The sequence below is a fragment of the Mesoplodon bidens genome (assembly GCF_964165515.1).
Source record: "Mesoplodon bidens genome assembly, chromosome: 3".
Taxonomy (NCBI): domain Eukaryota; kingdom Metazoa; phylum Chordata; class Mammalia; order Artiodactyla; family Ziphiidae; genus Mesoplodon; species Mesoplodon bidens.
Genome location: NC_138178.1, coordinates 1933498 through 2005586, shown reverse-complemented (window position 1 = coordinate 2005586; position 72089 = coordinate 1933498). Strand labels below are relative to the sequence as shown.

General features: G+C 39.1%; 1 protein-coding gene across 1 annotated transcript; it reads right to left on the bottom strand.

The window, feature by feature from the left end:
- Positions 1–40864: 40864 nt before the first annotated feature.
- Positions 40865–69303, bottom strand: MTPAP (mitochondrial poly(A) polymerase). Its single transcript, XM_081226971.1, has 9 exons — positions 69101–69303; positions 63439–63611; positions 62681–62914; positions 61379–61603; positions 55152–55363; positions 51705–51931; positions 43691–43783; positions 43537–43610; positions 40865–41842 (listed from the first exon to the last, which is right to left on the bottom strand). Exons 1-9 carry the CDS (start codon positions 69255–69257, stop codon positions 41495–41497), a joined length of 1743 nt encoding a protein of 580 aa, XP_081083097.1. The 5' UTR covers positions 69258–69303; the 3' UTR covers positions 40865–41494.
- Positions 69304–72089: the final 2786 nt, after the last annotated feature.

Genomic DNA, 72089 nt, shown 5'->3' with positions numbered 1-72089 from the left:
AGCGAGGAAAGCCACTGGAGAGAGAGCAGCTATGAAAAGGAACAAGATGGGAGGAAAGAGCTGATGAAGTGAAGGGGTCAAAAAATCAGAAAGGGATGGAAATGAGAGCCAGGTGCAGCCTTAACAGCCTTGGAAAGGGAGCCACTAGTAACTGTGGTTTGTCCTGTCCACACTTCACAGTGTAGCCTCAAGAGTGGGGACAACCTCCCCCCAGACCCCCAGCTTCCCTGGCTATAGTGTCTAGCCTTATAGCTGGAACAAAGGAGGGAAGCTATTGTGAAAGCCCTGATAACAGTGATGGTATCTGTCCCTACCCTCCAGACATTCTGTTCATTCCAACACGATCTTTGAGCAGAACATGGGACAGGTATTATTGTTCTCACCAGAAATGGGAGCGCAGAGTTGGATGCTGAAATCAAAGTCAAAGAGCCAGGAGAGGTGCCCATGCTTCCTGTTTGTCCCCTGGATGGCCCCACATTGCTCTGCAAAACCTCAATATTCACCAAACATCCACCCCACACTCAAACCAGAGAAAGCTTTCACAGAATGCTAACAGTTCCAGCAAAAATACTTGAACTTTCTTCAGTTCCTTTCATCTGACCCCGATATCTTTCCTTGAATATAGTGGCTCCATTGAATCCGGTGGTTCCTAGGAGCATGGAGAAAGGGAACAGATGGACGATGAGATAAAGGAGTTTGAATTTGCCTCAAGATAATAAAATCTTGAGGTATCCAAGCTTTCCATCTGTGTAAAAAACTGCCAATAATCTTCCTAAATATTAGGAATTGCACTTAAATAGCCATTCCTCTGGATGATGATAACAATAAGGGTTTACTCTGGACCAGGCACTGTTTCAATCACTTTACATGTGTTATCTCATTTAATCCTAACAAGAGTTCTGTGAGGGAGCTAGAACCACCTTCCTCCTCATTTATAGATGAGGAAACGCTGGCTTGGAGTAAGTGAGAGACTGGCCAAGCTCGTAAGTAGTGAGATGGGGATTTGAACTCCGGACTCTCGTGGCAGAGCCGGCAACTCGGCCACCATATGAGGCCATCTCTCAGGGATATGTACACGTCACTCTTCTTCATTTTACTGGAAAAACACAAAACTCAATTTGAATGTTATAAAGCCATCTTTACGCATGGGTCAGGGGCTACTTGTGGCATAAACGAGCTGTTATCACGTCTTTTCTACTCAGTGAAGAATAGCGTAGATAAGTAAGTCACTGAGGTTAAAAACACTAACTCAGTGGTTTACCTGGCACGCCACCACCATTCTTGTCCTCAGTTTGTATGAAGGCAACTAAGAAGCGGCATGAAACGTGTAAGTGGGAGAAACAGCATACAGTAGCAACTCCATGCGCCTGTCACTGCCAGCTCTTGGTCACTGCACAAGGCAGTGAATTCTCAGGCCTCAGAGCAATGTGAGTCTCTAGAGAAGCACACTCTCACAGTGAGGCCTCCAGAACGCTTGCAACACACTCACTTGGGGTACTTGCTTAAAACGCAGACTCCTGGAGCCTGCCTAGGCCTACGGTCTGATTCATTTACATGTGGGCGGGGAAGGGAACGCAATCAGAGAACATAAACCTCTGCGGGCCAGGTGGTCCTTAGGCACCCAGCGTTTGGGATCCACTACGCCACAGGTTTGTCCTGAGCATGTCACGACTGAAGAGACATTGAGGTCAGTGTCACAAAAGTCAATGCCAGAATGAACAACAATGGGGCGGGGGGGGGGGGAGTAGGACTCTTGGGCGGAAGTGCATGTTTGTTAGTTTCTCATCTTGTCCTGGCAGCCTAAAGTGGGTAAAGACAAAATACCAGCTGAAGTTTACTATTTCTAGCAAAAAGGGGTCCCCAAAATGAGAGAGCAAAAAGAAGTATATAATGACCAGGTATGACAGTTAAAAGAAGGGGGAGGGGAACAATGGATTGTAAAAGTAGAATATAATAGATATTGACAGTGAGAACATTATAAAATCAATATATAAGAGGTTAAACAGACTAAAGCATTATAAGGGGAACCAATAGGAAAAATGAAAACACATCTATAAACTTTCCAAATTACTAGGAGAATAAAACATAACATAAAATAATACAAAGAAGTAACAGAAAACAGTATAAAAAAAGAAGGAAAAATAAAGCTGAAGTACAGACACAGAAGATGAAAAATTAAGACCAATTATATCTATTATAAGAACAAGCAAAAATAGTGTTTTTCTAACCTAGAAAAACACTCCCAGATTATGTTAAAACAGCTAACTTGACTATATAGTACACAAAAGAGCAGTATCTAAAATAAATTGAACCAGAAATACTAAAAATAAAAAGATGGACAGATATACTGGGTCAATGCTAACAAAAGCAAGTGGAGATTTTAACTTTAATAGGAGATAAGGTTGAAGTCAAGACAGAAAAGCATTAAATGAAACCAAGGGAGCAATTTATAATGATTAAGGGAATGGTTCAAAATGAGGATATAACTGTCCATTCTTTATGTACAAAATGACAACAGAACAATAATAACAAAAAAGACAGCACAACAAAAAATGCAACAAAGACATTTTACATGTAACTAGAACAATCATGGAAAAATAAACAAAAAATACAATAATAGTAGGAGAATTTAAATAATTCCTTTCAGTCCTGGCAGCTCTAAAGGACAAAAAGGTGAGGATCCAAACCCAATTAACTGTAAGGTTGAACACACACACACACACATTTATACATATATATATATATACATTTATATAATTTATATTTATATATACAAATATATGACTTTGTACCCTGAAAACAGAGAATCACTATATTTCTAAGCACTGATAGAATGAAAGTGGACCTCATTATCTTCAGTGCTATAAAATTAGAAATGAAGTAAAAAAAAAAAAATAGAGGCACACTCATAAAAATCTCCTAGCCACCTGTTAATTTTTTATCTTATTTAAACAACTTTTGTAGAAATCATGACTAAAATGGCAGAGGTTAAAGGAAGTAATTACAACAAAAATAGTAGGGCAAGATAGTACATCAGATAACTTGAAAACAAATACACACACACACACACCTAGTAATAATAGATTAAATGTATTTTTTTCAGATATGAAGCTAAGTGCACAAAATTAAGGTATATTCCCAGAGCCTGAACTGAGAAGGCACTGACTATCATAGCAGTGAATGCAATGGCAAGAGGTGGAAGGTAGAGCATAGGATTTTAGACTCAGTAATCAAGGGATCCCACAAATAAGGTGAGGAGTTGGAAATAATTCCACATAAAATTGGAATTCTTAAGGGCTACAGAAAGTCTGAAAAAATCTGTCCACAAACACAGGTAAACAACAAGGACGTTTGCCTGTCTTAGCTTGGAGACTGGGTAGAAAAATAATGTTCCTCTAAGATTTTATAAACCATAGGCCTGCTCACATGCAGATTTGAGATTTGAAACAATAACACCCTCATAGTCTGTAATGTTTAAGATTAGAAATTAACATAAAATGTTATTTTGGTCCATTGATAAGCTCCAAAGCATCTGGCAGAAAGAAATCTCTTCTCTCTCAAGGAAGAAGCTCTCAAGCCAGGCGATATGTGATTCCCACACATACAGACCTCCTAAATTCTCACTAAGTTCCATAATATAAATCGAAAATAAAACAAATGCAACAAGATAAAAAATATATGTGACTTACAAAGGAATAATAATTTAGCTAAAATTACTCTTCTCAATGGCAGTTATATATCTCAGACGTGCTGAAGGTAAATAACTGTCAACCTAGAATTCTACACCTAACTAAACTATCATACAAGAGTGAAGTTAAAGATATTTCCACATAGAAAAAGACCAAGAGAGTCAATGACTAACAGATCCTTCAAAAAGAGGAAGGAGTGAGACAATGACATCCTCCCCACATGGGCTCTGAATACACTTCTACACACAGGGGATTATCAACAGAAGGCTGACGCACCAAATCTCTCTTAACCACTTTTTATTAAGTATTATGAAGTACTTATTAAGTATCACATGCCTATCTTCATCCTTTATGAAGATGCAGCTTGGATACAAACTGGGTAAGGAATAAAAATAGTCTCCCACTGAATTTTCCATTTTCTGGAGAAAATAACACACACACACAAAAACATAAACCAAAGGCTAGGGCAATGGCTCTCAATCATGGCTGCACATTACAAACACCTGAGAAGCTTTAGAATCCTCCTGATGCCTGCCTGACCCCAGAGATTCTGATTTAATCAATCTGAGGTATTTGAATTTGTGTGTGTGTGCACATGTGTGCATGTGTGTGCACACACTGTATCTTATGGAAATATATCTTTATCTTAGAGAGGAAGAGTCACAGATAATTAGCTAAACTACACACAGAATCCTGACCTTCAGAAACTTGAGGTAATACGTGTTTATTATTATTATTATTATTTATTTGTTTGTTTTTGCGGTACGCGGGCCTCTCACTGTTGTGGCCTCTCCCGTTGCGGAGCACAGGCTCTGGACGCACAGGCTAAGCGGCCATGGCTCACGGGTCTAGCCGCTCCGCAGCACGCAGGATCCTCCCGGACTGGGGCATGAACCCGTGTCTCCTGCATTGGCAGGCAGACTCCCAACCACTGCGCCACCAGGGAAGCCCCTGTGTTTATTATTTTAATGTACTCTGTTTTGGGGTTATTTGTTACACAGCAATAGATAACTAACATACTGAGTATTTGTAACACAAGGTTCTTGGCTTTATGTAAGACTTTGGCTTAGAGAGAATTTGCCCTCTCCAAAACCTTTGTCCGTACTTGACCATTACTTAACATACAAAGGAAAGATCAATGACTTCCTGGGAAGTCTCTCTCTGAGCCCCAGCTCCATGGCTGGTTGGCCAGGCATTTCTGGTTTTACCACCTTCAGTTTTGTCATCTTTTAAAAAGGCATAATAATTCCTGCCCTACTTTTCATAGTTACCATAGCCACCAGTTGAGATCATACAGGGGAAAACACTTCCAACAAGTGAAGTACTGTACAAACGTGAAATGGATAGTTTTAAAAAGCCAGACCCAGCCCTATTGTCATTTTCTGTCTGTTCCTTTAAATAATGCATCCCTTGTACAATCTCAACTGGGCTTTCATATTTAGCCTGAGAAATATGACTGATTGCAACTGTGTACCACCTGGCTAGGCTAAAAGCAACAGTGAGATGCTACTGATAGCCTGGGTGTTTTCAGCCCTTCCCTCCTCTAGGGAGTTGGCTGTCAGACTACATCCTGGCCTGTGGAGATGAGCACTTCCTCCCATGAATCGGGGGGGGGGGGGGGCTGAGGTGCAGGTCTTTCCTGGCGTTACTAGTACAACTGAAGCCTCTTCTCTGTTAAGTAGACAAAGAAAGTACCTCATGACTTCCTGTGTTCTATTCTCCAGGGTCTCATCCTTGTCAGGAAATACTGAATTTAGAGAGGAAATGTGTTTGCTAAAATAGAAATAATAATTAAATCATGTAAATCAAAATAACAAGATATGTATGGGGTTTAAAAAAAACTGAAGAAAATTCCAGTGAACCAAATCTAAATATAATCATATGAATATCTGACTAAGGTCAGTTAGTTAACAAGAAGTTATCAAACAACCTGTGTCCAGATGTTTTTGTGCTACTTAAGTGCTGCTCTGCCTTTTATGAAATGTCTAGAGTGGACTTGTGATACTTTACTGATCAATAGAGATGGTTCTATTAGAAAAGGATCCCAGTAAATATCAATATTATGTAGTGTATTTGCAAAAAGAAACACAAGAATGATAAATTTGATGAGTGCGTAGAATCAGGAAGGGAGGTAGGGGTGGAAGTGAGATATCTTGGAGTATACTTCTTTATATCTTTTTTATTTTGGACCATATAAACATTTTATATATTCAAAAAACCCCAAAATTAAATCCAAATGGATTTTTTAAACTCTAAAACTGAATACAAACAGAAGCGAATAAACTTAAATATATATCAAGTTGATAAAATAGCCACACTTGGAAAAATAACTATTTCAAGTAACTTTTGATTTTAAGGAGCTTCTAATTCTGACTAATCCAAGTCACTTTTATCTCTAACATCTGTAATGGAATACATTCTAAGGTCAAAAAGAATGGCAAAGAAAGCTGAAACTTGCTAGGTTTGTGGATAGTTGTAATGCTGGTGTTTGTGATGATTAATTTTATGTGTCCCCTTCACTGGTGAGTTTTTGAGAATGTTTTTGGATGACATTAACACTTGATTGGTAGACTGAGTAAAGCACATGGCTCTCCCTAATGTGGGTGTGTCTCATCCAAGCCATCAAGGGCCTGAATAGAACAAAAAGGCTGATTTTTTCTCGAGTAGGAGGGAACTCCTCTTGCCTGGTGGTCTACAAGCAGGGACATGATTTTCTCCCTGCCTGTGGGCTCAAACTGAAGCACTGACTCCTCCTGGGTCTCAGGCCGGCCAGTCTTTGAACTGAAACTACACCATTGGCTGTCTGTGGGTCTCCTGCTTGTCAACTCACCCTGCAGATCCTGGAACTTATCAGCTTCCATAGTCATGTGAGCCAATTCCTTATAGCAAATCTCATACAGAGAAAGAGAGAGAGAAAGAAAAAGATATATATATATATGTATATATATATATATATATATATATATATATATATATATATATATATATATATGCCTCCTACTGGTTCTGTTTCTCTAGAGGAACCCTGACCGATACAGTATTATAATTCTAAAACAATTTTATTTTTATTCTGGATAAGGCAAAAGGTAATTATATTAATCTTCTTAAGAAACAAAAGTTTCTCTGTAAGAAAAAAAAGAGATGAAATTATAAAAGATAAGGAAAAGCCTTATACTATGACCTTTGTGTGGGAAATTCATTAAGAGCTCATGATTATTTTGAAAATATATCTGCCAGCTTTGTTCAGTGAAATGGCTAGTAGCCATGAGCACACACGGCACCCAGATTTTGGTTTCTAAATGCTTCTCCCCATTACAAGAAACCAGGGTGTCCTGGAGAAATGGCTGATTCCAGATCTTGGTCAGAGAAAGCACGAGATGAGTCTGGGACAACTGGTGCTAGAAAACAAACTGGTGATCAAACACTCATGGGGTCACATAAATGGTTATGGGGCCCAAATAAAGGGGCTCCCACTGGTGAAATTTAGGACAACCTGGGCATTAGAAAAATGATGGTCATTGTTTATAACAAGTTAAACTGCAAAAATCATGAATTTATAATGATATGCAAAGAGGGGTATGGGGAGGGAGTGAGAGGGAGAGAGAGAAACGGAGGCGGAGAGAGAGAAAGCTCTTCTTTTACAGAATGCCAGCTAATAAATATAAAATAGACTGCACAATTTAAAAAAATCATCAACCTGCAGCCACAATGTAATAACTCATACAGGCAGGGATCATCACGGATTCTTAAATTGTTGGACAAAATATTGCTAGTGACATTCTCTTCACACAATCCCAAAGTATTCACCACCCCCAATGATTTACAAATTTGAAAAAGAAAATCTATCTATATAGTGGAGGGGTCTGGTGGCCACAGCCTTAGCCGAAAAAATGAAATTTCATCACAAATATTAGGACAATCTAACATCCTGTTACTCTTATAATGAAATACAAGTTCTCAACACCACCCATGTAACATTCTTCAGAGAATTATTTAACCGTAATCTAACTATACATTTCGTCTTTACTCCAAGTTATGGCAAAAACACAGGCACTACCAAAAACAAAGCAAACACCACCATGAGGACACAGATCAGTCTACAAGGTAGAATGCTGTACAAGGCAATGGGCCTGCACTCTTCAAAAAATACAATGTCACAAAGACATAAAAGCAAGTGGACTGTTGTATCATAAAGAAACTTAATAGGATCCTGAATTGAACAAAGGAGTACCGACTGCATATGAGATGATATAATGAAATATTGTTCATTTTGTCAGGTAGGATAATGACATCAGAGTTATGTAAGTGAATATTCTAATTCTAAGGAGATTCACGCTGAAGTATTTAGAAGTGAACCAGCGTGGTGACTACAATTTACTTTCAAATAGTTCAGCGAAAAAAGCTAATATATGTATATAAACTCAGAGAAAAAAGAGGGAGGGAGAGAGAGAGCCAAAGAAAGCAAGCAAATGAGGCAGAATTGGTGAATCTAGTCCAAGAGCACATGGGTTTCATTTTTTTATTATTTCCATTTTTCTGTATGCTTGAAAATTTTCAAAATAAGAAGTTGAAGGGAAAGTATTGGTGATAATACCTTTGAAAAATACAATTAAGTTACTGCAGGAAAGAGAAAGGATTGATCTGTGTTTTTAGATAAGAATAGAAACTTCCCCCAGAGCTGGGGAGGAACACTGCGCCACGGTCAAGTTCACTCTGATTCTGAGCGCGTCTCATTAACTCAAAAGGGCAAACGTGACCTACATCCTCCCAAGCACTCGTTACAAAAGCAAGGAGCCCTTTTCCAGGGCAGCCAAGTGTCCATGGAGGCAAAGCTTGCAGGATGAGAGGACCTTTTCTTCAGAACAAAGAGCTGGGAGGGAGGTAAGTAGGACTTGCCTTTGAGAGACGGAGCAGGCGTCTGTCAATGGTACAACCAGGACGAGCAGGCAGCAAAACAAGTGAAAGGATAGGAATCTGGGGCTGAGATACGGGCTCTGAGAGGGAAGCTTAAAATAATTTAATGAAAGAGAGTAATGCTTCCCAGTTTCCGGGAGAGTGCTTTGGCTTTTTTTGGCTATTGTTAAGGGAAGCCTTTCTGTGGCCTCTTGTTTCACCTGCCTACACCCCTTGCCCCCATGTACCCGGTTACCTGCACGACCTCTGCCTCCCTCACTCTCCCACAGCGCTCAGAGAAGCACTACCCAGCTAGTGTCCTGAGACCCATTTGGGTCCTCCAGGCTCAGCCTCTCCCCAAGGAGCCTCTTCTGTTACCCGGGATTTGAAAGCACCACATGTGACCCTAAGAGAGTCCCAAATAGCCAGAGAATCCTGGTCTCACAGCATGGACTGGAATCACATATTTTTCAAGTTCCTGCTAAATTGACAATTTTTAGGACTTCCCTGGTGGCGCAGTGGTTAAGACTCCACACTCCCAATGCAGGGGGCCCGGGTTCGATCCCTGGTCAGGGAAAAAGATCCCACATGCCTGCTGCAACTAAGAGTTCGAATGCCACAACTAAGAGTTCACATGCCACAACTAAGAGGTCACATGCCGCAACTAAAGAGCCCACGTGCCGCAACTAAGACCCGGGGCAACCAAATAAATAAATAAATAAATAAATAATTTTTAAAAAGGAATGGCTAACTATTAAAAAAAAAAAAGAAACAGGAGGCCACAGGAAACTGTAACACATCATAGTGTCTCTCACCCCTCCTTCCACACCCCCCACCAAGGGGACAGCGTAGAAGAACTCAGTGGTCCTGCAAACAAGACATTCCCTTTAAAAATAATAATAAAATAAAAAATAATAAATTGACAATTTTTAACTTACTACTGGCAAAAACCTCAATAACTTTGAAAGGGTGTGGTCAAAGCTAGTTGCATTAAAATATATACATATGCTGGCTTTCCTCTTTTTTGGTGAGAGTCCCTAGATTTTTATTTCTGTGCAATGAAGGGTAGATAAGACTTGTCGATGCTGGTTGAAGGGCCCTCAAGAGTCGAGAACAGGCTAGGGCATGATGATACCTCATTTCTTCCCATGAAATTTGTTTAAAATATCTTCTATTGCAACTTCACATAAACTTATTTCCTTGAAAAATCAGATTATAGATGTATTGAGCTCAAGCATAAGATAGTTGCTGTTTTTTCCTTATTATCTATTTTGTTTTTTTAATTAATTTTTATTGGAGTATAGTTGACCTACAATGTTGTATTAGTTTCAGGTATACAGCAAAGTGATTCAGTTATATATATACCTATATCCACTCTTTTTAAAGATTCTTTTCCCATATAGGTCATTACAGAATATCAAGTAGAGTTCCCTGTGCTCTACAGCAGGTCCTTATTAGTTACCTATTTTATATATAGTATTGTGCATATCTCAATCCCAATCAAAGATAGTTGCTTTTGCATAACCCAACAAGTACCCATTTCCACAGAATGCCCAAGTCCTTAACAGCTACTAAATTCATATACACTTAATACAGCTGAAAACACTTCATGCTCCTTTTCATCCTGGGGACTTGGCTTTGCGGGATGGGTATTTGTTGGATGGTTCCACAAGCTGGCTAAATCTGCTTTCCTTTTCACACTGACTGCAAAGTTGTTCAGAGCCATATTTGAAACCCACTTCTACCAGTGTGATCGAAATCTTATACCCTGCATTTGAGGCAATATTTTCACAGCCTCATGATGTGTTACCGTATACTGGTTGCCTTGAATCTTTCTTGGCTGAGGAGGCACTTGTGGGATGAAGAGAATGCTGGCTGAATCCAGACCCTAGCAGAGGCTGCTCAGGCTCCAGGATGCTCTCAATTTGTAGTGGACCCTAAGATGCCTTGCCAATAATCAGGGATCATTTACTTAAGAGCACCAGGCCTGTAAGAACAGCAAATCCGTGGAGAGTAGCTCTCAGTTGGCAAAGCCAATACATGAAGCCGCCATTTTGGTTTCTTAGGAAGCACAAAGTGCATCAGGGAAGGAGGCGGTGCTGCAGCCCATCCACCCACACCCACCCCCACAGGTACACCTGCAGACGTTTCCAGGATGTACAGACTAGGAAGCTGAAAGCAGTAGGAGTTCATTTTGCTGAGCACTTAATATACACTCTGTAACAAACCTGCAATGGAACATTATTATCCTACTTACACACAAGGAAACTGAGGCTCATAGAAGATGTTGCCCAAGGTCATGTAGCTGCAAGAAAATGGCAAAGCAGGATTTAAATCCCTGGTGGGCCTGATTCAAAGTCCTGGGTCATTGCAGCATGCCTGCAGGGCCAACTGCCTGCCCTCACCACTGTTTCCCCAAATGCCACCTGTGTGAATATCACGTCTTTGATCCCTGATGAGGCTACTACCTGAAGTCTATAAAATATTTTAATTCTTTGGAGGAAAAGAACCTTAAAAACATAAAGCCATGTGAAATGAGGCCAAAGAACTCCTGGATGACGGCCTGGTTTGATTTTGGGTCCCTGTGAAAATTAGGGAGCAAATGTCGAAGAACAGATCTTGCCCTCTGGCATCCACAGATGCCACAGAAAATTCATGGAACCTCTGGAGAAGTCCTGCAGACTTCTGTAGCCACAGCGTTTCAGTGCTGCAGTGGGGCTCATCAGTGGGGTGGCCCCAGCACCAGCACCCTGCCCCATCAGCCCCAGCAACACACCCTGAGCATGGGCAGAAGCAGGGCGCGGAGGGCCCTCTCCTCCTCCTCGGAAGCGGTGGTTCCCAGCCTGAGCCGCTGACACTGCACCAACCAGTGGCTGCAACACTCAGAGCTCCCTGGGGAACCCCAGTGAACCTGCTTCAGAGCTTGTGCTTTACATTTCTCAGATCTCTCAGAGCAGTCCCAGGAGGTGTGTTCTGAAACATTTATCATCCCCTCCAAAGAGAATTTGTATGCGCCTCATTTTTTAATAAAGTTCTAGTCCTTTCTTTTCGATCCCTTTTCTTCTCCTAGTCTGATGTTACTGACACTGGTCTCTAAGTTCTTCTCTATGCCTTGCTCTCTCCCATCACCAGCCTTTGCACAGTTCTCTCTGCCTGGAACACTGGGATACCTGCATGCTCCCAGGCCCCTTCCCTGGCTTTGACTTCCAGGTAGTTCTAGTTTAGTTAAGTCATCACTTCTGAGGAGGCCTCTTGACTTCCCTAGAGAGTTGGGCCTCTGCTCTGGAGCCCTGCTGTAGCACCCTGTGGTTCTTTAACTTTCATCCCTGTATAACTGTCACTGTCTATCTCTTCCATAAGACCACAAGGTCTGTGGAGGGCAGATGCCACAGCTTTACTGGTTGCTGCTAAAAGTTAAACAAATGCCTGGCACAGAGCAAATGCCCAATAAATGTCTAATGAACGAATGAATGAATCTTTAAAGAATGAAGATCTAACTCAGACTAGTGCCATGACAATAGTAACAAAATGTCCTCAGATTTATGTAGCTCTTTATAGTTTAAAAAGTGCTTTCAATAACTCTATGACAATAAATTTGATAACCTGAGTCAAATGGATCAATTCCTTGAAAGACATAAGTTGCCAAAACTCACCCAAGAAGAAATAGGCAATCTGAATAGACCCGTGTCTACTAAAGAAATGGATTCAATAATTCACAACCTTCCCAAACAGAAAGCACCAGGCCCAGATGGATTGAATTCTACAAAACATTTAAGGAAGAAATCATACCAATTCTCTACAATCTCATTCAGAGGATAGAAGTAGAGGAAATGCTTCCTAACTCATTCTGTGAAGCTGGCATTACTCTAGTACCAAAACCAGATGAAGACATTATGAGGGAAGAAAACTACAAACCAATATCTTTCATGAACAGAGATGAAAAATTCTCAACAGAGTACTAGCAAATTGAGTTCAACAGTGTATAAAAATAATTGTACACCATGACCAAGTGGGATGTATCCAAGATATGCAAGGCTGATTCAACATTTGAAAATCAAATAGTGAATTCCAGCACATCAAAAGGCTAAAAAAGAAAAATTACATGATCATATCAATGGATGTAGAAAAAGCATTTGACAAAAATCCAACACCCATTCATGATTAAAACTCTCAGGAAACTAGGAATAGAGGGGAACTTCCTCAAACTGATAGAAGCCTACAAAAGCCCTACAGCTAACATCATACTTAATGATCAGGAACAAAAAGCTTTTCCTCTAAGATCAGGAACAAGGAAGGATTTCCCTCTTACCACATCTTTGTGATATCATAGTGGACGTCCTAGCTAATGCAGTAAGACAAGAAAAGGAAATAAAAGGCATACAGATTGGGAAGGAAGAAATAAAACTATTTTTGTTTGCACATAACATAATCATCCATCTGAAAAAGTCAACAAAAAAACTCCTGAAACTAATAAGCAATTATAGCAAGGTTGCAGGATACATGATTAATATAAAAAAAGGCCATTTCTTTCCTATATGTCAGCAATAAATGAATGGAATTTGAAAGTAAAAACATAATATCATTTACATTAGCACTCCAAAAAAGAAATTATTAGGTATAAATCTAACAAAAATATGTATGATGTTTATATGAGGAAAACCACAAAATTTTGATGAAAGAAATCAAAGAAATACTAAATAAATGGAGAAATATTCCATGTTCATGGATAGGAAGATTCAGTATTGTCAAGATGTCAGTTCTTCCAACTTGACTCAGTGCAATCCCAGTCAAAATCCTAGTAAATTATTTCATGAATATCAACGAACTGATTCTAAAGTTTATATGGAAAAGCAGAATAACCAACACAATATTGAAGGAAAAAAACAAAGTTGGACAACTAACACTATCCAACTTCAAGACTTACTACAAAGCTACAGTAATCAAGTCAGTGTGTTATTGGTAAAAGAACAGACAAATAAATCAGTGCCCAGAAATAGAACCACATAAATATAGTCAAATGATCTTTGACAAAGGAGCAAAGGCAATACAATGGAGCAAATGTAGTCTTCAACCAATGGTACTGGAACAACTGAACATCCACATGCAAAAAAATGAATCTAAACACATACCTCACAGCCTTCTCAAACATTAACTCAAAAATGGACTATAGACCTCAATGTAAAATGCAAAACTATAAAACACCTAGAAGATAACATAATAGAAAGCCTAAATAATCTGCGGTATGGCGATGACTTTTTAGATAAAATACCAAAGCATAATCCATAAGACAAAGGATGCATAAGCTGGACTTCATTAAAATTTAAAACTTCTGCACTGCAAAAGACAATGTCACAAGAATAAGAAGACTAGCCACAAATGGGGAAAAGATACTTGCTCAAGATACATCTGATAAAGAACTGTTATCCAAAATACAGAAAGAACTCTTAAAAGTCAACAAGAAAATCAACAACTTGATTAAAAATGGGTAAAATATCTTGCGACCCTTCATCAAAGAATATATACAGTTGGCAAATACGCATGTAAGAAGATTCTCCACATCATATGTCATCAGGGAAATGCAAATTAAAATAACGATGAGCTATCACTACACACACATTATAATGGCCAAAATCTAAAATACTGACAATACCAAATGTCGGCAAGGATGCAGAATAAGAAGAATTCTCATTCAGTGCTGGTGGGAATGCAAAATGGAACACCTACTTTGAAAGACATTTTGGCAGCTTCTTACAAAACTAAACATACTCTTACCATATATGATCCAGAAATTGTGGTCCTTGGTATTTATCCAAAGGGGTTGAAAACTTATGTCCACACAAAAACCTTTACACAGATGTTCATAGCAGCTTTATTCATAACTTTCAAAACTTGGAAGCAAACAAGATGTCCTTCAGTGGGTGAATGAATAAACAAACTGTGGTCCATCCAGATAATGGATTATTATTCAACAGTAAAAAGAAATGAGCTCTCAAGCCATGAAACTACATTGAGGAAACTTAAATGCATATGACTAAGTGAAAGAAGGCAATCTGAAAGGGGTACACACTGTATGGTTTTGACTACATGACATTCTGGAACAGGCAAAACTGCGGAGGCAGTAAAACGGTCAGTTGTTGCCAGGGGCTGAAGTGCACAGGGATGAACAGGCGGAGTGCAGAGGACTTGTAGGACAGTGAAAGCACTCTGTGTGATACTATAACGACGGATACATGTGGCTACACACTGTCCACACCCACAGAACACCAAGAGTGAACCCTAATGGAAACTCTGAGCTTTGGGTAACAATGGCAATTCAGTGTAGGTTCGTGAGTTGTAACAAACTTCCCACTCTGGTGGGGGATGTTGATGACGGGGTGACTGGGTGTGTGTGGGAGGAGGGGGTACATGGGAAGTCTCTGTAGCTTCTCCTCAATTTTGCTGTGACCCTAAAATTGCTCTAAGGTCTCTTAAGAGAAGTGCTTTCACATACGTTATTCTTGTAACACTGTAAACTATGTTTCTTATAAAAGGCTTGCTCTTTCCTCCCAGTCTTTCATGATTCGTATGTTTTTGCCTTGGAAGTGGTAGCAGGTCTACAGCCCCGCCCCTTTATAATGTTTCATTCAGATAACTAACACTTATTTAGCTTCCATTATATACTAGGCACTTTACCTAAGATTTCTTATTGAAAACTCAAAAGAGGTCTTATGATCCCATATTTACAGTCTGGCTGACCACCGCCTGGGCCATGCACCTCCTACTCCTGTCACTCCAGCCTCTCCTACCGTGGCCTCTACTTCTGCACCTCATCCTGATCCCCCTCTCTCCTGCCTTCTGGCTTTGTCTCCCGTCCAAGCGAAGCTCTCACACTGCAGGATCTGGCGCAGGAGACGGGTCCTAGCTCCTCTGATACTGGCCATGCTCACCCCTCAGACCTCCCCTTCCTCAGGGAGCTCGAGGCAGGCGCTGCCTCCTGGACCCCTGCTTGGTGCTGGCCCATCTCCACCAGCTTCATCCTGGCCCTTTCTGAAAGCAAAGCGAATCTGACCCTGGGAGTACTTTCCTCACCGGAGTCAAGTAAACACATGTCCAGCAATTCAAGAGGATGCCACAGGCAGGGCTGTGAATTCAGCAAGAGAAATGGGGTTGGTGACCCCAAAATGAGCTGCTGGTGGAGGGTCCACTCCCAGAAAACGAGAAGGTCTTTGCTAATCTGCCACCAGATCCAGAGGTTGTTTTCTTCCCAAGTGGATGTTAACTGCAGATACACTGGCTATCAGAAGAGGACACGCACTTTTGGAAAAACAAAAGGACGCCCACTTTGAAAGTTAAACACAAGACCGTTCAGGGCAGAAGCTGGCCCTTCTGTGTTAGATGGCCAGATCACATGCAGCTCCAAGTCACAAACTCGGGACTGGTCTGGGTTGAGGGTGAAGAAATGCAGTGGGGCCTGGGCCTGAGAACTACTCCCACCTTCATGAAAAGTGGGGGGAGGAGGTTCCCGAGGTCACAGGCTGCATGCGAGCCTGGCCCTTTCCAGGGTTCAGCTGGGAGACTCACATTATAGCCTACTTCGTAGTTTGTAAGCTTGGGTGGTAAATTTATCCTTTTTTTTTTTTTCAGTGGGGAGGAGAGGGGATGGGAAGAGAAGGGAGGCCAAGAACAAACCATCTGACAACCTTTGAATTAGGTGTCTTCCCTGTATTGGAAGAAAATATTTGGCTACTGGATTAAAACCTAAAACCCTGAGAATAACAATAAATAAATAAATCACAGTGGATGAGCACCCAGGGGAGGGCTGAGTACTTGATCCAGAACTGTAAATGCAAACTTGAACTCTCTTTGAAGTCTTAGGCTTGGTCTTTGAAATTCATCCACTTTTGCATTCTGCCCATTAATGTTTATTTTAATAGGAAATAATATTCTTTCTCCTCCAAAATCTTCAAACAAAGCCCAGTGCTCCAGGAGGGTGTGGCAGGGGAACGCACAGCCCAGTTTCATGTGTCCGGGGGTTTGAATAAGCATGTATCCAAAATCTCTGTGCATTTAGAACAACTGCTGGTCGACGATCTGGCTGCGGTGGGTGAGAGAGATAGGAGTGCAGACCCTGGGCGCTGGGTGACAAAGGGATGCAGAGGACCTCTTTCCAGGGGAGGATGGCCAGAGACACTGCTGAGCACCTTGCGTAAGTCACACTAGGAACAAGCATTCCATCTTGGGGCAGGTACGCAGGGGTTGCACAGGCTGCCAACACCCTGGTGTCCTTGTTAGGGTCTGTGTTCGTTCAGGTTGGCAAGGCTGTAATAAAAGAACAGACACAAGCATGCAATGCTTCAGCACAAGGGAACGGGCACCATCCACGGAGGTCCAGGGAAGCACTCTGCTCCACGCAGACATACAAGAACCCAGGCTGAAGGTGGCGTGCCATCTTTAACGTGAGCCTTCCAGGGTCGCCTGGGGGTTGCCACCCCAATCACTGGGAGAAGGAAAAGGGCATATCGGAGAGTGGGTGTAAAGTTTTCAGGCCTGGGAGTGACGCACACGTTCTCCTGCTCACGTCCCACTCACTGTCAGTCATGTGATCACATCGAATTGCAAGGGAGTCTGGGAAAGGGACTCTATCTGTATGTTCAGGAGGAAAAGGGAAACAGATTACGTAGAATAGTACTTTTCGCCACAACACCTAAGGCCAGGAAATCCCACAAAGCTATGCATATTAATTTCAGACAGATTAAATAATGAGATAGTTGCTACACGGGGCACAAACATATTTCTAGGTGATTCTAGGCCCTCTTCAATATTCCAGGTATGTTACAGAGGTTCAGCCCCAAATCAATGAGCTGTTGGAAAGTTTACCGGAGCTTTTTCTGAACATGCATTTTTCTAAAAGTTTGATCTGATTCAGTTAATTCCAGGCCCTCTGTGATGCAATTAATAAAAAAATACTTGTCACTCTAAGACCTACATTTTCTTCCTAAAACTCCCTCTTTATTCCTAAAACTGTCTTCCATTTCAACCTTTTAAATTTAAGTTCTAACAAGTGTTTCTCTGGAGCTCAGAGAGTTCCGGTGAGACTAATTCAAAAGAGCAAATGATCCAATGGTCCTTCCCATAGATTGTCTCCCGTAGTAAGTTCGCTTCCTGGCTTCATTGGTTGGGCTGGTGCAGACATGGTTTGTAGTTTTGTGAGTCAGAATGACCATTAACAGCGTGACACCTGTGACTGTTCTTCCTCTGAACTGGAACACTTTGTACTCAGATTCAGAGCCAGGGCTGCTGTGAACTGCTTTTCTGGCAGCGAGAAGGTGATATCTGCATCTCTCAGCCAGTGTTCTCCACCATGCAGATTATGTGAGCTCCCCTGTCCGAGGCCAAGAGACACCTTGGATTTGTTCAGTTTCCTCACCGGACTCTTGTTTCCAGAAGGATGGAGCTCATTTCAAGGCACTGGGGCTCAGGCACGTCTCGCTGCCCTTGCTTTCTCCTTCCTCTTGGGGATGTAGCTGCATCACATTGTCTCGTGTGCAGTATGCCCTGAGTTGTGCCTTCCACCTTCATCCCAGAGCGCGTTGCCCCACTCCAGAGCACACAGCTGTGCTCCCTGTGCATCATGAAGGCCTCCCTCCATCATAAGAATCAGGAAGACTGCATCTGAAGGGGGGCTTTCGTGTCTCCGGGGAGCCAGCACAGGTGGCTCCTCAAGTCCCCGTTAGAGCCTACAGGAAAAATTACATCAGCTGCAATTGAACAAAAAGCGGGGACTTCCATTTTTAGAGATATGGTTTGGAAACCAAACCATTACAAGTATTTGGTACTGCAAGATAAAATAGGACAAATATGACATTAAGTACAGCTTGAAGGAAAGTAAAGGAAACCCCAGAGTAAGGAATAAAGAGTAAGCTAAAGACCAAAGTAGTGAGCATGTGAGCTGATACGGTGATTGTCCCAGAGGTAGGGCTGTCAGCCTATGTAATCTTGAGGCTTGAATTTTAATACTCCTGACAAGACGGAAGGAAGAGTTTTGGTCCCATATGAGTAAAAGGGAGATCAAGACGCCCACAGCAAGTGGGGGCCCTTAAAGAACACACCCTCAATGAAAGGTTAGACTAGATAAATATCCACGTAAGATCACAGAGACATGACAAGAAAGCTTGTGTACTGCTTATCACACTGGGAGTCAGAAAAAAAAAAATCCTTCCTGGGAATTGGTAACTACTCTTCATGCAGATTTTGGTTCAATTTCACACTAACAGCATGGTTCAGGAAAACCCAATTTAAGAAAAGAATATGAAATTTGTTCCAGCCAATGAAAATCCCCAGGGTGCTAAACTCAGGCTACACAATATTTTTACAGAGGATGAGCTCACAAACAAAACTCTTGTTTGTGAAATGCCTGAGGGAATAATCTGCTATGATTAAGAGCCCTCAGACATAAAAAAAGAGTATTAGAACCTGAGAACTTCAGATAACTGGTTAATCTTATAGACTATAAAATGAAAATATGTGACATGATTAATGTCAAAAAGGAAGGAATTCAAAAAGTAAGAAAAGAATTGGGCCTCCCTGGTGGCGCAGTGGTTGAGAGTCCGCCTGCCGATGCAGGGGATACGGGTTCGTGCCCCCGTCCGGGAGGATCCCATATGCCGCGGAGCGGCTGGGCCCGTGAGCCATGGCCGCTGAGCCTGCGCGTCCGGAGCCTGTGCTCCGCAACGGGAGAGGCCACAACAGTGAGAGGCCCGCATACGGCAAAAAAAAAAAAAAAAAAAAAAAAAAGTAAGAAAAGAATAAATCATTATCAAAAATGAAACCAGGCAAAAATGAAGAGTAACCAAATACAAGTTTTAGAAATAAAAATCTAGTAATTGAAGTTAAAAACTGAGCAGATAGGTTTTATCTGATTAGATACAGCTGATCAGAGACTCAGTGAACAGGAAAGAAAATATGAGGGAATTATACAACATGCAATACCCAGATCAAGAGGTAGAAAATATGAAAGAGAAGTTAAGAGATATTCAAATAGAATGAAAACATCCAAATATATCTAATTAAAGTTGCAGGAAGAAAGAATCAAGAGACTGAGGAGGGTCAGTACTCATAATGAGAATGGCTGAATATTTTCTGGAGTTTATAAAAAATATGAATCTGCGGATTCAGGATGTGCAACACATTGTAAGCAAAATAAATAAAACACAACTATACCTGAACACATGTTGGTAAAACTGCAAATCAGAAGCAAAGAGAAAAAGCTTAAAAGCAACCAGCAGGAGCATTCTTGCTGTATCTGTAGACATACTATAGCAGCAGCCATAAAAGCCAGAATACAGTGGAATAATATCTTCAAAGTGCTGGAAGAATATAACTCACAATTTAGATTTTTATATCCACTGATTCAAAAGTGAGGAAAAATTTAAAATATTTTCAGACAAACCAAGACTGAGAGCACTTAGCCCATTAACTCTCACTGAAGGAACTACTAAAGGATTTTCTTCAAGAAGAAGTAATCAAATTCAAAAGAAACAAATATAATGTAAGCAGCAACGAAATAGGTAAGCATTCAGGTAAATCCAAATAAGAATCAGTTGTACAAAAATCAGTGACAGTGTATATATGTCCACTCTGCCAAATGTAAAATAGGTAGCTAGTGGGAAGCAGCGCATAGCACAGGGAGATCAGCTCGGTGCTCTGTGACCACCTAGAGGGGTGGGATAGGGAGGGTGGGAGGGAGACGCAAGAGGGAGGGGATATGGGAACATATGTATATGTATTCAGAGCACTGTGGAGCACATGTGAGTAAAACCCTCTGTGCACTGACCCCCACTCCCAGGGTGGAGATCCATGACATAGCAGAGCAGTAGGGAAAGGAAAAGCTAACTTGACTCTCTAATACTATATAGTCCATAAGTCACTCCCCTACATTAACCAATGGGCCAGATGTGCATTGGAGAAAAAGAAAACCACAGAGCTCCCTCTGCAGGCCAATGACAGTATTAACTGACCACGTCTCCACCCTTGGCTTCCTTGGAAGAATCCAAGCCCCTGTCAACCAGGATGTGGTTATTTTAAAATGAAATGAAATGTGCTGACATCGAAAAAAAAAAAAAAAAAAAAAACCTTTCTCCTGTGCATTCTAGGGTGGCAGAGCAAAACAGTGTTTTAAACACATATAGAAAGTAGAAGCAGCCCTTATCACTGCAGTTCTGTGAAAAAATTCAGCAGGGGGTGATGAAAATAACATTACCCGCTTGAAAGCCAAAACCAAGGCTGCAAGGCAGTATTTCCAGCTGTAATGGACAAAGTCTGCCCTCATGTCCTCAAGCTGCTTCACGGAACAGGAATCGGTAAAACAAAGGTGACAGGACCAGACGGGATCTCTTTTTCCTTCTTTCCCCTGTAAACGCTGGACAGCTTCTTGATAGCCCTGTCCCATTCTCCCCATCAATAAAATGAGAGTGGGCTGGGTCATGTCTCAATATTCCTTTAAGTTCCAAAAGAAAAGAAATAAATACACGATAGTAATGATACACATTATTCACCAAGGTATATATTAAACAGTGGATGGTTTGTATCCACAAGTTGGTATCCGGGCAGAATCAGATCTGAGGCCAAGTTCCATCTCGGCTGCCTGCCACTGGTGAGACTTTGGAAGGTCACTTCTCTTAGTGTCAGTTTTCTCACTGCTAAGAGTGGGAAGAGTAACAACAACAGTCAGTCGTAAGACGCAACGAAAGAAAAGTCCCCCTTTTCATAGTAGCAGTAATAAGGATAAACTAGCTAGGAATACACCCAACAAGAAATGGGCATGATTTATGTGAAGAAAACTTGAAGCACACTCCTGAGCGAAACGAAGGAAAAGCTACACAAATGAAAAAGTTACCCTGTTCTTGGGAGGGAGACTCAACATCATGTAGCTGTTAACTCTTCCTAAGTTAATCTACTAATTTAATACGATCCCAATTTTAAAAACCAACCAGATGTTTTTTGGAACTTGGCAAGCTGATTCTAAAGTTCATATAGAAAGGTAAATAGACAAAAAAGTAATGGGAGGGATATAAGCCCTTCAGATGCTGAAACAAATTATAAAGCTATAATTTAAACATTTTGGTTAAACAGTCTGTTAAAACCATTTGGAATGGACACATAAATAGACAAATCAATAGAAGAACACAGAAGGTTAGAAAGAGACCCCAGTACAAACTGGAATTTATTATATAATAAAAGTAGGATTTAAAATCCAGGAGAGAAACATGTATTATTTGATAAATAGTATTGGGACAATTAGGTAGCCATCTAAAAAATAATGGATACCTATTTCACATACCATAGTAGGATAAATTCTAGCTACATCTAACATTGCAAGCACACTGTAATTGCAAAAACATTAGATGAAACCATGAGATAATTTTTTAAATACTCCTGAAATGGAAAAGGCTTTCTTAACTCTAAACGAAAAATGGATAACCTTTTACCATGTAAAAATAAAACATTTCTACATGGCAAAAACCACAATAGTAAAGTCAAGAGACAAATGGCAAGCAAGAGAAAAATACAACCACTTCATGGTCAAGGAGCCAATTTCCCTAATATATAAAATGTTCTTACAAAACAATAAAAAAGACAATAAAATTTTTTATGAAGTAAATAGTTTGCAGAATAGCAAATTCAAAAAACTTACTCATAATAAAGAAAACGCAAAGTAAAAGCATGACACCATTTTTGAACTGATATTAGTAAAGATTAAAAAAACTGATACACTCTTGGTGAGGGTATAAATAGGCACTATCATACATTGGTGGGAAGGCAGTTTGGAGTACTCTCAAAATTACAAATTCATGAAACTCTTGACCCAAAAACACCACTTCTAGGAATTCATCCTACAGAGACATTAATACATAAAACAAATGATAATATAAAATGTTATTAGCAGCATTGTTTGTAATTGCAAAAAATTGGGAAAAAATGTCTGAAAATAGGAGACTGGTTAAACAAATTCTAATTTATCCATTCAATGGAAATTTATGCAGCATAAAAATGGATGAGGAAACACTTGCTATCTGATATAGAATAGTTACTAAGAACTAATGACAAATGGAAGGAGGGAGGTAAAAAAGTGGAAAAGAAAATACAGGCAAACGTTTTTGCTTAAGCATAAAACTGGGTGGCAGTGGCATGAAAACCTGGGTGGAGTGGGGCAAGGTAAGAGGAAGGCTTTTCACTGTGTTTCATGGTATGTCCTTTTGTAAATTCTGAATTTTGAACAATGCAAAAGTTTTACCTCCAAAGAAATAAATTATAGTATAAGGGGTATGTCTTCAAGCTCGTTTCAGAGGGAGGGTTATAGGTGATAGATGATCTATATAAACTCCACAGCACATAGTAGGTACTCAACAAGTGGCTCCTGAAGAATGAGTGAGCACTGCCATCTAGGGTGGGAACTGTGTCTTGTCACAGTGGCTGGTCCCAACGCCACTGGTCCACCCTCTCCGTGGAAGAGTCCTTCAGGCATTCAAGGAAGCCTCTGACTGGCCTTCCCCACGATTCTTTCAGTATATTTGAATCCTACATGGAACATGACTGGCTCAGACTCTAAGTCCCAGCTATCACTTTTTTCTAGAGAGAGAAAACTGAAACCCTACTCTCATGGAGTTCATGCAAAGAAGATTGAGAAGGGAAACTGCCTTCGCAAGACTATCTTTAAGGTTTGGAGAACAAAAGCAAAAACAGACTAGATTAACCTCGACTCTGAGAGGCACTGCAGATGGTGCAGACAGAATTTGTGGTGCGCATGCAAGGATTTGTTTACTGGAACAAGTGATGACAGCCCTGCTCCATTATCTTCAGGCAGAAGCAATGCTAAAGCCTAGCTGGGCATTCTTAGTATCAAATCGTCAGAAGCATACATACTATCTTGTGAGTCAATGAAAAACGAGGCATTTCCCTTTACATTGACACGATTGGTGGGGAGACAACAGAGCCCCACCATAGTTTAGTCCAGGGTTCCTGCAGACTGGCCTCGGCCTGTGAACCGTGTACGATTGGTCCCGAGTGAGATAAGCACAGAAATTGAAAGAGAGAGCCTAGAATAGTATGTCTACTGAATCGGATATTTTAAAATTAAGTTTGCATTTTACTTTTCACTTTCTATTTCATTTTTATTTTTTCCATTAATTTTTTTAACATTTCATTTTACGGGGCTTCCCTGGTGGCGCAGTGGTTGAGAGTACGCCTGCCTATGCAGGGGACACGGGTTCGTGCCCCCGTCTGGGAAGATCCCACGTGCCGCGGAGCGGCTGGGCCCGTGAGCCATGGCTCCTGAGCCTGCGCGTCCGGAGCCTGTGCCCCGCAACGGGAGAGGCCACAACAGTAAGAGGCCCGCGTACCGCAAAAAAAAAAAAAAGATTAACCTGAACATTTCATTTTACAAAAACGTCAGTCCAAAATAGATTGAACATTTAAAAAACACAAGCACCAGTCCTACACCAGAGCTAGTTTGAGATGCACTGTTCTGGTCTACATTTTCTTCCAGCAAGAATGACTTCGAAGTTCCTGTAGAAACTGTGGTGTCCTACATGGCAGCCACTGACCACACATAGCTATTGAGCACTTGAAATGTGGCTGGTCTAAATTGGGATATGCTGTACGGGTAAAACACACACTGGATTTCAAATTCTGGTGCAAAAAAAATGTATATTATGTCAATGTTCTAATAGAGGTTAAGTGTTGAAATGACTATTTTTGATATATTGTGCTAACCAAACTATATTATTAAGATTAATTTAATAGTTTTCTTTTTACATTTTAACATGGCTTCTAAAAATTTTAAATTACATGTGTGGCTTATATCTGTGGCTCATGTTATACTTCTACTGCATAGTGCTGAGTGCTGCTTTAGACTTTTCCTGCTACATCTGAAACAGTTTTGTGGTGTCCAGTCTTTTCACTACATATTCAGCCCAAATATCACCTCTTCAGTTAAATTTCATGAACCATGATTATAAATAAAGCTGCTTTTTATGTGACTCTTTAAACATTCATATAAAGATTTTTGTGTGAACATAGTTTATATTTCTCTTGGGTAACTACATAGGAATGGAATTGCTGGCAAGTATATGATTAACTTTATAAGAAACTACCAAATTGATTTTCAAAGTCGTTGTACCATTTTGCATTCCCACCAGCAATGTACGAGAGTTCCACTTCCTCCTACCTTGGCCAGCACTGGGTACTGTCTGATTTTTAAAAATAAGTCATTTAATCAATGAGTAGTGGTATCTCATTTATATTTTCTTTTGCATTTCCCTAAAGACTAACGATGTTGAGCATCTTATCTGGCAACTGTATATCTTCTTTCATGAAGTGCCCATTCAAATCTTTTGTCAATTTGGTTTTTATTGAGTTGTTTTCTTATGGTTGAGTTTTGAGAATTTTTCATATATTCTGGATACAATTCTTCCACCAGATATGTGATTTGCAAATATTTTCTCCTAGTCTGTGGCTTGTCTTTTTATCCTCTTAATACTGTCACTGCAGATCAAAAAGTTTTCAATTTTGATAAAATCTGATTTATCTATTTTTTTAATGGAGCATGTTTTTTGTGACATATCTAAGAATTCTTTGCCTAACTCAAGGTCATAAAGGTTTTCTAACATGCTTTCTTCTAGAAGTTTTATACTTCTATGTTTTACATTTAGATCGATAATTCATCCTGAGTTAATTTTCATATGAGGTATGCATTATGGGTCAAGACGCATTTTTTTGTATATGAACCTTCAATTTTCTGAGAATCATTTGTTGAAAAGACTATACTTTACTTAACTGCCTTTGCACTTTTTCAAAGATGGATCTATATCTAGGCTCTCTATTCTGTTCCACTGATCCTGTTTTTCTATCCTTTCACCAATTCAACACTGTTTAAATGACAGTAGTTTTAAATGTCTTGAAATTAAGTAATGTGAATCCTCCAACTTTTCCTTCTATTTCAGAACTGTTTTGACTCCTCTAGCTCCTTTGTCTTTCTATATAAACTAAATGTCAGTTTGTCAATATCTATAAAAAAGTTCCTGTTGGGATTTTGACTGGGATTGCCTTGGATTTACAGATCAATTTGAGGAGAATGGACAATGTAACTCTATCGATTCTTCCAATCCATGAACAAGGTATATGACGCCATTTACTCGTTTTCCTTGGTTTCTTTCATCAGTGATTGTAGTTTTCAGCACACATACCCTGCACATACTTTGTTGGATTTATACCTAAATGTGTCTGTGTGTGTGTGTGTGTGTGTGAGCACAGGCACACTTTTTAAATTGTTGAATTCCCATTGCTAGGGTAGAGAAATCCAACTGATTTTTATATATTAACCTTGTATCCTGTGTTCTTGGTAAACTCACTTATTAGTTCTAGGAATTTTTTTTTTAATTTTTTTTTTTTTTTGCGGTATGCGGGCCTCTCACTGCCGTGGCCTCTCCCGTTGCGGAGCACAGGCTCCGAACGCGCAGGCTCAGCGGCCATGGCTCACGGGCCCAGCCGCTCCGCGGCATATGGGATCCTCCCAGACCGCGGCACGAACCCGTATCCCTTGCATTGGCAGGCGGACTCTCAACCACTGCGCCACCAGGGAGGCCCGGAATTTTTTTAAAATAGATTTTTTGGTATTTTGCTTATAGACAGTCATGTTGTCTGTGAATAGAGAGTTGTATTACTTTCTTTTTAATCTGTATGCCTTTTATTTCCTTTTCTTGCCTTATTGTACTGGAGAGGACTTCCAGTTAATGGTGAAAGGGGATATCCTTGCCTCATTCCAGGTCTTATGAAGAAAGCATTCAGTCCTTGACAATCAAGTGTGGTATTAGCTATAAGACTTTGTAGATGCCCTTCATCAGGTTAAGGAAATTCCATGCTATTTCTGATTTACTAGGAGTTTTTATTATAAATCAATGTTGAATTTTGGCAAATGCTTTTTCTGCATCTACTGAGATGATCATATGGTTTTCTTCTTTAGTCTGTTAATAACAATGAATAATACTGATCGATTTTAAAAACATTGAACCAACCCTGGCATTCCAAGGACAAACCCCACCTTGGTCATACTGTGTTCTTTTTTGTTGAGTGATTTTACATCTCTGTTCATAAAAGATGTTGGTCTGTAACTTTCTTTACTTATAATGACTTTGATTTTGGTATCAGGGTAATGCTGGTTGTATAAAATGAATGTGAAGTGTTCTCTTTTCTGGAATAGGATGCATAGAAATGGTATTATTTCTTAAATGTTTGAAAGAATTCATCAGTTAAGCCATTTTGACCTGGAATTTTCTTTGTTGGGAGGTTTTAAACTATGAATTCAACTTCTTTGATAGGATATTCAGGTTATCTATTTCTTCTTCAGTAAGTTTTATTAGATCCTGTCTTTCAAGGAATCGGTCCATTTCATCTAAATTGTCAAAATTGTGGGCATAAAGTTGTCAGTAGAATTCCCTTATTAGGATGCAAATGTCTCTTCTTTCATTCATGATATTGGTGATTTGTTTCTTCTTTCCTTCTTTCATGGTTTATATGTTTATCAATTTTAATGATCTTTTTAAGGAATCACATTTTTTTAAAGTGTTTTATGAGGTATATGACTTTGAGTTAGCAGGCTTTTTCTTCTTTCAGCACTTTAAAAATACCACTCAATTGTCTTCTAGCTTAGGTGATGATAAGTCCTGTGATTCATAGCATTGGTTCTCTGTACTATTGCATTTTGTTTTCTCTAGCTGCCTTCAAGATTTTATCTTTGTCTCTGGTTTTCAACAGTTTGAATAGGAAATCAGTTGGGGGCTGTGTGTTTTGGTTTTATCCTGCTTGATGTTCTCCGAGCTTCTCGACCTGGTATTTGTGTCTATCATTAATTTTAGAAAATTCTCAACCAAGTATTTCTTCTGCCCTATTCTTTCTCTTCTCTTTCTTGGGTTCCAATTACACATATGTTACACTATTTGTTATTGTGCCACAGCTCTTGAATGCTTTATTTCCCACTGTTTTTGCTTTAGTTTGAATAATTTCTATTTTTTATTGAAGTATAGTTGATTTACAATATTATTAGTTTCAGGTGTATGGCATAGTGACTTAGAATTTTGCAGATTATACTCCATTATAGGTTATTACAAAATAATAGCTATAGTTTGGAAAATTTCTATCAACCTATCTTCAAGTTCACTAATTCCTTCCCTAGCTACGTTGTCTATTGATGAGCCCATTGAATAATGTTTTCTTCATCTCTGTTACTGTGGTTTTTTTACCTTTAGCATTTTCACTTGATTCTTTTTTATTGTATCCATCTGCTGAAATTGTCCATCTGATCTTGCATGGTGCTAATCTTTTCCTATGAACCATTAACATATTAATTATGGTTATTTTAAATGATCTGTCTGCTGATGCCAACATCTGTGTCATATCTGAATCTGGTCTATTGCTTGCTTTTTTTTTATTGACAGTGTGTTGTTTTTCTTGTTTTTTCATATGCCTTGTAGTTTTTTCTAGCATTAGTCAGTAGTGACTCAGGTAAATTGTTTTCATGCCTGGAGGTGGACATGCCTTTCCTTCTACTAGAATTTTAGTATGGGGCTTTGAGTCAATCAGTAGGGTTGAGCTGGGTTTAGGATTTGTTGTACACCCGTCTTCAAATTCTTCTATAAATACTTGTGTTTAGGGTGGGGCTCATTTACCAGAGGATTTTTCTCAGTTTCTGCTCCTCCTTCAACTTTAGGCTATCCTTTTGTGCTATACCTCTTGATTCACGTTCTTACAATTCTTGCAGCAATATTCCACTGTTACTTGTTACTTGACACAGTCACGTGGCAGAGGTTTAGGGGAAGCACCCACTGTCGTTCTGATTAAGCGTCAGTCTAAAGCAGGCCTTGTGTCCCTGCGTCTAGGGGTGTGGTCCTCTTAGTGTTTCTGTTCCCACAGTTCTGGGCCCTCCATGTATTGCTATCCTTCCTCAGGGAAGAGGTTTTTTTTCCTTTTCCCTTTCTTCAGCTGCAGTGGTGTTTTATCAGTGCCCTAAGAGTGAGCATTTGTTACCCTTTCCTCTGCAGTTTAAGGTTTTTAAGGGGGAAAGGATCTGGGTAGGGTTTCATACCTTTCCCTCCAGGCTGGCACAATGAGAGACCATTTCTCAGAATTTTCATGTATCATTTCTGTGAACACCTGGTGAGGTTTGTGAAGAAAAGTATACACCTGGATGTAATTTTCCCTTGTATCTGCAGTCCCCACAGGCTCCAAATTCTGTCACCAATCCAACTTGGCTTTTACCTATTTTCTAAGAATCCTAGCTAAATTCTTCTTACTGATGTTTAGCTGCATCTTTCCCAGGTAAGCTTGCATCTTGTCTCTCCCTGCATGTGCTTGCCTCTCCTTAGATTTGGGGCTAGCTTGTAGCACTTCAACCTCCGCTCTCTCATGAGTTCAAGAAAGTTGTGAACTTGAGGTGTGCTCAAGTTTCTTCTTCTTGTGGTTGTAATGGTGAGAGTGATGATCATTCCAGCTCACTGCATCCTCAGTGGAAGCTGGTCCTAGATTAAGCATGTTTAGCCTTAGTAAATACTAACTAGATTCCCCAAATGGCTACAGTATATCATTTTACATCCAAACAAACAAAGTATGAGAATTTTAGTTGCTCTACCTCCTTGTAAACACATGGTAGTATCAATCATTTTTAGGCAGCATCTGATAACCTCTGATTTCTGTCTCTATAAATTTGCCTATTTTAGATACCTCATATACGTGGAATCATACAATATTTGATTTTTTGTGTCTGGTCTATATCACTTAGCATGTTTTTTAAGACTCATTCACACTGTAGCATGGATCAGAATTTCCTTCCTTTTTAAGGCTGAATACTACTTCGTTTTATTTATAAACCATATTTGGCTTATTCATTTAGCTATTCACCTGGATCATTTCCACCTTTGCACGATTGTGAATAATGCTTCTATGAACATTGGTGTCCAAGTATCTGTTTGAGTCTCTGCTTTCAATTCTTTTGTGTATTTCCCAGAGAATGGAATTGCTGATCATATGGTGTGATCATTCTATGTTTACTTTTTGAGGGACCACTAAACGTTTTCCACAGTGCTGATCCTTTTTACATTCCCACCAACACTGTATCAGGGTTCCCATTTCTCCACATTTTTGCCAATGTGTGTTATTTTCCATTGTTTTAATATAATAGCCATCTTAATGAGGGTTTGATGTGGGTATCTTACTGTGGTTTTGATTTGCATTTCCCTAATGACTAATGATGTTGAGAATCTTTTTAGGTACCTATTGGCCATTTGTATAGCTTCTTTGGAGGAATGTCTATTCAAATCTTTTGCCTATTATATTAACTGGGTTGTCTTTTTGTTGTTGAGCTGTAGGAGTTCTTTACACATTCTACATATTAATTCTTTATGGGATATATGGTTGGCAAATATTTTCTCCCGTTTTGTGAGTTGCCTTTTTACTCTACTGATACTGTCCTATGATGCATAAAAGTTTTTTAAAATTTTTATAAAGTCCAATTTATCTATTGTTTCCGTTTTTTGTCTATTCTTTTGGTGTCTTCCCTGAGATCATTAGTAAATCTAGAGTTATGAAGTTTTCACCTATGTTTTCTTCTCAGAGATTTATAATTGTGGTCTTACATTTAGGTCTTTATTCATTTTGAGTTAATGTTTATTGTAAGGGTTCAACTTAATTCTTTTGCATGAAAAGACTGTCCTTTTATTGTTGACTAGTCTTGGCACTCTTGTCAAAAATAGACAATATTTATGTGAGGATTTATTTTCAGATTCTTTATTTTATTCCATTGCTGTATATGTCTGTCTTTATGCCACTGTTTTGAGTACTGTAGCTTTGTAATAAGTTTTTGAAATCAGAAGGTGTGAATTCCCCAGTTTTGTTCTTCTTTTTAAAGATGTTTTGTCTACTCAGGGTCACTTGAGATTTCCTATGATATTGAAGACCTAACCCTCAGGGTGACAATATTTGGAGATAGGGTCTTTAGGCAGGTAACTAAGGTTAAATGATGGCATAAGGGTGGGACCCTAATCTGAAAGGATTCTTTTGGTTTTTTGTTTGTTTGCTTGTTTTTTTGGCCATGCTGCACAGCTTGCAGAATCTTAGTTTCCTGACCAGAGATTGAACCTGGGCCCCCTGCAGTGGAAGTGCCGAGTCCTAACCATTGGACTGCCAGGGAATTCCCAGTACTGTTGTCCTTAAAAGAAGAGGAAGAAACACCAGCCATCTCTCTCTTCACAATGTGAGGACCCAGTGAGAAAGCAGCCTTCTACAAGCTAGGAAGTGAACTCTCACCAGAGACCAGCCCTGGTGGCAACTTGATCTTGGACTTCAGAACTGTGAGAAAATAGACTTCTGTTGTCTAAGCCACTTGGTATGTGGTATTTTCTTATGGCAGCCCTCGCACACCACTACCCAACTAGTGTGTGTACATGGAGGGGGGACGTGAGAACAGTTAGGAGTGACAGCAGCCTGAGCCAGGGCGTTATAGTGGAGATGGTGGGAAGCAGACACAGCTGGGCTATGCTCTGGAGAGGAGCCCACAGGACACGCCAATGGCCTGGAACCTGAGGATGTGGGAAACAGAGGTATCAAATTCCAGATATATAGGGAGGTAAATAAATCAGGCCAACTTTCCATGTTTAGTTTGGACTTTAAAAAGAACCATTTAACTAAAAATGAGAAAGAAGCTTGAAGATGAATCAGAAGATATTTTCAGACAGAAAGAACAGTGAAGATGTATAGGTACTAATTATCATTTTATACTATGGTGCAATGTATGTTTTTTTCACATAACAGCCTCCTGCAATCTGAGTAAATGGAGGCAACAGCATCTGAAAGAGACATAAGCTACTTCCCCCAACTCATCCACATTTCTTCCACACAGTAACGAATGACTCCTTCCCTCAGTGGAGGGAGAACGTACATTATGACAAAGGTCTACACTGCTCCCAAATCATTTAGGCACATATGAGAATAAATATGTTTTCTTTTTTTTGCGGTACGCGGGCCTCTCACTGTTGTGGCCTCTCCCGTTGCGGAGCACAGGCTCTGGATGCGCAGGCTCAGCGGCCATGGCTCATGGGCCCAGCTGCTCCGCGGCATGTGGGATCTTCCCAGACCGGGGCACGAACCCGTGTCCCCTGCATCGGCAGGCGGACTCCCAACCACTGCGCCACCAGGGAAGCCCTCTTAGGGCTTTTAAGTACAGATAAGAAAATCAGACAATCATAACAAATGCCATTAAATTGATAGGCTAAAACTAGTATTTCAAAATTTTCCTAAATATGTGACCGGGTATGCTTTTGATGGTCTTGGATAACAAATACTCCGCATTTTCCAGTGCAATGAACTTTTTATTTTTAAAGCAAAACAGATTTCATTGCACGGAATTTAAAACATACTGTAGCTTATGTAACTAAATTTAATGGCCTAAAGTATTTTCTCCTAAATCACGCTGCACATATTTTATTAATCTATGAATAAAATTTATTCCAGGATGGTACTGTACATATTTAATCATAGTCAAAGCTTTCTTCATCTAGAAGATCAAATATAGCTAATATTGCTTAGAAAACGGAAACTACAGAGGGCTTTAGAATTAAGAAACATTTTAAACCACATTTAAATTCAAATACTACTTAACACAATTTTCACCCTGAAGCGTCGAGAAGGTTGAAGTACTGGCTTTGTTCAGAGCAACCAAGATAAAAACACCAAATAATTTCAGTTTTCAAAATGATTTTATTAAATATTTAGAGACTTGAATTAAGGTTTCTGGCAATATGGCAATGCTAGGATACATGTAGCAAATTATAAGTTGAAAACGAATTCAAAATTATGATAGCTATTTATTTATTTATTTATTTATTTATTTATCCATTTTTGCTGTGTTGGGTCTTCGTTTCTGTGTGAGGGCTTTCCCCAGTTGCGGCGAGTGGGGGCCACTCCTCATCGCGGTGCGCGGGCCTCTCACTATCGTGGCCTCTCTTGCTGCGGAGCACAAGCTCCAGATGCACAGGCTCAGTAGTTGTGGCTCACGGGCCTAGTTGCTCCGCGGCATGTGGGATCTTCCCAGACCAGGGCTCGAACCCGTGTCCCCTGAATTGGCAGGCAGATTCTCAACCACTGCGCCACCAGGGAAGCCCTGATAGCTATTTTTAATTGTTACCTCTCTGTTACCTAAACAAATATAGGCTGATAATATAGCCGAAAAACTACAAATATGAAATAGTTAAATATTAGAAAAATAACTTATAGAAAAAAAAAAAAAACCGAGTTATTTCACTGATGTAAAAAATGCACTAAAATCCTGCGTTCATAAATAAGATACTCTAACAACATATGCCTAAAATTCAAAAGGGAACTCTATTATAAATCATAAAATTTCCAAGGAGCTTTTTGGCCTAAAATGCTTTCATTCTTGGTCTCAGCCCAGATAAATATTTTGGAAAACTGGAAGAAAAATTGTATTTCACAGTTGTTTGAGGTGTCTGAACATGGTTGGAAAAAGAAGATATTTTTCCCATTCTTATTTGGGCGCTTTGCCACTCATTCACACATGGCATAAATTTAAACTTTCAATTGGCATGGACAAAATCCTCTATGAGGAAATCACAATCCAGAAATAAAAGCTAGAAATTTCTGATTTCTGAAGCCGAGCACAGAACACCACCTGCAGAACCTTGTTTCCTCAAGGGTGAACTAGGCTTTCACTCCAGCCAGGTGTCCGCACTGCTAGGTAAAGCCCAACTCAAGGCTTCTCGGCAACTGAGACATCATGTGAAAGCCCCTTAGAAGGAAGTAAACTAAATGAACAGTATACATCATTCCTATAAAATTAAAAAAAAATATATATATATACACACACACATATGGGATCAGAAGCTGGAATCAAAAAGAACTCAGTGGCTTCCAGTAATGGCAGTCTAGGCAGTACATACCAACTCTCTCTCTCTCTCTCTCTCTCTCTCTCTCAGCTGTCTTTGCAGCTGGGCAAGACAAAAAGCAGTTGCTTGAAAGCATCCAAACGCTATCAAGGCAGTGAAAACCTAGAGGACTGCAGAGACGCAGACCTACACTAGGTGAGCCTAGCACGTGGGACTGCTTTCCCCACAGGGACGCCTGCGGATGAGGCAATCGGAGCTGAGCAGGGCTTTCAGAAGGATCGCAGGGAAAGGGAGCTCAGGACCTAACGAGGAGAAGGGGCCCTGCTGAGCCCTCCTGGCTTTGGGCGAGGCTAGAATCTGGAACTGAGTCCAATTTCAAAATCTCAAGCCCCTTCTGGACCACAGTGATCCAGGATCATAAGTGCTCCCACCCATCTTCCAGAAGCAAAAATAAATCCATTCTGAAGGGAAATCAACATCACCCTCCCTCAAGTAATCTATTTTCCACATACAATGTCAACACACAAAACACCACCAGTCAGGCATCCTAGAAGTGAAGTCAGCATCACGAAACACAGAAGCAGACCAGATAATCAATCAACTTATCAGACAGACTTTATAAGAACATCAAAGATGAGACTCAGAATTCTGTCAGAAAATTAGAAAAAATAATTTCAAATACCAGATAGAAATCCTAGAACTGAAAAAAAAAACCTCACCAAAATTGAGTGAATGGGTTTAAAAAATTAGACACCTCTAAAGAAAAAAATTGATAAGCTGTAATATAGATTAGAAATACCCACAACGAAGAGACAAAGAGAAAAAACCAGGAAAGAACATGACTGAAAGTTTTCTAAAACTGATAAATATTTTTCTGTCATTAATGTTGAACAACTCCACAGCACAGAATCATATGCACCAACAAAATCAGCACCATCCATGTTGTGGGAAACTCCCTAAGACAGATAACCCCATATCTTCAATAAATCGCAAAAGAAAAAAAGAGATGAAGTATAAACCTAAGAATTCAAGAGACTTCAGAAACAGGTCAACCAGTCACAACTTGGGGACCGTAACTGGATCATGATTCAAACAAACAGTCTTGGGAAAAAACAACTGTGACATCCATAAGACAATTGGAAACTTGAACTCTAAGTAGATATGAAGATACTAGAGAATTATTGTTTTGTTTGTTCTTCTTAGGTTTAATAATAATTTGTGATTATGTTAGAAAAAAGCTCTTATCTGTTGGCAGTAACTGACATATTTACAGATAAAATGATAGAATGACCGAAATCTGCTTAAAATAATACAGATTGGGTAAGTAAATGGGTTATATATTAAAGCAAATTTGCCATGAGTTAATTATTGAAACAGGTGATGGATTTATGCAAGTTCATTATACATTTCAGTTTACTTTTGCCTGGGTTCAAAATTCTCCATAATAATAATGTTTTATATAATTATCTGTAAGCTTGACCATCTTTATTGTTTACTTGTCCATTTTAATTGCTTCTATAATATAGCTTTGTTCTGCCTATTACTTATACATTTGTGGAGCTCATTATTAGAAAAATTGGCCCTTTTTCCATTAGTATCAGAATTTTGTTTATGGCTGTTTTGTGGCATAGCTTTCCATTTTAAAGTAGTCAAATTTATCAATATATTCTTTTATAAATGCATGTCATACTTGAAAAGGCACCCTTCCCTATCCCAAGTTCATAATATTCATCCAGGGTTTCTTTAGTACTTTATGATTTCACTTTCTCCCCCTCCACATTTAAATTCCAACCCACCTGGAATTTATTTGGGTATTAGAGTGAGACTAGGATCAAACTATTTTTTTTCCAATAGCTACCAGCTGTCCCAACACTATTTACTGAATAATCCATCTTTCTATTGATTTGAAATGTTGCCCTTTATCATATCACTGTAAATTCCCTTATATATCTTGAGTATATTTCTGTTACTGTTCCATTGCTTTGTCTATCTCAAACCAGTAGTATTGTTTTAATTACCGTGCCTTATATTTTAATGTTATTTGTTGAATTTTTAAAAACTTTTTCTCCTATTTTTGTATGTTTATTCTTCCTCATACACTTCCAATGACTTTCAAGTTTTCTTTAAAAAATTCTTATAGAATTTTAATTGACTGCATCATCATTAATTGATACATAGGCAAAACTGTTACCCTTACACTAAGCCTTTCTATCCAAGAACAAAAATCATTTTTCTGGCAATTCAAACCTTCCGTCTCTTGGTATGTCTCAATTTAGAGGGTCTGGTACATAGCAATCATGGGTAAATGTTTACTGAATGAATGACTCTGTTGTACCAGTATTGGGGGGATTAAGTGTCATTAGCAGAGAAGTTTGAAAACTTTCAGAAGTCAGTGGAGTTTATAAACAGAAGACATTTTTATGTTACAGAAAAAATCCAGTGCTTTTTACTAATTAGAACCTTCAACTGGTATCTGTTTTGTACACCTGATATTTAGAATGACCTTAAAGCTCTGTACAGTTCCAAGGTATCTTTAGAATTGCAATAAATAAACACATATAATTTAATATTAATTTACCATAAAAGGTACTTTGACTCCTATTCCTTTGAAAATTGATGGTTTACATGGGTACACAGAAGAGGGAAAACAGTGGGTTGGGAAGCTAGCTAATACATTATTGTATTAAATTAGAAGAGAGGTAGTGACATAAACTAAGCCAATGGCAACAGAAATAGAGAGATTAATTAAACAAGGTGAAAAAAAAAGGAGTCTAAAAGGATCCCAGAGTCTGAGCTATGGTGGCAGAGAATTATGATACCAAAAACAGAAATGAGCCAATTATGAGGTCAGCCAGTTCTGAGGAAGAAAATAATTTTAATTTAAAACAGGTTGAGGGACTTTCCAGGTGGTCCAGTGGTTAAGAATCCGCCTTCCAATGCAGGGGACGTGGGTTCGATCCCTGGTTGGGGAACTAAGATCCCACATGCTGTGGAGCAACTAAGCCTGCGCACTCTGGAGCCTGCACATCTCAACTACTGAGCCCGTGCACCACAACTAGAGAGAATCCTGCAACGAACAGCCCGCGTGCTGCAGTGAAGACCCAGCGCAGCCAAAATAAATAAATAAATAAATAAATAAATAAATAAATAAATAAATAAATAAATAAATAAATAAATAAAAACAGGTTGAATTGGAAGTAAAGCACAAAGTCCAGTGCACAATGATGAAGTTCTAGCGGTGGGACTAAAATAATCATTTGACAGTCCTATGTCCAGAGATGAGGATGAAGCTCTGGAAATCAGTGTTATATGAAAAATGTGTTCATTTGAACACATCTTACCACTTAACAACAGATAAGTGAAGTGCCACTGCTCACTGTTATTCTAGTCATCACTTTTTTAAAAAAGAAAGAAATCAAAATATAAAAATATTTTGATCAAATAAAAAAATATATGAAAAATGCTGTAATCCTCTTTTCTAAAAACTCAATTATATAAAGCTGAAGAAGACCACTCAGTCCTGGTAACTGAGCTTTACAACCAGTGATGCCATGAATCAAGCAGGGAAATGCCAAAGATACTTACTTTAGGTTTGATTAGAGAACTGGGGGAAAAGGGGACATTATCACATGAATCATAAACAAACAATCGTTCTAAAAGCACCAAAATTAATTGCTAAAGAAGAAAAACAAGGTGAAGCGTGTGCTAGTTTTATACTGACAGGCATATCTATAGAATTATAATAAACATCTCACATGAAGTAAAAAAAAAAAAAAATCAGGCTTTGAGTTTCAAATTCCACTGCAAGACATCAGCCAGCTTCATAATCCACCTTTTACTCAGTTTTTGAGACAAAGATATGTTAATGTTATTTCACACCACTCTCCGAGCCCATGTGAAGTTTAGCAAAGATTAATTAAAACTCTAATCATTAGGCTCCATTAATCTAAGCCAAGTACCAGTAACTCTGTAATAGGAAGCTTCAAAATGTATGACTTCCACTGTACCTGACACGTTAATGAATTTTGGTGACACAGAATATAACACAAACCTAATTTGTAACCTTTCATTAACTTGCTCCATTTTATTTGACGGCATCCATTATAGTAAGTTTTCAATGTGTCATACTTCAAAATAAACCCAGAAAATCATTTATAATTTATATTTTTCATTAAGTTGGACTTGCTCTATTCCAAATTAGGTATTTTATCATACTATGTATTCTTCACAGTGTAACATTTACTGTTTCAAATCCCATCTTTCCAATACTCTCTTTAAAACATCTCAGCGCCCCATCCTAAAAGATCAGAAACTTTGCCGTGACAAAAAAAAAAAAAGTTTAAATGTACTCATCTGCAAGTAGACAGAAAAAGTGAATAATGCCTTTAATCTAGTTTTGACTCCACTGAGCACTTAAAGCTGGGTGGATACACATATACACAGATAACATAAGGGATCACATTTGAAATATAAATAGTGTATTTTTAAAATAGTTTGTGGTGATTTATATATCCTGTATCATAGATATTTCTGATTAAAGATTCCATCTAAAATAGACATTTTCTGGGAGTTGCTCCATGGGAATTCCAGAGGAACATTGTAATGTTTATATTCGTTGGAGTATGTATCCACAAGAAATTGAACTCAGCATGGAAACTAAAATAAGCCTTTCAAGTATTTAAAATAAATTTTCCAACATCAACCCAAGGTGAAAAGTGACTTCTGATCATGTTTTCATTCCTTTCCAAGTATATACTGCAAAGAATTTCTCATTAGGAAGGCTTTACATAAAATTACATACCATGACCTGATGATATTTCCTGATGATGGCTTTAAGCCACTTAAACTTTGCCTTCTTGTTAAATACTCTTGTGAGGTATTTGAGAGTCAGCTTCTGGACCTGTGTGGAAAATTTAACAGCCAAATTTTATCTAACTCAACGATGGAACCTAAGGTACTCAAATTTGCTAAGAAAAAAGCAGCAGCGCTTGATAACTACTTGGTATCAACAGATCAATCATCTAAAGTACTGCTTTAATTTTTATTACTCTCGTACACAAAAACCTTCAATGCTTTACCACTGAAAATATACTCAACCTCCTTAACTCGCTGTCCTTCACCATCACGCTCAACCTCGACTCTCTGTTGAGTATCACAGCAAAAACCCCACCCTAACCGGTCAGACGGCCCGCACTCCGAACACGCTTCATCTTCCTGACTCCCATTTACACTGCCTTCTGCTCCCAGAACGATAAATCCCTATGGCCCCTCCTTTGGTCTACAGGGATTACAGTTCCTTCAAGGCCTACCCTATCCTATTTGATGAACATCAGCCTCTTCTGACTATCTCCGGTAGAAAAGGTTTCTTCCTTGCTACAGCGTTTTGAATGTTCCCCTCCCACAACGGTTCCTGAGGGGGCTGAACCGAGATACTAGGACCGCTACTCACCAACTGAATACCAAACTCTGGAGAGTGGACAAGAGAGCTGCTACCCGGACGTGCTGCGACTGCTTGGTGGCTCTTTCTGCTGGTTTTGCTGCAGATGCTCTCTGTGCAGGTTTACATTATACATGTAAATGTGGCGTTTGCCTACTATGGCAGCAGCAGGCTGTAAGGAATTGAATAGAGCTGTATGTCTAAGGCCAAGTGATTTCTAGGAACATGAAGTGACTTGAAACAGTCTAATTCTGGTCTCACCCTAGAGCAAAACAAAGAGCTAAGTAGTGAATGATAGCAGGAAGAAAGTCCAGCTGCAACTCTTTTTATCCTCTTCTTCTCTACGATGACTGAAGGTTTGTGAATGAGACAGATTATACGTTGTTCTCCTAGAATGTCTGGACAATTCTCTGATTTCCTAAAAACGGATAATAATTCCAGGAATTAGACTAGTGGGCTATAAAATCAGGAATGATGTATACTGAAATCAATCTGATCCAGGTAGGCTCACATCAAAATTACTTTCACACAGAGAATAAAACTCATTGTTCATGAGAGTTAGTGGAGGAAAGCCTCATAATAGCTAGAAAAGAAAAACCTTGAAAAATTTTCCTTACCTTCACTGCTGCAATTAGTTTTAACTAAAAAATGGCAATGACAACTGCTGATTATCCCCTAAGATGTAACAAAAACTATCTTTTAAAATTTGCTAAGTGATACAATGAACTTATGAAAAAACATAGTAAATGTGTTTGTAGTCATATGCAGTTTACTGGAATGAAAACTTCATGTTAAAAGATTAGTGTAGGGACTTCCCTGGTGGCACAGTGGTTAAGAATCCGCCTGCCAATGCAGGTGACACGGGTTCGTGCCCCGGTCCGGGAAGATCCCACGTGCCGCGGAGCAACTAAGCCCGTGCCCTTCAACTACTGAGCCTGCGCTTTAGAGCCTGTGCTCCGCAACAAGAGAAGCCACAGCAATGAGAAGCCCACACACTGCAACGAAGAGTAGCCTCCGCCTGCCGCAAAAAGATCGGTGTAGATTAAAACTCATCCCATAATTAAATCTCATTCTGAAACGTAAAACAGACCTGGAGTGTCAAAGTTATTCTATAAATTACAAAAAAGAAAAGAAGTGCTAACACATATACATACTTTATGTGCTTAAATGACCATTTTAGACTAAACACCGACCAAAAAATGAAAATGTCCAACCAAGTATCTGTGAACAGAAAAAAAAATCATTCCATTTAGAAACTTGAATATTTATGCTCTTTAAACCTCTTTTTAACTCTCAATACAGATTTCTGGCCCAACAGAATTAACCTCATCAAAAAACAAATGAAAAACGGCTTTTAATTTAAGGACACCGCCTATATAGAAGAACACTGATGCCTGTTTGTTGGTTTCAGATGTGAAATCAAATAGCACGGCACATGGGCACAGAACTTACTTGTTTCATGACAATTCTATTAATGAGTTTCCCATAATGCCCCAAGCAGAGCTCATTATTGTTTCTGACCTAAAATTTAGATGGGAAACTATTTTGAAAACCAGTACAAATGCTACATCTGTATTCTGAGTAGCAACAATAATAATTATATACCACAAACATTACAAACATGTGCTAGGTGCCAGGCCCATGACCTTGCACTTTCCTATGGGCCTCACCTAACCTTCACAGCCATCATCCCCATTTAACAGAAGAGAAAACTGGGGCCCAAAGCAGCTGAGTAATTCACCGTGAAGTCAGCTGGCTCAAGTGTGTATTTTCCAACACTATATTTGCTGCATAAACTAAAAGTTACTCTACAGAGAATGTAATGGAAATAATATTTCAATACATACCTATTCCCCACAGGGAGAAAGGAATTCTTAAAAGAGAAGTGAAGGAATATTGGCAATACCACATACTAGTAGAAAAAGGATTTTATTTTTGAAAACAGAAAAATTAACTAAGTAATATTTTTTAAATACAGTGTACTAGTATTTTCATATATTTGGCTTAGAATACCTAGAATGTAGTAACTGAAGTGTCTGCATTCATCTGTTTTAAAAACATGAACATTTTTGGAAATCAGTACCAATCTGTTTTTATTTATATGTGAATAAGAATACTTTGAAGAATACAAAAATAAAGAGTACTATTAAATTCTGCAGCTTTATTGTATTCAGTGCCTTCATATGTACATACCTAGAAGTCCTTCTAAATGATTTACACCCAGAGACTGATGCAGATTTCAACAATGGTTTGATTGTAAAACTGATTTTTCCCACTTGCTTTGTATATTTTATCTGAAGTATATTCCAATCTTCTTTCACCTGTTCCCATGGCTGGTGTTTTAATACAGTGCCACTGGCTTTCAGACTGAAAACATCGCAGAATGTCAGACCAGTTTAAGGGGCCCAACGAGAAGATCATGAAAAGAGAGACATCGGATGAAAGTGTGATCTGCCAGAATTTCACACCATTCTTCCAGGTAGTCCAGTGATCACCTTATAGGATAAAACCAGTTCTGAAAGCAAAGGAGCAGCCATTATGCCTGAGTACTAACTGCTCTTTACCCCATTAGTGGCTGTGGAATTTTCTGTACTGCTACTTTTTATGGATTCCAACAAGTTTTTAATTCTTTCACTTGCAGGCTTCTTTTTCTTCTTGGCAAGAGACATACCATTTGCTACAGAAGGTAGCAGCAGGGCTGCCAGCCCCCAGGGCTGATTATTTGATGGCGAAAGGCGATCTTTATCTTCCTGATGTAAAATCCAGGCACTTTCTCTAGCCAGATCTATAAATTTTTGCAGCTGACTTTGACTTACATTTTTGCTAATGTTGAGAGAAGTTTCAAAAGGATTCTGAATGTGCAGTGGAGAAGATTCAGGTTTGTTTTGTTCCCTTCCCTACAGATAATTACAAGGAAGAAAAAGATGTATAAATATATGAAGGGCTCAGATACAAAAACTGTTTGGTTTAATAAAACGTCAAAAATGCATAAAATACCAGCATTAACTTGACAGAGTAAAGAATTTCTTCCCCAAGGGGAGTGGGTATATATGCATGTTATGAGTTAGTGTATATGTGTGTGTGTACTTCTGACTGATTTTTTCCACTGTAGTTTTATGAATATTCTTTAGAGAAAAATAAATTAGGTTTATGAGCTATGGATGATGATGTCACTGCTCCGATGAGAGGTATCTGGGCTGAGTCAACCAATAAAAGTATTTTTAAAATAACACAGCATTTACCTAACAGAATAGAGCTGGGAAAGAAAAAAAATATGAAAAAGAAAAATGGCAGAAAATAAGATACAGTTATGTTTGAAACTTGCTAAAAACATACTTATTACAGTGGGAATAGAAGCACACAAAATCCGAAGCCTTAAATTAAATATAGTAATTAATGTTGCACAAGTATGAAATGAGAAAGGAAGAGAAGGAACAAAGGATTATTCATTTAAAAACACTAGACGTTTCCCATCTACAATCCTAAAGATCCAACTTAAATAAGGCTCTGCCAGGTAAGATACAGAAATAAAAAGAAAAGCTAGAGCTACGAGTCACACAAACATCAGTGATCCACTAGCCTATATAATCTTTTCCTCTTCCAAATGATACCACATGTATGACTCAGACACTGCAAAACCAGCAGTCAGGTCTCCAATGCGAGCAGCCCCTGTTAATCCCCTAACTCCTCTCAAGCCACTGCCCAGCAGGGTCCTGCCTGACCATCGCCTCTGAACCTTAAGGGGTAAGGGTACAGAGGGGTGAAGAACTGCCTATGCTCCGTGCCCTTTTCCTTCTAGACTGCAGTCCAGAGCTCTGTGCCTCTGCCCTCTCCCAACCCCACACTTCCTTTCTTTTTTATTTGTTAAAAACAAGATCTCCATGAGCAGGATAAGGGTTAGGGAAGAATGAAAAAAGGAGAGGTGAAGAAACAAAAACAGAATATCTGAGCATGTGTTTTACGAAGCCAGTCTTCTAAGGGCTGTAACCAGATACCCACATGCTGGGCAGAACAGACCCGGAGCACCATCTCAAGTATTTCCCACGTGCAAACAAGTTTTGCTCAGGGTTTACTCTGATAGATTCTCTTTAGGGAAAATGTCTGTCATTCCAGCTACTCAGATGAACCCAAATCATAATTCACTTGCCTAAGTAATTTAAACCCTAAGGGCTCAAATGGAGGGAATCATTCAAATCTATCTTTGGGACTAGGCATTCTGTTTCTTTCGTAAAAACCCAAATCCAGTTTAAAGAGAACTATATGTAAAATCATGCTTTCTAAAAAACGTTCAGAATATATTCCACATGCTGAAGGACACACACACTATTAGTAGTAAGTGACACAAAGTTACTTGGCAAAGTGACAGAGGCAGATGTTGAAAAGAGCTGGTCTCTGCTCCTCCAGACACTAGATGACTGATCTTAGCCAAGTCATGTAGCTCCACTAGGGCACCAGTTTTCTTATTACTGTCTATCACCATAGAGGTGACATGCAATGACCTTTGTGACAGTGCTTTGAAAACTAAACTCGTTAAATATTAGTGCAGTAGAAGACCACGTGCCTAATAACCAAACATTGAAAGAGTATTTACCTGTCGAATATTAATGGAATTTTTATTGAATGCGAAATTTCCAAAATATTCAAAAAATTCCTTCAGTAGTAATTCTGTAAGAAAATAAAACAAGGAAAATAATAAGAAAGTCTGTTTCAGTCCAAAAAGGAACAAAGACAAAGAAAACACCTACCTAGTGTTTCTGCGTTTCCTGAAGGTTTAATTCTATTGAAGTTGCGAACAAATGTACAGTTGTGGCCTTCTATTATACACTTATCTTCTGCATCTTAAATAAAGAGAAATGAAAAATATTTAAATTCTATTTCAAAGATACTCCCTACTTCAGAAATCTATAATCACATAAATCAAAGTTATAGATAAATGTGTCCTATTATTAATCAGTGTTTTTTATATATAGTATAGACGGTTAGTAGGATTAAAACTCGATTAAAGAAGATTTGAGAGCAATTTTACTTCGGTAAAATTAACTTCACATGTACTTTAGCAAACTAGAATTGTCTATCAACACTCGATGATTCCTAATCTATCTTTTGAGGTCATCGGTTTTCTAGCTGAAAATGTAGACAGTTCCCATATTTCACCAACTTAAATCCTGGCACTATCTTTGATCAATAATATTTAATTTAGACTTCCAATTTCATTCTTATCACCCTTTTGTGCGTTTACTTTCAACAATTCATCCACGATACATACAAATTGAATGTTCTAAGAATTTTGAAAACCTTCCAGTAATTTCTAAGATGCAGGCCTCCAGAGTGACTGGGATTCAGTACCACACATTTAACAGCACTGTGGACTTAAAACATTCACCTTTCCTAACAGTATTTACGTCTTCAGAGGTAATCGTTTCCCTAGTTATCAATAAACGTATCGCTACCACGAAATCCTGCAACCATTTTAACCTACCTTCTACTGTACAACATGCAGGCAAACTCTCATTCTGAAACGTCGAATCAATGGACACCTAAAAACGGCTTTCGCCTTCCCTAACTCCAAGCTGGCGCTCCAGCCTTTCTGTTCCGTGCTCCATCGGCACTTGCCTGACTGCGCTATGACTGCATGCATGCTGTCTGCTCCCTTACCCCAGTCTGGGGCTACAGAGGCCACTGTCCAATCAAGGCAGTGATGACCTCCCCTCCCCCCTCCCATCCAGTCCACAGCATCAGAGTCCAGCGTACAGCGGGTACATAACCAAGAATCTGAATGATCGCTGATATTTGACTTTGAGTGCTTATCTGTAACAGCCAGAAAGAAATTTAGAGAGAGATAAACAAGATTCCTTCAAACTTCTGTCTCCCCTTTTTTATGATTTTGGTTATTTTTTGGTTAAGACCTGAGTTACTGACTTAAGTATTCAAACAGCATTCCAGATTCTACCATTAATTCTAGATTCTAAAATTAATTGCTATTAATTTTAGTCGCAAATTTTATGTACTCTACTATACAACTGAAGAACTTATATACAGTTCCACTTAGATCTACTTTTTATGGGACCTGGGCATATGTTTTATTATTTCAAATTATCAACAGTTTATATTTTGTGTGGCACAGGCCAGTCACATATATTGATGCTCTTTTAGCTGCTATGTCCTTTTTTTCCCCCAGAAATACAATTCTAATAGAAAAATGAGATCCACATTAAAGTATTTCTACATTAAAGTATTTCTAGGAATGTGCAGTGATGAAAAACAGACTGTGTCTATGACTGCTGGTCTTCACTAGAAGAGTTTTTAACAAAGTAGTAAAACTTAAAGGACAAAAATTATCCTCTGATTTAAGATAGGGCCATTTTTGTTTTTTTCAAAATCCCCAAGGCATTCAAACCTAAGAAACAACTCAGCTGTTAAAGTCTTCCCCTTTTTTCTCTCGCCCCGGTTTTTCTGCTATTAAACTATCACCTAAACAACAGCTACACAGTCCAATATAACAGCCACTAGACACATGCGGCCATTAAAATAAAAAATTCAGTTCCTCAGTCACACTAACCATATTTCAAGTGCCTGATGGCCACAGATAACAAGTGGCTGCCCTAATGTACAACATGATCACAGAAAGTTCTACTGGACAGTGCTGCCATACAGAAATGATTCCCAACCTACTCATACATAAGATACCCTATTAGTCTTCATTAATTCCCGTGGCAATGACTTTCTTCTTAAATGTACTGTATGAAAAACCGGCAAAAATTCTTAACTAAATACAAACTTTCTCAGCTGTGGAAAAAATAGCCATGTAAGCACCTTAATTAACTCATAATAGAGTCCTTCCCCTTAAGTGAACTTAAAAACTATATGAAAAAAATTAAGATTATGTATTTACTAAATTTGATTTTCTGGCTTCCTTTGGAAATCTTTAGATTCTCAATGATTGGTACAGCAATTACTGTTTTTCAACGTGATACATATGACAAATGAAATTCACTGAATAACATTCTCACAGACATATCCAGATTGATAAATGTACCCACATTTTTCAGGGAACTAACACTGAACTACCATAACTCATAATCTGCCAGAGAGATCACAAATGGCAAGAGTTGGTATACATTGATAGATTACTAGGGGCTGCAGTAGAGATCATCATATCTATGGGGTTATATAATTATTTAGGTTAATCTTTCTGTTCGAAAGAGCCAAAATCAACAGTGCACCAGACACATGCATTTCTAACAAACAACCTGAAGTGGACAGGCATCTAAATAAGGGACATAACAACAGACATCAAGTTTATATGCAAGCTGATTAATTTTTCTTTGGTAACAAATCCTTTATAATGTCCTACTTTTATAAGAAGAGTTTACTGGAATTAAACTTGAATAGCTACAATTATATAACTAACTACATTCAGCTTCTATTATAACTATTAACAGTGCCAAGCCTTCCGGGACGCCACGCGTCAGTAGTAACTGAGTGAGAGAAGCCAACAGGTGACAGGTGCCTCTGCCCCACTCACTTGTGAGGCTAACTCTTTACTATTTGGGGGTGGGGCGGGGCTAACTCTTTAATATTTGGAGGTGGGGCGGGGGTAACTCTTTAATATTTGGGGGTGGGACAGGGCTAACTCTAATATTTGGGGGTGGGGCGGGGCTAACTCTAATATTTGGGGGTGGGGGGGGTAACACACTCCGGCAATTGCCGTTTTGCTTCCTTCTAGTCCACCCAGCCAGAGTGATTTTTGAAAATGCACATCCAAGGGATCGCCTCTCAAGTACTTGGATCCAACTGTGTGAAGACTCTGATGTCATGGTTGTATCCCCCCTTGAGAGCAGCTTTAACACCTCGTAGCTCACCCGACTCCAGAATAATTCATACTTAGACGCTGTTCCTCACACATGTGCATCTGTAACTCTGATAGAACTGAACTTTAAAAGCCACAGTCCTTTTCATCAGACACTATCAAGGGAGTGAAGGGAACCAGTGTGCACGTATTTGAGATACACAGATAAGCATATACATACAGAACACGTGACCAAGGACTCACATGCAGAATATGTAAAGAATTCCAGTGAGTGAATTAGAAAATGACAGATAATCCAACAGAAAAATAAGCGAAAGACTTACAGAAACTTCACAAGAGATACCCAAATGGCTAATACATATATGAAAAGGTGCTCAATGTTATTAGTCACCGGGGAAAAGAAAATCAAAACGAACCGTGATGCCACGACACATGCAATTAGAAGAACTACCGTAAAAAAAAGATAATCCCAGGTGTTGGCAAAGACCAACAGCATTTACAACTTGTATATTGGGCCTGCGGGAGTTCACACTTTGGAACACTGTTTGGCAGTGTCTCTACCAAAGCTCAATATACCCGAAGCCTGAGACTCAGAAACTCTATTCCTCAGATACACTGGACAGAAATGAGTACCTGTGTTCAGTTCTCACCAAAAGAAATGTGCCAGAACAGTCACACTAGCACTACAGTTCCAGACTACAAATTACCCAAATGTCCACCAAAAACAGAATTTAAAAAAACTTTTGGAATATTCATATAACAGAATACTGCATAGCAATGGAAATGAATGGCCCACAAATGCACTAATAAGATGAATGAATCTCCTAAACACAATGTTGAGGGGAAAAGCCAGACACAGAAGAATACATACTCTGTGATAGCTTTTACATAAGAGACACTAACAGGTAAGATTCATCTACGCCATCAGAAGAGACTGGGCTGGGGGAAGGTGTACAGTGACCAGAAAGGAGCGCAGCTGGTACTTCTAGGTGCTTTATCCAATCTGGGTGGCGGTTACAGAGGTGTGCTCAAGTTTGCGAAAATCTATACACACACACACACACACACACACACACATATGCACTTTGATGTGTATAATATTTCAGTTGAAAAACAAAAGTATAAGCTCTGAAAAGTGCTTGCATTTGAATTCTGGCTCTAGCATGTTCTAACTATGTGAACTTAGGAAATTGAGATGATGCATAAAATTTTTTAGCCAAGTGCCTGGCACTCAGTAAATTGTTACTGGGTCACAGAAAGCTAGCAAATAAAGCTCTCTTCTGGGGCGTCCCTGGTGGCCCAGTGGTTGAGAGTCCGCCTGCCGATGTGGGGGACACGGGTTCATACCCTGGTCCGGGAAGATCCCACATGCCGCGGAGCGGCTGGGCCCGTGAGCCACGGCTGCTGAGCCTGCGCGTCCGGAGCCTGTGCTCCGCAACGGGAGAGGCCACAACAGTGAGAGGCCCGCGTACCGTAAGTAAAGTAAGTAAGTAGTAAGTAAGTAAGTAAATAAATAAATAAATAAGTAAGTAAATCAATCAATCAATCAATCAATCAATCAATCAATCTCTCTTCTGTGCTGGGGTCTCCGCATCAAATTTGCTGAAAACACTACCCAGTCGTTTCTTCCTCAAACCTTTAATTCGTCATAGGAAAGAAAAGCAGGAATCCTAAACAAATGAACTCTAATCAAACAACTGATTATAAGAGTAAGATGCTATATTAAAAGCATTAAACACAGAAGTAAATATAACAAAGGTAGCAAAGGCAAAAAAAGGGCAGAAAATGCAAGAAAATAAGACACATGGGGGAAAGTAGTAGCGACTAAGAAAAGATAAAGAAACAAAAATTCAAGAATAACCAAAATACGCAAGTTGCCATCCTGCTCAGTACAAAACAACCTTTAACTTTAAAACGTTCATCCAACCATTTCAATGTATTTACTGAACTTCTCTAAGCCAGGAGCAGAAAATGCAGAGACGAATCAGACAGCCTGCCCTAGAAAAGCTTGGCCAAGGCAGGCAGGTAAAAGAACGACAACAATCTACCCGCTGTTACCATCCAGGTGCGCTCCAGGTGCTTGGGAGCCGACAAGGCACTGCCTCCTGGGAGGAAGGGGGGAGAGAGAAGCCAGGAAAAAGCTAACAAGCAAATCTTTGGACCGGGCATGTCCTCTCTGCCTTGATGATGAGGAGGTCCTCCAGGCAAGAAGAGAAGGCAGGAGGAAAAGGCCGCCTCAGGTGAAGGCACAGAGATGTGCAGAAGTGCAGAAGGGCTGCAGCTCCCGATCTACACACAAGAGGGAAGGTACAAGAAGAGGAGGAAAACGAAGACCACGAAGGACCCGAAACATAAGGATAAGAAGTTTGGACTTCAACTTCTGGATTTCAAACAGCGGTTGACAAAGTCCTAGAAGTGCTAACAGGCGTTCCAGAAATTGACGCTGCCTTCTACTAACAAACAAACAAGCAGGCAGGCAAGCAGGCAGGCAATCGAGTAAACGGGGTCTCACTGTCTTCTTTGTGAAACAACACAAATGACAGGCTCTACCTGAATATCAAATGAGAGGTGCAGTTTAGAAGAAAAGGACTGTAACAGGACACAAGTCCCTCAGCTGCATAATTATGGAGTGCCCAAGATGGCTTTGATTATTTCACGATTTAACATTGTTTTTATTCTTAGCCATATACTGTTGAATGTACATCAGTATGGGACCACTGGTTAAAATCAGAAAGTATAAAAAACATGGATTCTGAAAAATACTTAAATGAGTAGGAAAAAAATATTTTGACAAATTCTCCTCAAAATCATCTTCACCACATCCTTCGTATGCATTCATCCACAAAAAATTCTTTTACAAGTTCAAGATTTCACTAGAACTTTAAAAACCAAAGATAAAAAAGTAGCAACAATTATATCAAATTCGCTTTATATTTATTGGCAATTCACACCTGTAATGTGCTATGTGGAAAGAAGCAACTGAAATGGCCCCAAAATTTCTCTGACCATGTTTAAAAACTAACATGAAGAATTTTCAACAACTAATTTGGTATTTTTAAGTAGAAAGTGAAGGAATTCCCAAGCTAGTTTTGTCCGTTTTGATGCCATAAGATGTGCATAAATTTAAATTTGGTTTAAAATAGATTTGGAATAAAAACTCAACATGTCATTTTTAATTCATTCACAAATCATATTCTTTTCCTGAAACAATTAGTGGAAATTAAAAAAAAGATACTAGGAAATTACTGAAGGATTTCAAGAGAGAGAATACTACAAGTAGACATGAATTTCCAAAAATCACTGTTAAGAATGGAGCAGTGGGAAGGAGAGAAGCAGTATAAACCTCCCGGGGCAGGGGTGCGAGGGGCCTGAGCGTGGCAGGGTGGCAGCACTTGTCAGACTGGAAGAGAACAATCACGATGTTAGCAGCAGTCAGCCCCCAACATAAACCTGCCTCAATTCCTCCTTTTTTTCAGCTTCTACTCTTTCTTAGCTCCTGAACTCCAAAATTCCATGATATTTCCCCAAAATGGTTTCTAGGAGAGCAGTCATAAGCATCAGGGCACACAGCACGGATTGAACAGGAAGTGCTATTTCCCGGTTGCTTAGTGGTGAGATCTACCCATGTTTTCTGTTTGTTTCTTACCTCTTTACTAGATTGAGTTACCTGAGAACATCGTCTGTGCCAAAAATCTCACCTGACACATAGTAAGTGACCAACAGATCTTTAGTGAATGAATGACACCAAACGATGAGATGAGCACCGGCACGGACGATGCCCTTTATTCCAACCTCAAAGATGAGACACAGGCTCACCACTCCACCTCCCTGAAAACTTGCTACTTTCCATTAACCTGCCACATGGAGCTTTTTTTAAAGCTTACTTTCAAGCTGTACCATCACTTACAGTGTTCACAGGAAAGAAGAGATTACTTCTAATTTGAATAATAAGGAAAAGTGGCATGGAAGAGAACTTAAAAGAATTTAGAGAAGAAAAGGCACATTCTAGGAAGAAAAACACACAGCATAAATGAAAGAGCTAAGAGGAAATGTTATGTTATGTTCCCTTCGTGGAAGGGAACACATGAAGAGAAATGGTGGGAGAAGAGGTTGGAAAAATTGGATGTGGCTACAGGTGAAAATCTTAAACACCAAGCTAAGTCAACTGCTTGAGGTTTATTCTATAGGGAATAAAATTCCTTTAAGGTGATTTTAAACAGGGACGATGCAGGGATGTACTTTAAAAGAATTATTTGGCAGCAATATATAGGAGGGGCAGAAGATGGGAGTGCATATACACTTCGAGTAAATCCCTGAATTATCTTCCTTTTAGAATTTAGGACTGTAATACTTTAGTATCTTATCCAGCAGTCTATCAAAATTTCAATTTATTTAAAATATAAATTAAATAGTATACTAATTTTAAAACCATTTACCTACGATTCCTTATAAGCTTTAACCAAAAAAAACAAGTTAGGATCTCTCTAAAGCAATTATGATCCAATAAAGATGCTAAAACCAAAAAACCAGAACAACATCATGAAACAGTTTTTAGCATCTCTAAGAGAAATCTGGAAATAGCTTCAGACTTGGAAAGCCATCTCTGAAGCTGGGATCCTATCAGAAGCTGCATCTGGGATATATTTTTTTCCAAGGTCATTCCAAGCTTGGTAAACCAAGGGAGAGGTTCCAACTGGCTCAGGAGATTGTAAACAACATTGCCAACTGACACAAGACAGAACTCTCAAAAAATTCTAAAGGCCTCGGCTTCACAAATCATCTGCTCTCATGACCCCTGGTGGACACTGAGAAAATTAAAAGCTCTTAAATTTTAGATTCATAAGGCTTTGAAAATACATGACCACCAAACACACACACATGGTTTTGATAACACATGGTAATTCCATCCATTCAAACGTCAGAGAGAAAATAGATGCTTCTAGTCTCACCTGCAAGGGTTTTTAGGTAGTCTAGTGTTGGAAGAATAGGGGGTGATCTCCTCTGGAGAAAAAAGATGACCATCACGGTAAGGGAGAAATTTGTAATCCAAGCACCAGGAATACTACTCGTTAACGAATGTGCTCGAGCCCAGCATCGGATACTGAACACCAAGGCTCTCACTCGGGAGTCCAGGGCACCATATATATAAAGGAGTTCAGAACTCTTCAAGGCAATCCTTCAAAAGAGAAAAATAACAGGAATTTTCAAACCCCCAAATTATGATCCTAGAGTAGAGTAAAACACATACCTGGGGACGTATCTAAATATCTTACTCTATCTGAACATATTCAGAATAACAAGAGCAGATCATCAGAAGCATTATGTATTTGCAATATAAAATTTAACATGAATGGTTATGCTTTCATTACCCTTAAAACATTCTTTTAACTGCTGACAACCACGGTGCAGTTCTAAAAGCTTTAAATTTTTAAATCAAAGTTCCTAAACATGACCTAATAAGTGAAATACCACCTAAGCACCGTTTATTACCTATCAGTGAAGACAGCAGCACATCTGCAGATAAGACACCTCGCACTTCAGTTGCACACCTGGAGTATCTAGTCCTTTTTTTTGTTTTTTTTTAGCTATCAGTTCATGTGTTTAGTTGTTGCACCCATTGCTTTTCCAGTGTTTTTAGGGGGCATTTAAGTACCCCTATAGTAAATTGTCCAGGTATGAGTCTAGAAATTTAGATCAGAGAAGATATAGACAGAATGGACAAAGTCAGCACCAGAACGTATTCGGGCTGTAGGCATTTCAGCCCGATGGTTCTGCAGATTAATTAAAATTTGAGCTGCAAGTTTATTTCTGATCTTCCTATCAGAAGTAGCTAGAAACGAAATGCGGTCATTTGTAGGATTTACACTGGCCACAAGGAGAAACATGACAATTCTTCCAGGGTAAAGATTTCCTGATACCTGAACTTCAAAAACAATTGGATCTCATTGTAGATTATAGGTGAAATAACCTTATACTTTTATCATCTAAATCAGGACACTTTAGAATGGGAAATGGGGGTTATCTAGTCCTTTGACAGACAAGGAAAACATTCTACTTATTTTATCAAGAAAGTATAAATGTCTTAAAATTCAGCCAAAATTACTTAAGTTTAATATTTATAAAAACCACAATCCATGAAGATAAAACGTCTATTAAGAAATCAATCTTCAGAGCCTGTTTTCAATAAGTTTTCTAGTCATAATGTTACAGCGCAAAGAATTATAAGAATTATTTTAAAATTAATCTCCTACTGATCAAGACATGTTTTTTAATTACTCAAAGAGCTGAGAGAGGGCACAGCATCATTTCACAGTATCAACTCCAAACTGTCTACTAAGTACCACCATGGATGGCATTTACTTCCTGAGTTTAAGGAAAAGAGCAGAAATGTCAAATTAGAAACTCATGGTGATTAAATGTTTTATCCATGTAAATGAATGTAAATTAAGCTGAAAATAAGTATCAAATAGTGCAAGGTATCTGATATAATAAAACAATGAGAGTATAAAAACCTGAAGCATATTAAAACAAAATTTTTAAAACTATACCAACAAGACCACGAAAATAACACTATTACAAAGATAAATGTCCTTTTAGAGACACAGATGTAGAGAACAAACATATGGACACCAAGGGGGGAAAACCGCGGTGGGGGGTGGGGATGGTGGTGGGATGAATTGTGCAACTCGGATTGACATGTATACACTGATGTGTATAAAATTGATGACTAATAAGAACCTGCTGTATAAACAAACAAACAAACAAAACAACAACTAATGCTAAACTTTCTATGGGTTATTTGTATGGAAATATGTTAATATAAATGTTTCAGACATTACATGAAATTTCTAACAATCTTATATGTTCTGGTATAATGTTATGTCATAATTCTAGTTATTACTTTAAAATGTATATCTCAGAAATAACTAAATTTCCTTGTCAATAGCATTATTATGAACTTTCATCAAATCTTTAACCGTGGTCATTTTTAAGTCTTTTGTCATTTACAGACAGTTCTGGGTGTACTCTGATGCTTTTGCAAATATGTTCCTATAAAAGGGTTTCATCTTCAAGGAATTCATGGAAAAGACTGACAAGTACAGGTTTCTGGTAACTGACTATACTGCTGAACTGAATGAATAAGCGTTTTCAGAACTCTAATGGAAAACTGATGAATTCATAAAAGTGCTAACAAAAGATCAAGATGAAAAAAAATTAATTACATGGGACTGAGTGAACTGATGAGGATGATTATAATTTTTGTGACTTTCTGTTTGAATTAAAAAAAACAATCCCACAAGGACTCAAAGGCAAAAAATAAATCAATTTTCATTGCAAAGTAAAGGAGCTGTTACAATGGAGGATTCCTGGACTGCATGTCAATATTATGACATGGTATGAGTGTGTTTCGTGTTTGGTAATTGCAGTCATTGTTGCTTTTGATGTGGTCATCCATTTACAATGCTTGGTGTCAGTCTATGTATCTCTTGTAAAAATAAAATACAGTGTGTATGTGTGAAAAAAAAATTCAATAGTTTAAAAACTATTCTGATTGTGTGGATTTATATAAAGGTGTTTCTCGCTAAAAAAAAAATTAATGATGTAATCTTTCACCTCTAAAAAAAGTCATTTTATTCTATTTATATACTATAAAGAAAATATAGTAATGATAGAAATACAGTGTGTATTTTTATTATTCAAAAGTACTTAGCACTGACTTGTTAGTGAACACTTGAGTTTAATCAAAACTGCTCTAGATTGGATTTTCTGAATCTATTTGTAGTTCTGATTATGTATCTAGCAGATAGTACAGTGAAACCAAACGCATGCAATGAGCATACTAGAGTATAAAGAAACAAACTCCTCAGCTGAGACGTCTTCCCTACTGAGAACCAAAGAAAAGTCGTCAGAGTATAAAAGAACTTGTCATTCTCATCCCATGTGTTTTAAAGCAAACAGGTTGATAATAAAATGAAAACATGCTGAAGAAAAACTACGCAGTCTCATTAGGCTGCTCAGACCACCATCTGACTTAAGCAAATGTTACCTTTGTTTGGACACACAGTCGACTGCATCTGGAAGCAGCTGAGAGCACAAACCCAAGGTACTGCTTTATTTTCCAAGTGCGCTAGAAGGCTATATACTTCGGAATTTCTGAGTTGTTATCAGGCTACATAAGTACGAACAATGAAACACAAGTCTTCTCAGAAGATGTTAGTTAGGCATGTTAACATTTTAATAATTGAAAACCCTGCTTTTCAATTCAAGTGTTCAAATTTTAAAAAAAATTATTATTAAAGCATACAAAAGAGTCGAAAGCCATTGTTTCTGTACAAGAAAAACTATGCTAATACCTTATAACATTCACATTTAAGGTAATAAATAAGAGACCATACCTATTGTTAGTAGTCAAATCACACTGAAATCCAGAGGCCTGGTGTGAGAACCTGACAAGGGGACACCGAGCATTTAGTATTTTCTGTACTCCCACACAGCCCGGGCCAAAGTGGTCAAGGCATTCTCCTATCACAGACAGGATCTTCTGTGTTGCAATTCTTTCTGAAGGGACATTTTTCACTTGAAATTCCATCAGAAAATTTCCTGAGGCCTGAATAATAAAAACATTTGTAAATAGGAGCTTTTCATAAAAAAGGAATTTCTTAAAAAAACTTTTCTAAAAGGATGCTGTAAGTCATTTCTGGCCAAAACACACACACACACACACACACACACACACACACACCAACAAAAGCCAAAACAAACAAACAAAATCAATAACCACACAAACACATACACAAAAAATTCTTCATGCAATCACAGCCAAAAGCAGACCAAAAATCTTCAGCTGTCAAAATAGACAACGCACAGACTAGGAGAAAATATTTGCAAACAATGTGACCGACAAGGGCTTAATTTCCAATATATACAAACAGCTCATACAACTCAATAAAAAAGCAAACAACCCAATCAAAAAATGGGCAGAAGACCTAAATAGACATTTCTCCAAAGACATACAGATGGCCAAGAAGCACATGAAAAGATGATCAACATCCTTAATCATTAGAGAAATGCAAATCAAAACTACAATGAGGTATCACCTCACACCCATCAGAATGGCCATCATTAAAAAGTCGACAAATAATAAATGCTGGAGAGGGTGTATAGAAAAGGGAACCTTCCTACTCTGTTGGTGGGAATGGAAATTGACACAGCCACTATGGAGAACAGTATGGAGGTTCCTTAAAAAACTAAAAATAGAACTACTATACAACCCAGCAATCCCACTACTGGGCATATACCCTGAGAAAACCATAATTCAAGAAGAGTCATGGGCTTCCCTGGTGGCGCAGTGGTTGAGAGTCCGCCTGCCGATGCAGGGGACACGGGTTCGTGCCCCGGTCTGGGAAGATCCCACATGCTGCGGAGCGGCTGGGCCAGTGAGCCATGGCCGCTGAGCCTGCGCGTCCGGAGCCTGTGCTCCGCAACGGGAGAGGCCACAACAGTGAGAGGCCCGCATAACACACACACACACAAAAAAGAGTCATTTACCACAATGTTCACTGCAGCACTATTTACAATAGCCAGGACATGGAAGCAACCTAAGTGTCCATCAACAGATGAATGGATAAAGACAATGTGACACACCCACACAAACACACAATGGAATACTACTCAGCCATTAAAAAGAACGAAATAATGCTATCTGCAGCAACACGGATGGACCCAGAGATTATCATACTAAGTGAGGTCAGAAAGAGAAAGACAAATATGTGAAACCTCTTGTGTGTGGAATCTAAAATATGATACAAATGAACTTATTTATAAAACAGAAACAGACTCAGAAGACATAGAAGACCAACTTATGGTTACCCAAGGGGGTGGGGGAGGGATAAATTAGGAGTTTAGGATTAGCAGATACAAACTATTGATACTATATATAAAATAAACAACGAAGTCCTAGTGTATAGCACAGGGAACTGTATTAAATATCCTGTGATAAACCATAATGGAAAAGAATATGAAAAAGAATATATGTATGTATAACTGAATCACTTTGCTGGACACCAGAAATCAACACAACATTGTAAACCAACTATACTTCAATGAAAATACTTTCAAAAAATCTTCAGTTTTCTTTTGCTTCTCTAGAGTATAAAATACTAACCTGAAAAATCATTGGCTTTTTATAATTAACTTCCATACCACAGTATATATCATAAAGTAATACTATAGTAGAACCATAGATTCTATAAATTCTGTGAACATACATGTGCCCTTTCCAAGTTAGCCTTTCCATTTTAATAAGATCTGTAAACCCACAGTAGTTATAACAGGAAATATATGCACGAGGACAGTAGATCAATAGAAGGAAACAGTACAAGCAGACCTAACTACAGAAATTTAATAGTTAATAAAATGAACTCTGCAAATTACTGTGGGAAAATTGCTATTGAAACAATGAGCCAAGTGGCCATTAAAACAATAAACTAGACTCGAGTCCAAAACCAAAGTGAATTCAACACAGACCAAAGACTTAAACATAAAAGGTTTTCATCTATAAAGTACCAGAACCCAATGGGTGAAAGTTTCTACAGTCTTAGAGTGAAGGATTCTCTAAGCATGACACGAAATTCCAGAACACACAAAAGGATACGGATGAATAAAAATTAAAACCATCTTCAGGCCAAGCATATATTCATTACTAGATAAAAGACAAATGAAGACAATAATACATGTCATATAAAGGGCTAACTTCCCTAATTTATGAAGGGTTTGTACAAATGGAAGGGAGGAAAGCCCACCCAATTCTAAAAGTGGCCAAAAACACTTGAATAAGAAACTAACACAAGAAATAAAAATGAGTAAGAAACATAGAAAGAGATGTTCTTGTTGTACAGAAACTAAGAGGAAATTAAAATAGCAATGAGATTTTTCATTTATCAGTCTGGCAAAGACAAAAAGGGGGACAGGACCAGTGCTGGTGGGTGAGGGGAAACACATACATCCCACATACTCAGTGGGAGTGTACACCGGGACATACTTTTGGGACAACTTTAGTATTGAAATAGTAAAATTTTAAATACATATCAATAAGATTTTGATTAGCTATTAAAATCCTAGGAAATCACCCCAAAGGAATGCTCATACAGATGAGCTGACTTGCAAAGCTGTTCCCTCATTGCAGCGTTATTTGTGTGGCAGATACTTTTTAAGAGCTCTGTCTAGCTTAATAAAGCCTCCTAGCCCTCTTTGAGAACTCAGTCCCCCTGAAAGGATCAAGGCCCTGACAACACATGTGGACCTGGCAGGGCGGCTGATGTGAGCACTGTAGGGGCACACCCTCATCCAGCCAGCCGTCTCCACCAGGAACTGAGGCTGAGGCTCTGAGGCAACCACGTGGTTGAAATATAACTCAGATGCTTTGGGGCAGGCACACTCTACACCATGAGGATGAAAATGTAAAGAAAATCGAAGCAGGTGGGGCGAGGGCAGTGAAGGGAAGGAAGATATTAAGTAAAGCAAATACGTGGAGAGGAAACAGAACCCTCATGGACTCTTGATTGGTTATACTTCCTAGTGCTGTCCTTTCCTAAGACTCACCCACATTCCCAACCCTGGGTTCTAGGATGCTTCCTCTACTTCTGTTTGCTTGTTTAAGCTGCTTTGGGTTGGTTTCTGTTATGCACAACCTAAGAATATTACCTAATATAGTTGGCAATAAAGTGGGGACAAAAAGACACCATCCCCTAACTGTCTAACAAATAAAGCACTGGTTAAGTAAATTATGGTACATTCGTTCAACAGAACATTCTGCATCCATTGAAAAGGATGCAGTAGACTGAACTGCTGAGACACTATTAAGTGGGGGAAAAAAATCACGTTAAAATCTGTATAGATTATATTATAATCTCTTCCTAACTGCCCTCAACTCAGGCTGAAGAATAAAACAAGCCCAGAGAACCACAAACCAAGGGGGAGTGCTGGGACACACGGAGCACCAAGAGGTAAGAGGGAGAGGCTCACAACTGCAGACAGTGGTCAGGAAGCTGCTTTATGGAGGGTGAGTTTAAAAGTGCTCCTGGTTTTTTAAAATCTATTCTTATTTATTTAAAATTAAAAAATAAATAAAAGTGCTCCTGTTTCATTTTTAAAATGTTTCTATTAGCAAAGCTATTATAATCTTAAACAAGCACATATTTCGGAGTATATGTTTATAACAACACTGCATAAGTTAAACCTACATACGAAATAATGTTAAATTGTTTAGTGAGACTGGAGCACTGTCTTTTAAAATACCTTTTCCTAACAGCTCTCTATTTCAGAAATCTAAGATCCAACTAAGTTTCCAACTCCTTCCTGCTTCCAACAGAAAAAAAATGTATTTCTCACTGTCTAGCAATCCTCTCAAACACTCCATGAGCTGGCATTATAGCACTATCCCAATTTTATGGCTAGGAAAATCGAGGCACAGAGAAGGTAAATAACTTTCCCAGGGTCACACAGCTGGTAAGTAAAAGAACTACTACTCTGCACTCCCGAGCCCAAGCTTTCACCATTACAACACATTATAATGCACTTTAATTATTCGGCAAGGTCTTTTATTTAATATAAAAATAGCCTAACATAATTTAAGTGTTCCTGCCAGGAATTTAATACAATTTCAAGTACATGTTAGTCTTAATCAGACTGACCCGTTTCACTTTCATGTGTTTCGTATTTCTTGGCCAGTTTCAACTACGTAATTACATGCTGAGCAGATAAAGTATGGCGGGCACTGTGTGGGATGACAAAATGAACAGACACGGATCCTGCCCTGGCCACGCTTAGGATACAGTGAGAGACACAGATCAACCACGAACTAAACGTAACACAGAAGGAATCTGGAGACAGAAATACCAGCTACACTACAAAAAAGGAGTGATTAATTTTGACTGGAGCAGAGGGAAAAATCAAGTATGGTTTAAGAAGGTGGAGTCAGAATGAGGCCTTGAAACCCGTGTAGGGATGGTAGTCAGGAGTGGAAGGGAAGCGCATTCCTCAGGGAAGACACAGAACTACGGTTCAGTCGCCATTCATATCCTAAAAGTGCCCCACAACTGGTAATGAAATGATGTGATTGGAAAACTGGGTGTGTGAAGATAGAGAAAGACAAACGCTTACTAAAATGAATTATGAGACAGATCATTTCAATTCTGTGTTAAAACGAAGAACTGTTCTAAGCTTGTGGATGATCCAATCTGTGTTTTAAGATAACTCCAGCAGAGGCTGAGGGCTGGAATACCAAGGCATGACACGAGAAGCACGTGGAAAGCAGGATGTTGCTACAATCATCTAAGTGAGAATTTATAAGGGACCGTGTCACTATAGCTTTGAGTATGTAAATGAAGAGGTAGACCTGAAAGATTAGCTTAGATATCTTCGCTCAGACGACAGCAAATGTCAGGAAAGCTAAAATGCCACTGATAACTATGTGACACATAACTAAGAACTTTTATAAAAACTTATAAAGAATATTTACAAGGAGATGAAGATAAAGTTTTGTTTTCAAAATGTTAAGTTTGAAGTTTCAACCGGACATCTACACCGAGATGATTACTAGTTTGAAATACATAAGAAAGAACAGTCCTAAAAACCTAAGATTTTACAAAAACACAGAAGCCTTTTCAAATCAAAGTTGTAATGAAATTATAGCACCTCATATTGTTTGGGATGATGATAGACACACTGATTAAGTTTACTCTGTCAGACATGCATGTTAATAAGAACATAAATGGGATATACAGTTTTTAAACTGTAACAGGAAAGACAGGAAGGGAGGAAAGGGCAGAATAAAGAAAGAATCCAACAGGAGGAGGAAAGGAAAGGAATGAAAAGCAAAGAAAAAGCATAGAAAATAGGAAATAAAAAATAAGACAGTAGAAATAAATCCAAAAATTACCAGTAATAATAAATAAAAAGACTCATGGAGTAAAAGACTTACGGAGTAAAAGCATAAAATTCAGTGATCTGCTATTTATACTCAAAATGTAACAATATATGTGAAGGCTGGAAATACTGATGTAGGAAGAGAAGGTATGTGAGACAAGTAACAAGCAGCCATCTTAACAAACAAAAAAGAATTTAAAGAAAAGGCATTTAGAAATGATGGACAAAATTTAATGATAAATGAACAACCCAATAAAAAGGTATAATAATCATATACCTATATGTAGCTAACATAGTCTTTGAATAAAACAAAAATCAAAAGAATTCTGAGAAATGAAGAGAAACAAAAATAATGAGGTGTAAAAAGCATTTCACTACCTAGATCATGCAGATGAAAAAATTAGTTAATACACACATAATCTGAATAACACAGTAAACAACCTTGGCCTACCCCCAAAAATTCTCAACCCTCAAAAAGAACAACCACTTTATTACATGTTTAAGATATTCACAAGAATAATAACATATTAGACCAATATAAAGAAAGACTTCACAATTCCAAAGAATCAGTATCAAATAGACCCTATTCTTTAACCATATTGTTTCTTAAGCTTAGAAATCAAGTTGTAATTTTATTAAATCCAAAGATTTCCTTTATTTTTTCTGACAACTTTGTGATTTAAAGAAATGTAATTACCTTGTGAGTACTAAATTTTTCAATTTCATCTAGATCCAAAAACATGTCCAAATCGCATCCTAATTTTCCAAAACTGTTCACTGAAGAGCCAAAGGGTCTAACAGTGCAGTCCGGAAAATACGCGGCGGCTACATCTTCAATAAGAGAGCAGGTGAGATATCGGAGCTTGGTGTTCTCCTCTGTTAGCTGGAATTCCCTCAAGAGAGTGTTCAGCTGATCATCTACCTAGCTGGCCAAAACAAAAACAAGAGAATATAGAAAATGTTAAGGTCATGTAAAATAATTGTCATTTTACTTCTAGAAATTTGATAGCTTAGGAGACCTACCTTAAAAATACGCAATCTTTTTACATGTAGCCTTAAAAGTGGATTTTACAAATGCCCTTTAAAAAGCACTAAGGAATGAGGACACCAGCAAAAAAAAAAAAAAAAAAAAAAAAAAGCTGGCTGGAATTAAAACTAATATTTTTCTTAGGCCCTGAGTATAAAGTATTGTTTTAGAAAATGAAAACAGTAAAATGCCCCAGTAGAGGAGGTCAAAGCAACCACAAACCTGGACATTTAAATGAAGTTGGGGGGGAGAGAAGAACCAATGTTAAAGGCAAGTAACACCAGAAATAAGCAAGCCTTCGAGAAATGAAGGCCCAAGGTCCCCCAGTTCCTCAGAATACCAGTCCTGTATGTTCCCTAGAAGGCTGGTGATAAAACGATCACACTGTGAAGGGGCACGCTGGAGCTGGATATTTAAAATAAAAACCACAGCCTTAAATGCCTATTTGAAAATAATATTGAAAACAACCGAACTAAACACTTAACTCAAGAAAAATAAATAACAGAAAGTAGAGGCAATACAAAAGGTTAGAAGTAAAGTTTTAAAAATTAGAAAATCAACCCCCAAAATAGTATTGTGATAACTAAAACCATGAACATATTCTTGGAAAGGACTAGCTAAACCTTTGACAAGTCTGAGTAAGAAAAACCAAAACTACTATAAACATTACTAGAGCAGAAAAAAAAGAGATAAAACCAGAAATAAGATATTTTAAAATTTATAAAAGAATGCCATGTACAATTATATGTCATGCTGACAAGAGAAAGAAAGCCAGAATAATCCGAAGGCCCAAAACTTTGGAAGAATGTGGTTCCTTCTGAGGATTACAAATGGGATATGGTGGCAGGGAGTAGGGAAGGATTACTTTTACTTTTCACTCAGTATGAACATTTAATAATAAAAACTTACAATATACAAAACAAGTCAAACACACACACACATCAAGTCGGGGAAGTATACCTATAAACTTACACTTTCTGCACAACAAAGTAATTCAAAAAGCTTCTTGCTTGAAGGAGAAGACTGATTCCTACATTGAACACTTGACTGTTCAGAAGTCTGGTTTAATGGAGTTTTCAACTTTAAATTGAAGTAACGTGATCTGAATGGAATTGCAGCCTCTTTGCCCAGGCTTGGAGTACGAGTTACATTCTGCAGTGAAGCTACACTTTCCTTCTGAGTAAATTCTACAACAGCATAAAGACCCTATACCAAAAACATAAGAACAGAACACATTTCAAAACACTATTTTTAACATAGTATTTTAGTTCATATTTCGAAGCAATTATCGTAACAGGCAAAATACTAATTTTTAAAATTTACAATGATACACTTCTAACACGAGCAATGGTTTTAATCATTATAAGCAGATTAAGAAAAGGAACATTATAAAGTGGTATTAGTTAAGAGAAGCTGAAAATAATGCTGAAATAGAAAATTAAAAGGCAAAACAAAGATCTCCCACTGGCTTCTACACCTAAGATAATGGAACGATTTGAAGTATTCAAATTATGAAATGATTCAGGTATAATTATGCTTATAATTCTGTGATACTCCTATAAGGATTTCTATTTTCATATCAAAAAAAAACTCATTGAAGAAATTTAGACAAAGATAGATGCAGGATATCAAAAAAGAATCTAACTTTACCATATTGCAGAGGCAACAGAGCAAAAAATAACTTAAAAAAAAGTATGAATGTTAAGTTAGATTGTTTTTCAAATACTTACAAAGCTCTCATAGAAAAAGTGGTTGTTAACAGATCCATGTTGGGATAAGTACTTGAGAAACTTCTTCTCACTGATTTTATTTGGGCAGTGGATTAACACAGTCCGCTGGGCCTGTTCTCGTCTCTCTTTTTGCACCTCAGAGAATGTCTTTTTTGGAGTCCTGTCTTCAGAGCCTATGAATGAGACAAAGACATTCCCAACACACACACGTAAAATTCAAAGCATCTCTCGGTATGGTATATAAAGATTTTACACCTGACCACAACCAACTTTATCCTCAGTTCGTCTGCTTTCCTCTCCTTTATAAGGGTGAAGCTATACTATTTCCAGTCTTCCTATTACCATTCTCTTGTGATTACCATTAAATTGTCCACTCTGTTTTGACTGACTATACTCAATGCATAGTGCTAAAAAGGGAGAACTCCACAAAATTTTTAAAGTAAAGCCACTTCCACAAATACACACATACAAAGTGTGTATAAGCTATAACATTCCAAAGCCTAAAAAACATGATTACAAGCCTGAGCGCAACGAGACAATGAGTTTAGAAGTTTAATGTATTAAAGTAAGTTATTAGTTTTTGGGACTTCCCTGGTGGTCCAGTGGGTAAGACTCTGCGGTCGCGATGCAGGGGGTCCGGGTTCGATTCCTCACTGGGGAACTAGATCCCACATGCCGCAGCTAAGAAGTCTGCATGGTGCAACTAAAAGATTCCACACACCGCAGTGAAGATCCACACACTGTAACTAAGACCCGGCACAGCCAAAATTAATTAATTAATTAATATTTAAAAAATAAAGTAAGTTATTAGTTTTTCTCTGTAAAGGGTCTTGATCTGGCTCAAACAATTAACAATGAGTTACCAACTATCACTGGTACACATTCCCTGTGTGCTCTGCATCACAGGGAAATCTGAGAGCCCAAGCCCTAGTTGCTGCCCATAAAGAGCTCATGATACTTTTTACTAAAGAAACAGACGTTTTTTTTTTTTCCCCATTAAAAACCACCCAGGGGTTAGGGAGTTTACAATCACAGGAAATGAAGGCAAGAGCTGTGATAGGCAAGAAGTAAATAATCTACTGATCGCAAAGATCAACAAGTGAACTAAACACAAGGAAAAAGAAAATCATCCAAGTTCTAATTCCAAAGAGATTAAATGTAACCGATGCACAGAAATCAGCAAAAGCTTTCAGCCTCATCTTCTTTCAAAAGGTCACAAAACTGATGGATAAAGGAAATACTGCACACACACTGAACCTTCATTTCAGCAAACCCCAAGACATCCTCACGGACAAGACAGAGGAAGGCAGGCAGTAAGGGCCGGTGGGACCCTCCAGCCTGCGGGGCAGCCCCCACTAGAGGCAGGTCTCACTCAGCAGCACGCTTGGCCCTGCCCTACTGCACGTTTCTAACAACGGATCAAAGGTACTGCGCGTCCTCCCTACACTCACTGTAGAGATGCTAAACACGCATCTCTTAAATACGCGTCCTCTTCTCTACTCCGGATGCCAATTCTTCAACATCATCTCTCATTTCAGCCTGGAACACAGCAGCCTGAGGGCTAAACTGGTCTCATTCGCTCCAGTCTTGTCCTTCTCAAGCCACTCTCCACACTGCTGCCAAAGGCATCTTTCTAAGGTAACCGTCTTTAGAAAGTCTTCTCTGACTTCCCTGCCACATCCGTGAGAAGGTCTGAGCCCCACAGCCCGGCTATAAAGCTGCCGGCACCTCGGCCCCCTCCTCAGCCGTGTCAACCTCAGCCCCACCTGCTCCACGCTGCTCGCGCACGGCACCGCCACACACACTCTGAACTCTTCACGTCTTCTCCTCTCTGGCTGGAACGCCCACCTTCTCATTTTCTGCCCTGCAAACTCCCATTCATCCTCCAAACCGTGCTCAGCTCTGGGAAGAGCGGACTCTCCTCGGCACAACTGCTTCCACCCCGGCACTACCTCACTTCAACACCTATGGAAGAAGGTCAGTCACGGTGCTGTGCTTCCTTAACAGCGTGGAAGGATATCTGTCTTCCACGCTGAGGGCAGGGACTACTCTTACTCACTTTGACCTCAGTCTACTGACAGCCCTTCCAACTGGTCCTTCTTTCTTTATGGTCCAGGCTTTTCTCACCCACTTTTCCAGCTGTAATCACCACCTCTATCTTCTTGTCTCTGATGTTTACTGAGTCTATCTACACTGATGTCTAACTGCTTACTGTAAAAGTAAAGTCAAGATGTAAAATTTCATAGAGTAAAAGTATAAATCCTCCCCTAGTTCTCTCCAATACCCACTTATCAGGTTTGATATTTACCTTTCCAGACATTTTCAAGGCATATATAAACATATACATTTGTATCTCTCCGGAGATAAACATTTTTCACACAATTACTGAAAATGTACTCTACATTCTCTTCTGTAATAGGCTTCTAAATTTTTAATACATTGTTGATATCTTTTTGTCAGTAGATATATATTTACCTCATTTTTAAAATAACTGCATAAACATTCTTAGGTGTTTACGATAATTTAATCAGTCTTCTGATAAATGCTGAGATGGTTTACCTTTTTTGCTATCACAAGCAATACTGCAGTATCACTGGTATACAACGTTTTGCACTATTATGCAGGTACCCCTGCAGCTGGATCACTGGGGAAGAGCAGGGACAGGTGCGAGAGGGAGACAGAGAAGTCAGATGACAGATGGGGCTTGGACAGGACTGACGGCGCTAACCCTGAACAGCAGGAGGCACGACGGGGTAGACAAAGGCACGAAGGGGACAGAAAGTTCAGGGAGCGTAAGTACATGACCTTGCAAAAGGCTTGTCAAACCTACAAACAACACAAGGTTGGGAGGAAAAACTAGTAAGTGTTAGTATTTTAAGACAGACAAATTTGCAACTGTCTTGATAACATAATTTAATAAGCGTAAGCACAAAACATATTGTCCTGCGTTTAGAATTAAAAACAACATAAAGACACAAGCACATAATGGGGGAGAGGGATTCAGCCAGCAGTAAATGAACAAAAGAAGACCAAAAGTCTGATTTGATGAAAGCTCAAAATGAGCCAAGGGAATGTCTTAACTTCTGGGGTGAGGAAAGGGAGAAGACAGATATAGATATAAAATCCGAATCCAAGGGGGTAAGAGCACTTCTTTCCTATTTACTGGTCAGGCCACACACGGAGCACATGCTCCGTTCCAGACGTAATGGACATGAAGGGTACTGAGGAACCAGAGAGCGCCTGGAGAGGAGAATGAAGGTCTAGAAACTGACAGAGAATTACTGTAGATAAAGCGGGGATGTACAACCTGGAACAAACTCATGAGAAATGACAGCTGTCCTTCCACCGCTGCAGCACTTGCCAGTGTTCACAGAAACACTCTCTTCTGAGTCTCACAATAACCTTTCGAGATAAACAGGGCAGGCAGCGTTACTGGTGAAAAAGCGTCACAAAGGCAAACATCTAACAAGCTGCGTAGCCTTCCGTAGAGTTTAGCTGCTGTTTGGTGGCCCGGCATCTGTCCTCCTTGTTCTGCTAACAGCACAAGCCTGCTTATGTGGGTGGCGGACAGGGGCGGTGTCAGCAGTTATCCAGTAGCACACCCCACTAGGCGGGCCAGGGCTGTCAGAGGATTTTAAACAGCTCCTCTTGGTCCAGGAGGTGCGGCTGTGATGATCAACAGCTCTTTCTTAAAATCTTTCAAATCTTTCAAATTTAGGCAAAAGACCATTTTATTCTTCTCTTTGGAGAAAGCTGCAAGCTGCTAGTGGCCATCGCCATCAAGAACCCACTGGAGAAGAAGAACCCGAGACAGGAGGCCACCAAACAATAGGTGAGGAAACAATACTTCCCTCTGACCGCATCCATCCAGGTGACTTTATTAAAGCAGTCACGTCTCTTTCTGGAGTCTGGTTACATGGTTGGTATGTCCTCCCTTTTCTACTTAAGCAAGTTTGAGCTCGTTTCTGTCCCATGCACCCAAAGAGTCCTGCACAACACACTGCATATTCTTGTTCTTAAATCAGGGTTCTTCCCACTACTCACGTGAAAGCTACGTCAAAACTAAGACCAACAGGGAAATGGGAAGTTAGCAGATTTAGCTCATTATAAATATTTCTCAGCCATTACAGCCCGATCAAAATGGAACTGACTGATGTATGAAACAGCGTGTTCCTTGCTACTATAAAATGTAACTAGCAAACTTTTGGCAATGAGTTCTCACACTGAGTGAAAAACTGAACTGGAGATTTCTCAATTTCCTTCTAATTATAAAAGTATATGCTTCTAAGTGAGTTATATAATCACCTTCTTCTCTTTAAAACTGGAAAAGAAATTCAAATGAGGATTTTGTTACTTGTTATGCCTCACAAGAGTCCCTGGATATTTAGCCACTCATATTATCCTAATGATACAAAATGAAACACATTTCCTGAGAAAAACAACAAAGTTCTACTAAGTGAAGCGTTGGAATCAGAAGGGTTTATTCTCACCTTTGCTACTGAATAGCTAAGCATGATCCATTTACCAGCCACCTGTACCAGCCTGTTTCCACATGTATAAAATGGAGTAATAATACTTCCTTCCAAACCTAGTTCACAGAGTTTTATATCTCAAAGAGCATATGAAAATACTCTAAAATTTAAACCACTATACACATGTTAAATCACAATAGCTCCTTTGGCAAAAGCCTTACTCACATTTTCAGTCATTTAAGAGTTTTTAACAGAAACAGCTTCTACTAAATACAGTCCAATCAGCATTTCAATTAACTGTCATCGTAAGTGATATTTCCAACTCTCTGTCAATATGAGTCTCTCATACAGTCTGATGAGGACAGCAACCCTATCATTTATTTTAGGGGAAAATACCGTACTTGTTTAGCCTTCTTTAGAACTGTTCCCACAAATAATTTCATACCTTAAAACTACAGCTCCAAGAAATGGTAGAAATCAACACCTTTTATTTACCAGCGGGGCTCGAGCTCTAAATTAACTCAGCGGCAAGTCCCTTAGCTCTCTGCGCCTCTGTCTCCATCTCTAACATGGAGACCGTGGTACAACCCTGCCAGCCTGTTTTAAGAATTGTAAATAACATAAACACAGCTCTTAGATCACAAGAGGCGGGACTGGACTTCTCAACACACCAGTCTATAAACTTGGAACGCCTGCCTGTTCCAGCCCAGGCCAATCTGTTACCAAGCTGATTCTGCTCAAAACGGCCAAAAGAACAAAGCAAACGTCAGTAATTGCTGAGGTAGAGCCTCCACTGGAGGACCAGGGGTCCTGGTTATTCATCAAGGCTTCACGCCGCTCGGCCTCCATCGACAACTTGCGAGCATCAACCTCAGTTACATCTGTGAACGAAGAAGCGACTGGCTCAACTGTGGCATCACTACCGTAACTGGCAACAACGTTTCGTCCAACTGTCAGACACTAGCCAACTCTGCTCCTGGCCTGCACTGCGGAGCTCCGAACGACTCCATCACTGGGCACGCAGTCCCCGAAGGAAGGAACGTCCCACACCGCGCCGCCGCCGTCGCCACCACCACGAGCCACGGCGGCAGCCCTAGGTCCTCCGAGCGAGGCCGGGACACTGCCGTGCGGTCCCCGCGCCGCTCCCACCGGCCCTGCGCCCGCCCGCGGCCCCAGCCCCGGCGCCACACCTGTCTCCGCGCTCCCCGAGGACTGCTCTTCCCTCCCGAGGGCTGCGGCCACCGTTCCTGGGCAACTGAGAAGCCTGCGGAGAGGACGCTGGATTTGACTTCTCTGAGCACGGAGGGGCAAACGGGTCAACAGCCCCAAACCACGAGCCGCCATCATCAAACCTGCAGGAGCGCGGACGAAAGGGCGCCGGGCTTCCGCGCATGCGCGCGGAGGAGATGGGGAAAGGATGGGAAGCCTAGAAGGTCAAACTAGGCGAAAGACGTTCGCTTATACAAGAAAGCGAGTTGCGGCTTGAATGAGGCTTTCGCACGTGTCTGATATCCCCTCTCCCACGGTTCTCTAAAAGAAGGCTCCCAGGAGAACGAGCACCCCACCTACTCTTTTCAAATTGAGTCACGAAAATAGAACCAGAGAGCAAGGGCATGAGGAAGGAGCACTGACTTGCGAATCTAAGAAGATGATAAACGATAACACTTTTTCTTTACCAAACACTGTTCTAAGTGCTCTACGTGGGTTGACTTTTTTAATCCTTACAACAGGCCTGTGACGTAGGAACTCTTATCTCCATTTATTTATGGGGAGGTTAAGGCATAGAGACGTTGAGTAACATTCCTAAAGTTCTACAGCCAGGCAGGGGCAGAAATGGAAGTTAAACCTAGGTTTCCTTATACAGGGTTTTTTTCTTTCCCTCCTTTCCTCCCCTTTCTTCCTTCCTCCCTCTCCCCCTCCCTCCCTCTTTCACTCTTTCTGTAACAGTTTGACTGAGATTTAAGTCATATACTACACAATTCACCCCTTTAGGTGTACCATTCAATGGTTTTTAGTATATTCACAGAGATGGGCAGTAATCACAATCATGCTTATAACGCTTCATCACCTCCAAAAGAAACCTTGTGCCGGCTAGCTACCACCCCTAATCACCACACTCCCCCCAGCCCTAAATAACCACGTACCTACTGTGTGTCTCCTCGGAACTGCCTTTCTGGACACTTCATACAAGTGGAATCATACAATGTGTGTTTTTTTGTGACTGGCTTCTTTCACTTGGTATATGGTTTTACGGTTTGTCCATGTTGTAGCATCTATCAGTACCTTATTCCTTTCTATGGCTGAATAATACTCCATTGTATGGATATGCCACAGGTGGTTACCCTGTCATCACTTAAGGGGCATTTGGGCTGTTTGTTTTGGGTTGTTTCCACCTTTTTGTGCTGCTCTGAACTTTCATGTACAAGTTTTTGTGTGAACATATGTTTTCACTTCTCTTGGGTGTATACCTAGGAGTAGAATTGCTGGGTCATATGTTTTAACTTTTTGAGGAACTGCAGGCTATTTTCCAAAGCAGCTGCATCATCTTCGTTCTCATCACTAGTGTATGAGTGTTCCAATTTCTGCACATTCTTGTCCAATACTTCTCAAATTTCTGCACATTCTTGTCCAATACTTCTCATTTTCCATTGTGTTTTCTTATTCCATTCTATTTTTGCTCAGTAGAATTCTAATTATAAAAAGTTTTTATAATAAGCATGTGTCAACATATTAATTTAGCCATTAAAAATTAAATATAGGGTTCTTGAAGGCTAATGGTAGTGTTTTATTCTTTAAACTGTGTGGTGGGGCTACCATGGCTCATTGTATTCGAATTCTTCTTACCGCACACATGTTTATGAATGTTATTTTGTATCTACTCAGTGTTTAATAAAAAGTTACACTCATCTGATTCTTTTCTTGTTAATGACTGCTCTTTTGGAAAGGCCAGCGCAAATATATTCTGGTCAATAAGTTGGAGGTTCTGGTTAGCTGAGGTCAGTTCATTCAGGTTTCTCTACGTCCATCAGTAATTATCAGCATATTGCCAAGGAGGAGGGTGGATGGGGGAGAGATGGAATGGGAGGTTGGGACTGACAGATGCAAACTATTATGTATAGAATGGATAAGCAACAAGGTCCTACTGTATAGCACAGGGAACTATATTCAATATCCTGTGATAAACTATAGTGGAAAAGAATATGAAAAAGAACATATATATATATATATATATATATATATATATATATATATATATATATAACTGACTCACTTTGCTGCGGGGCAAAAATTAACACAACATTGTAAATCAACTCTACTTCAATAAAAAAAAAATTACCCCCATAGATTCTCTCAAACATGGGGAAAAAAACCAAACTTCGAGGTATTACTGAATATTTGTGACAAATGGCAGCCTTAATTTATTGACTTATGATTTTACCTTCTATTATGGATTGAATTGTGCCCCCACCAAAAAAAGGTATGTTGAAGTCCTAACCCCCAGGACCTCAGAATGTGACCTTATTTTGAAATAGGGTTATTACAGATGTAATCAGTTAAGATGATGTCTACTGGAGTAGGGGAGGTGTAACTGGTGTCCTTATAAGAAGACAGCCATGTAAAGTCAGACACACAGGGAGAATACCAGGCAATAACAAGGCGGAGATTGGAGGGATGTAGCCAAAGAACAAAGAACACCAAAGATGGCCAGCAAACCACAGAATCTGGGAACAGACAAGAAAGAATTCTTCTGTAGGTTTCAGAGGGAACATAACCCTGCTAACACCTTCATTTTGTATTTCTATCTTTCAGAACGGTGAGACAATAAATGGGAAAGTAGGGGCTGAGGGGCATAGAAATGAGAGACTTTTAGCATCTTGGTTTTTTTTTTTTAAACAAACAGGTATTATTTTTATCATTAAAAAGAAAAAGGAATCCTATGCAAATTGGAAAGCCAATAGAAAAAGAATTAGCAAATTCTTAAATTGTGTCTACATTTTATACGCCACTAAAATACTTTTTACACGGTAAGCTAGTCTTTGATAAAATGTGAACGTGTGTGATATAAGACTCCAGAAACCATATATTCAGGTTGTGCCCATGTAATTATTAACTCCACACTCTTTCACTCTCAAAAGTGTTCCCATTCGGATTGTCCGGCTACCTTACTAATGCCCTTTC

Bases quoted from the DNA above. Each gene is read 5' to 3' on its own strand.
- MTPAP (XM_081226971.1), bottom strand. From the start codon at position 69,257: ATGATGGCGGCTCGTGGTTTGGGGCTGTTGACCCGTTTGCCCCTCCGT. The intron at 63,612-69,100 runs GTGTGGCGCCGG...TCTCATTCATAG, and splicing joins CTCGGGGAGCGCGGAGACAG to GCTCTGAAGACAGGACTCCA. The intron at 41,843-43,536 runs GTAAATACTCTT...AATTATCTGTAG, and splicing joins ATTCCATTAATATTCGACAG to GGAAGGGAACAAAACAAACC.